This window comes from Callospermophilus lateralis, chromosome 6 (assembly GCF_048772815.1).
Source record: "Callospermophilus lateralis isolate mCalLat2 chromosome 6, mCalLat2.hap1, whole genome shotgun sequence".
NCBI lineage: Eukaryota > Metazoa > Chordata > Mammalia > Rodentia > Sciuridae > Callospermophilus > Callospermophilus lateralis.
In genome coordinates, this window is record NC_135310.1 from 435006 (window position 1) to 504680 (window position 69675).

The window sequence follows — 69675 nt, forward strand, 5'->3', positions numbered from 1 at the left end:
TCTTCCAAGCATCCAGGATTCTGCATTCTGATCTCTAATTCCTTTTTTGGTTTGCATCTCCCCTGCTCTGGAAATTCTCTCACCTACCTACCCCCTCACCCCCCAGCATAGGGAACAGCTTCTGAGCCCCAGGGAGCAGAGATCTCTGTTTCTGAGGAAACATCAACCTAGTCAAAAAGGGATGCTGACACTAGGTGGCAAGATTAAATTAGTATTCAAGCTGGCCCAGTCTTGTGATGATGTAGCAAGTCCCTACAGAGTTTGCAGAGGACAGGGACACTGGGTTTGCCTCTGTCCTGGGAATGGCAATATCTTTTGAAGCTTCCATTTGTTCTACATCACACAGTAGGAGATTCTTAGTGGGGCCCAAGCCTGCCTTTCTCACCTCAGCCTTAAATACCCTGTGCACATGGTGTTTGGTTAACTCTGGTTTTCTATGAGGCAGAGTTGGAAAGTATATAGTGAAATCTCTGTTTATCCTGAAATTTTACAGGTACTTGGGAAACAAGGTAGCCAGGACAGGCTGGGTGACTTGAAATGAATGCTTCCAGCTGCCTGACAGCCAGAGGAACAAACTGTTCAGTCCTGTTGCCAGTGGCTTTGCTGGGTTTTGGAGGACTCCCTTTCTGTATTTTTGTGATGTATATGTGGACCTGGATGACAGTGAAACTGCCAGGACAGTGCAGGTCCTCACCATGGGGCTGTAGCACCTACAACAGGGACTGCCAGGCCCACTCTGGTGGTTGCCATACAATCAGAGGGACAGTCACTCCAGCACTTCTCTAAGAAGGAGCAGTCAGGGAGAAAGAGTGGCAACGTGCCTGCCGAGCACAAAACCAGAAGAGTCTCCAAAGAAGTAGTCTATGCCTCCACTTACTCCTGCTTGGCTCCTGTAAGTAGGAGAGTAGTTTAGGTGATTCATTGTGATACGTGTGTTCTCGGCCCTCCCAATAAACTCATTTCCCTCAAAAAAAAAAAAAAAAAAGGAAAGAAAAGAAAAAGAAAACAAAAGTTCTAGTGTCTGATGGACGTGTAAAAACCTAATAAGGTGACGGTTGTGTAAAGGTTGTGGGCTGGGGGGGCGGGCTGGAGGGGCCTTTGGAACATGTGCCGGACATTGTTGCAGAGGCCGCGGCGCGCGCGGAGGGGAGCTCTTTCTCTGGTATTGTGCAGGGAGCAGGTGCTGTCTGCATTACCATACAGCTGAGCGCACAAAGAGCCACTGATTCAGCTTCGCACAATAACAGACTGCCTTAATGACAGCCACGCGAACGACACACACCAAACTCACTTTTACCAAGCGGAGGGAGGCTAAGGGGGGAATACCCAGGAAAGACGGGCCCAAGATCCAGGGAAGGTGGTGGCGCCCGAAAATCGACCGGGGGAGGATGTGTGTGCACTGGGAAGAGGGTAGTTTAAGGCTTCGGGTTCTCCGGGCTCCAGGGACGCGTGGCCGGGATAGGGACCCTCAGCCCAGTTGTAGCGGACGATGCCCGGACTCCAGGGGGCGGGGACGCCCGAGTCTCCCGGGGCGCCCCGGCCGTGCGCGCCGGATCTACGTTTCCCGAGGCGCAGTATCCATCTCCGCCGGGAGGTGTATCGGTGTCTGACCTCCCAAACTTCCCGAAACTGACGCCGCGCTCCCGCCACCCTTGGCCCCCAGCTCCGCCCGCCCCTTTCCTACAGTGCCCCCTCCCCTGCCCCCGCCCCGCCCCGCCCAGAAGACTCCTCCTGTGGAAGCGCCAGCCGCGAAGGAAGGGCGGCCGATCGAGAACGCTGGACTCCAGCCTCATTCCACGCGCCCTCGGAGCCCCCTTGGCGCAGCGGGCCGAAGAGGCCGGGCGGCGGGCGCCGCGGCGCGGAGCGTTCCTGAGGCCGTGGCCGGCGCGCTAGGAGGGCGGTTGGCGGCGGGCGGCCAGCGCGGGCCGCCCCCGAGGGCCGCCGAGGGTCTGAGCGTCTGCGGCCCGGAGGGTGCGGAGGGGGACGGGGCGGCGGCTCTAGCTCCGGGAGCAGAGGGGATTCTTGCCGCGAACATTTTGCAGGAATGTAAATGAGTGCGTTTTGTGCAGTGAGGGAGGAAGGCGGAGGGGGCGGGGGCAGGGAAGGACGGGGGGGCGGGGAGGGTGGGGGCGGGGAGGAGGGTTGCACATTTTACAGCTCACTGACCATTTGGCGATCCATTGAGAGGAGGGTTTGGAAAAGTGGCTCCTTTGTGACAGCTCTCGCCAGATTGGGGGGCCGTTCATTTGCATCTCATTAGCCATGCGGGCGGCCGGCGGAATATAAGGGCGGCAGGCGCCGGCCAGAGCCAGATCCTCGGCGCGCACCCGCGGAGAACCGGCCCAGCCGAGGGCAGGTCGCCTGGAGAGGACTGGCAGCCTCAAGGAGCCTCCCACATCCCGGGCCTTGGTTTCTGCGCGCGTTTACTTGGATGGCATTGGCTGGATTCTTCGGGAAGACGCGAGTCTTTGCGGTGGCGCAGGAGATTCAGGTCCACAGCACTACCGTAGCGACCGCCGCCGCCGAGTGACACCCGGCCGCGAACGCAGGGCGCGCGCCGCGCACCCGCCCGCCACCGCTGACCGTCTGCTCCGCGCGCCCTGCGGGGCCCCGGATTATCGCCTCGCTCGTGGGATTTCCAGACCGCCGCTTTCTAATCGGCCTCCGAAGGAAGCCTCTGTAGCTCTCTTGGGAATTAAGCTGAATATCTGGACGTTTCCCTTCTCTCTACCCTTCCTTCCCTCCCTCCCTCTCTCGCTCTTTCCATCTCTCTTCTTTCTTTCCTGCGAAGAGGATTAAGACAAAACCAGGAAGCAGGCGACCCTCAGCTACTCGTGGATTGGAAGAGAGGAGAAAAAGGAAAGTTGCGGCTCCCGTCTTGACAGGGAGCCCTTTCTCTCGCCCATCGGGGAGCTGCGGGCAGCCATCGAGGGCGGATCTACAGAAGCGCAGCCTCTGAAAGAGCAGAGAACACCGCTGAAGCCAGGCGTCTTGGTCGTCCCAACTGAAGCAAAGCGGGGCTGCTTTCCTGCCCGCGCTCCTTGGGCACAGTGGCCCTCCTGGCAATCCCCGCCCTTTGGAGAAGAGGAGAGTAGGAGGGCGACGGCGTCCAGAGGGACCATGGGCCGTCGAAGTGCGCTGGCCCTAGCTGTAGTGTCCGCCCTGCTGTGTCAGGTAGGCAGTCGGGCGGGGCTGCAGCGTGGTGGAGGGCGGGGAGTCGATGAGCGGCATCTGGCCGCTGAAAGTGAGCCCCGTGAGCGAGCGAGGCACCTCGCTGACGCTCCGTATAGGGCGCTAGGCGCGCTGGCCCCAGCGCCCAGACCGCCACCGCCGGCCGCGTCCTCAAGCCCTCCCCTTCGCAGGTCTGGAGCTCGGGCGTCTTTGAGCTGAAGCTGCAGGAGTTCGTCAACAAGAAGGGGCTGCTGGGGAATCGCAATTGCTGCCGCGGGGGCGCTGGCCCGCCTTGCGCTTGCAGGACCTTCTTCCGCGTGTGCCTCAAGCACTACCAAGCCAGCGTGTCCCCCGAGCCGCCCTGCACCTATGGCAGCGCAGTCACACCGGTGTTGGGCGTTGATTCCTTCAGCTTGCCCGACGGCGAGGACGCCGGAGCCGACGCTGCTTTCAGTAATCCCATCCGCTTCCCCTTTGGCTTCACCTGGCCGGTGAGTGCCGCACCTGCGCGCGCGGGGCTGGATGGACCGAGGGAGGAGCGGGCGGACGAAGGCTCCACAACAGGCAGGTGGCCTTGCTTGAGGCCTAGACTCCTCCCTTCAATGGCGCAGCCAAGATGAAGGGTGTCACCCTGCTGGGCCAGCAGGGGACACCGAGGACCACAACTGTTTTAAGGACCCGGACATTTTGCATGATCTCGCCAATGGAAGGAACCTCTTAACAGTGGGAAAGTTCTGGTGCCCCTGGCCCAGGCCCGCTAGTTGTCATTACCCACTCAGTGACAGCCCCCACCCTCAAGGTCCCCTCCCCGGAAGACGAATGACAGCTGCCCTCTGGCCTGGTCCACCACCCCACCCCACCTGCTCACACACTCTTTTTTTAAACATAATATCCTGTACTAACAGGCTGAAAAAATGCATCAGGAAATCACTCTTTAAAAAGTTTTCATTTCCTTAAGGAAAGTGAGAGCAGGCAGAGATGTGGAGACCCTTCCTGAGCACCCCAGACAGAACTGGGCCATCAGGCCTTTTTCCTGACCTGCTTTGTCTGGAATGACTTTGATTAGGGGGAAAAAAAATCCAGAAATCTGGTTTATTTTATATCCCTCTCCTTTTTTCCCAGGGCACCTTCTCTCTGATCATTGAAGCCCTGCACACAGACTCTCCTGATGACCTAGCAACAGGTAAGACCAAAACCCAGACCCCCAAACTACAGATGCTTCCCCTGCTTGATATGTGTTTGACATCACTTACCTCCCGCATCTGATGACTTTCCTACTGCAGGTGCCCCAGAGTGCAGGGTGGAGGGGCCTTGGTCTTCCCACTGAGCACCTCTGCCCCCTCCCCTTGGTCTCAAGCTTCTGGGTTCTTGGTCAGAACTGACAAAAACATCTCTCCCCCCACCTCCCAGAAAACCCAGAAAGGCTCATCAGCCGCCTGGCCACACAGAGGCACCTGACGGTGGGCGAGGAGTGGTCTCAGGACCTGCATAGCAGTGGCCGCACAGATCTCAAGTACTCCTACCGCTTCGTGTGCGATGAGCACTACTATGGGGAGGGCTGCTCTGTGTTTTGCCGCCCGCGGGACGATGCCTTCGGCCACTTCACCTGTGGGGAGAGAGGGGAGAAGGTGTGCAACCCCGGCTGGAAGGGCCAGTACTGCACAGAACGTGAGTCCTCCAGGAGGCCATTTCTGCTTTTAGAGACTGTCCAGGAGCCTCCAGAGTTCTGGATTTAGAGGGGACTATAGGGATATTCTGGGGGAAAACTGAGGCCCATGGGGCAGAATTGCCTTGCTAAACGATGCAACCAGGCAGGGTCAACTCAGGCAGTTTAACATTCAAGACAGTCTTAACCTCCCACAGGAAGCTGCTTTTCTTCTGAGGGAGGAGCTGGAGACAGGGCCAGGGGTCAGGAAGCAAGGCTGTGCTCCCCCAGGGTGTGTGCACTGGAGAGGGAGGGGAGGAAGGAAGGGAGGAACAGAGAGCCAGTTTGTTGGGCATGCTTTCCACCAAGCCCTCCTTGCTATGACAGTGCCTCGTTGGGAAGTGCCCTTTCCTCTCTGGAGTTGGAGTGCTTGACCTGTGTACAGAGCAAGCCATCTGCAAGGTCCCCTACAACTCGCACCATTCTTGCTATCCAGAGGGGTCTTTACTCCTGTGATCTGTGGACGGTGCAGGAGTGTGGGTTGAGGTTGACCTGCCAGGCTTCATAAGTGAGAGGTGTCTGTGCCCTGTCTTGTCTGAGTGCTGCCACCCTGTTTGCAAAGAATATGTAGGTACTGATGTCCAATGTGCCCTGGCAGGCAGGGGGCCAGGGCCACAGTGGGGGACCCCTTGGCTCTGGATCATCTGGACTTCAGTGGGCCTCTCTTCAGCTTTGAGGCCACTTCTGGGGCTCACCACCCCAGCCCATTGGCATATGAGCTGCCCAGATCCCCAACCTTTTGAACTTTCATTCTCCTGCCCTAAAGCAAGTAGACTTTGAACTCTGAGGCCCAGAACCTCTCGGGAGTGGAAGGGAGAGTGCAGTTTCTCAGCTTTGATTTGTGCCTAAAGTAGGGGGTGTTCAATGGGTGCCTAAATGTCCTTATTGCTTAGTTTCCCATCTCATGAAGTGTTCCTGAACTCCTTTAAAGCCCCGCCTTGGCCTGAGCTGAATCTGTTTTCTTAAGAACTGGCAGAGCTGCTCATTAATGAGTTTCATAACTGGGGAACCGAGCCAGCTCAAAGCCTCAGCCCACCCTGCCTCGGGTGCCTCTGGCCTTCTGGACTGCCTCCCACCCTAGCTTCCTCTCTCTTCCTCAGTGATTCTGGGGGAGTCAGAAACCTAAACTTTTTTCTTCTTATTCAAACACTGGAGTTTCCTCACCACCTCACGCGTGCCATAGATTAGATCTCCCTGGGGATAGGCAGCAGGGACTTTGCCTGCTCCCATTGGTAGAGGGGTGTCTGTGTGTGTGTGTGTATGTATGTGCACGGCACCCGTGTGCACATGCTAGGACTGTGGGGGGGGCACGGGTGGGGGGCGGCATTGTTGCACTGGGGCAGCTGCCGGGAGGGCAGAGACAATGGAGCAGCTGTTCTGCCCTGGCACCCTGCACACCAGCTGTCCACTCTTATCTGCACACACACTTTCTGGGATATTAAGAGGTGGAGCTTTGTGCATAGAATTGGGAAGTGGGGGAGGAGGAGGGGGAAGACTTCTGACCCTCTCTTAGAAGAAAAGGGGATGGGGTGGGGGTGGGGGCTTCCGAGACCCTTTTGTCCTCCAGCCACTGTGTTAAAAAGAATGCTCATCCCAGGGCTAAGTAAAGTCCAAAGCAGCCAGCCAGGATGGGCCAATGCTCCACAGCCTGGGATCCACTCAGCTGGGACCCAAAGATAGGGCCCTGGCTGTTCTGCCCCAACCTGCAGTGATGCCCTGGAGGCCTTGTTGGGGGGTTCAGCCTGTGCTTTTATCTGCCTGCAGCAATCTGCCTGCCAGGGTGTGATGAACAGCATGGATTTTGTGACAAGCCAGGGGAATGCAAGTAAGTTTGCAGAAGTTGTTTCTCACTTTTTCTTATTATGCTTTATACATGGACTATTTATAAAGCATCCTCAGGTGGTTACTTGAAGAATTGGTAAGATGAGTTGAGTGGCGGGGGGCGGGGGGAATTGGAGTTTTTATCTAATAAAGTTTTGGGAATGTTTAAGGGAAGAGGTTTGCCATTCATCTAAGTTTCTAATCATTATGACAATGCACAGGTAGCAGTTTAAAATAAGTTAGTACAAAAGACCATCCATCCTCAAACCTTGCTGCATGTTAGAATCACCTAGGGCCCTTTAAGAGGCCAGTGCAGGGTACCCTGTGCCTGTCTTCAGAATTCTGAGGCAGAACCAGTTCAGGGTGTCAAGCTGCCACAGTGACCTAGTTGAGAACCAGGGATTTGTTGGTGCCAAAAATTATTTCTAATGCATGTTGTTATGGACCCAGGAATGGCTAGTATCCCTCTGACTGTATTATGCTTCTTTTCTAAGGTGCAGAGTGGGCTGGCAGGGCCGGTACTGTGACCAGTGCATCCGATACCCAGGCTGCCTCCATGGCACCTGCCAGCAGCCCTGGCAGTGTAACTGCCAGGAAGGCTGGGGGGGCCTTTTCTGCAACCAGGGTAAGCCCCCTCTCCCAAGGCTGCCTGGTCCCCTCCAGAGCAGCCCTGGACTTGCCTGGATCTTTGGCCCCTGGAAAAATAACGTCTTCCTGCTTTTGACGCTGGGCTTCCTCTCCCTGCCTTTTCCTGTCTCTCATCTGGCAGACCTGAACTACTGCACACACCACAAGCCCTGCAAGAACGGGGCCACCTGCACCAACACAGGCCAGGGGAGTTACACGTGCTCCTGTCGACCTGGGTACATGGGTGCCACTTGTGAGCTGGAGACGGATGAGTGCGACCCCAGCCCCTGCAAGAATGGAGGGAGCTGCATGGTGAGTGGACACCGTGGTGTCCTACCTGAAGCTGGGAGCCCCAGTTTGAAACAGAGTGTGAGTTTTTTGGAGCGCCTTTGGAAAGCCCTCTTTGACTCCTTCGTGCAGGACCTCGAGAATGGCTACTCCTGCACCTGCCCTCCTGGCTTCTATGGCAGAATCTGTGAGCTGAGTGCCATGACCTGTGCAGATGGGCCCTGCTTCAACGGGGGGCGCTGCTCAGACAATCCTGAAGGGGGCTACACCTGCCGCTGTCCTGGGGGTTACTCTGGCTTCAACTGCGAGAAGAAGATGGATCACTGCAGCTCTTCACCCTGCTCTAATGGTGAGGGACTGCAGTGGCTCAGACTGTCCAATGCAGCACTTAGGGAACTCCTGTGGGCCTCATTTCAAATGGCCACACCACCTTGTGAGCTTCCTTGAGCTCCTTGAGTCTGAACTTATCCAGACACCCTCTGCAGGAGCTTGCTCTTGGGTCTATCCTCTGGGGAAAACCTGGGCTGTAAGACAGTGCTTACCCAGCATCAGCCCTGCTCAGGGGCAGGGGACTGTCCCCAGAGCAGCAGATCATGTTGCCAGGAGCACAGCAGTATTGCTTTTGGAAGGGAGCCCAGTCCCCTGGCTCAGCAGGGGCAGTGGTCTGGGGCCTTACTACGTGAGGAGGGCTGTTCTGTAGACCCCGAGCCTCTGGCTATGAGCGAGGGCAAGATACCTGAGGCAGATTCGGAGACTAAACTAGGGCCCCACAGTTGCCTCTCCCTCCACCCTTCCTTTCTGTCCTCCTCCCTTCTTTCCTCCCTCCTTCCTTCCTTCTCCCTCCCTCCATTCCTCTTCTCTCCTTTCCTCCCTTCTTCAGTCCTTCCTCTTTTCTCCCTCCTCCCCACCCCTCCCTCCTTCCTCCTTCCCTGCTTCCCTTCTTTCTCCTTCCTCCTCTTCCTCCTCCCTCTCCCCCTCCTCCTCTCTGTCCCCCCTCCCTCCCTACTTCAGTCTTGCACTAACAGTGTAGCTGTAGGCAGCCATGGTGCCCCCTTAAGCCTAGTAACCTGGCTCCAGTGTGTCCTTTGTGGGCACAGTGGCGAAGGTTAGTGTAGTAGCCAGGAACTTCTAGCATGTTGGACTTCCCCTGGATTCCTTCCCACCGGCCCTGAGCTGTCTCCGTCTCTCTGCCGTCTTTCGGTGAGCCTTGTTCTTGTGGACACAGGCTAGATGCTTCCTGTGTTCCAGGTGCCAAATGTGTGGACCTCGGGGATGCCTATCTGTGCCGCTGCCATGCAGGCTTTTCCGGGAGGCACTGTGAGGACAACGTGGACGACTGTGCCTCCTCCCCGTGTGCGCATGGGGGCACCTGCCGGGATGGGGTGAATGACTACTCCTGCACCTGTCCCCCTGGCTACACGGGCAGGAACTGCAGCGCCCCTGTGAGCAGGTGCGAGCACATGCCGTGCCACAACGGGGCCACCTGCCACGAGAGGGGCCCGCGCTACATGTGCGAGTGCGCCCAGGGCTACGGGGGTCCCAACTGCCAGTTCCTGCTCCCTGAGCCACCCGGCCCCATGGTGAAGTACGAGGGTGGGCCCTTCCCCTGGGTGGCTGTGTGTGCCGGAGTAGTCCTGGTCCTCATGCTGCTGCTGGGCTGCGCTGCTGTGGTGGTCTGTGTCCGGCTGAGGCTGCAGAAACAGCGACCGCCAGCTGACCCCTGCCGAGGGGAGACGGAAACCATGAATAACCTGGCCAGCTGCCAGCGCGAGAAGGACGTCTCGGTCAGCGTCATCGGGGCCACGCAGATTAAGAACACCAACAAGAAGGCCGACTTCCAGGGGGATGGCGCGGACAAGAACGGTTTCAAGGCCCGGTACCCTGCGGTGGACTATAACCTCGTGCAGGACCTCAAGGGCGAAGAAGCTGCAGGCAGGGATGCGCACAGCAAGCGAGATGCCAAGTGCCAGCCTCAGGGCTCCACAGGGGAGGAGAAGGGCACAGTGGCCACACTCAGGGGGTGCGTGCTGCTGCCGGTGGAGGGTGGAGCGCGGGTGGCCGGTCCTGGCCTGTCCCCTCCCATTGTCACTGCTCTGCGGTTTCCCTTTCAGGGGAGAAGCACCTGAGAGGAAAAGGCCAGAGTCCCTCCACTCCACCTCGAAGGACACCAAGTACCAGTCGGTGTACGTCATATCAGACGAGAAGGACGAGTGCGTCATAGCAACTGAGGTGAGTGTGCGCGTGCGTTCGGGGCTGGCGGGTGGGGCCTGCGCGCTCCACCTGCTGCTCATGCTCTGCCCCGCCCTAGGTGTAAGCTGGAAGATGCGGCAAGATTCCCGTTCCTCTAAAATAGACACAATTCCAAGGATATATGCCCCCACGAATGCTGCTGAAAGAGAGAGGAGCCCACGGCTGCTGCAGAGGCGAGGCCCGCGCACCGGCTCCGGCTCGGCTCTTGCACTGCCCGCTGGGACCCTTCCGTTGCACTATGGACAGTTGCTTTTAAAGAGAATATATTTAAGCTAGCGGACTCAGTCCCTGCTGAGAAGCATGCACTGCCACGTATAGGTCTGGGGTTCTTATGAGCCGGTCTGTTCCTGACTAGAAACACAAACTGCCTTTACTGTACTTTTTGATACTGAAATGTGTTTTTTCTAGATGGAAAAAATGTGTGTTATTTTTTGGATTTGTAAAAATATTTTTCACAATATCTGTAAAGCTTGAGTATTTTGTGATGTTTGTTTTTTATAATTTAAATTTTGGTAAATATGTACAGAGGCACTTCGGGTCTATGTGACTATATTTTTTGTATATAAATGTATTTATGGAATATTGTGCAAATGTTATTTGAGTTTGTTTTTTTACTGTTTTGTTAATGAAGAAATTCCTTTTTAAAATATTTTTCCAAAATAAATACTACGAATGACAATGTGCAGGTGTGGGTCCCTGCTTTTGCCTTGTCTGGGGCATCCTCCTCCCATGCTCTCTGCACAAGGCCCCAGAAGTAGACCCCTGGGTGTCTTGTAGAGTCCTTGCCTGGCTCTGGGTTCCTGGAGAGCCTGTTTTCTGCCTCTACCTGGGGCTCCTGCAGCCCTGGCCCAGGGCAGCTGCCCATGCTTCTCGATGCCATGTTTGGTCAGTACTTAGGAATTTCTGAGGGTCAGCTATTTCCTTTGAATCTTATTTTTAAAAAGATGAATAAGACCTTGTTTAAGGTCTGGCAGCCATGAAGCACTTTTATATTACATGACAGGGTTTTTTGCCTTAGAATAATAGTCATGTGTGACTTTAGTTGCCTCCAAAAGGTGGTTGCTTTCTATGGAAATGCTGTCAGAGTGCGATAGATAATAGCAATAAACCCACTCTTACTGAGTAGCTCCTGTGTACAGGTCCCTATCAACCCAGTGATTGGTCTTGCCTGCAGTGTCACGGGACTAGGTCACAGGTGGGGTGTTCAAGCTGAGGAGAGTTCCTGGCTGGGTTCCTGGCAGAGTAGGCAGTCTAGCCAGACCCGCACCGAACCATCATTTGTCAGCAACTCAGCTTCTTCTTCCAACAAGTTCCTGAAGACCTCACAGATGTCAGATCTGGTGTGACTTTGAGTCTGAGAGTGTGGTATGGATTGTGACTCACACAACCAGTCCACACTGGGAAAGTGGCTTATTTCTGGTGCCCTAAGGATGCAGGCATCAGGATGGCACCTTCCCAACCTTATCAGTGGAATGGAAGAGGCAAGCCAGCCCATGTCTCCTCCTCTGTATGAAACAACCCTATCAGGGCCCAGGAGAGTTGATGCCAACAAAACATCAGAGAGGGACCAAGCCCAGCACAAAGCCCAAAGTGCCCATGCTGCTTCTGTTTCCAAGATGGACCCCAGCACTGTCCTGACCCTGTGACCAGCTCAGCTGCTGTTTAGGAGGGATGCTCAGTGATGAGGACCTCTGATGATTGACTTTGCCCTCCCAAGAAGTAGGGGCAGGACCTAGGACCCCACTTTGGCTCTCTCCCCTTGCTCACTTCTGGGGAGGGCAGGGTGACCTCTGTGTTGCTGTGCCCAGGAAAGTTTGCACTCACTACCCCAGAGTCACTGACAGTCCCACTCTCCCCTTGGGAAGTAGTCAGACTGGGGCATGAGTCTAATGCTCACCTGTGAGGAGTACCCACCGTGCTGTGTCTCCTAAAGCTCACTCTGTGAAGGTCACTCTCACTTTCCTCTTCCTGGGCTTGTCCTGCCATCAGGGAAAGGCTTATCTTTCATCCGGGAAGCAGGACAGAGCACCTTCTCTTTTCCTCAGTGTTTCACTCAGAGCTCAGTGGGGAACACATGGTCCCCTGGTAGAAACAGCCACGAGGAAACACGGACCTGTGTGGGCCCGTGGTACTCGCTGGGCCGGCGACACCCAGCCGTGGCTTGCCTCTGGCCACCTCTTTAAGGCAGGCATCTCCCCAGGCATGCAGTAGGAATGAGGAAGGAGGAGCCACAGGCACACCTAGGTGGTGAGGTGGCAGGAGGTGAAAAGAACAGGTCTCGATGGGGGTGAGCTTCAGCCCAAACTAAGACAGGTGGCATCCAACCCACTCCCACCAGTGAGCTGAGACAGGTGGGCATCCGACCCCACTCCCACCAGTGAGCTGAGACAGGTGGGCATCCGACCCCACTCCCACCAGTGAGCTGAGACAGGTGGGCATCCGACCCCACTCCCACCAGTGAGCTGAGACAGGTGGGCATCCGATCCACTCCCACCAGTGAGCTGAGACAGGTGGGCATCCGACCCCACTCCCACCAGTGAGCTGAGACAGGTGGGCATCCGACCCCACTCCCACCAGTGAGCTGAGACAGGTGGGCATCCGACCCCACTCCCACCAGTGAGCTGAGACAGGTGGGCATCCGACCCCACTCCCACCAGTGAGCTGAGACAGGTGGGCATCCGACCCCACTCCCACCAGTGAGCTGAGACAGGTGGGCATCCGACCCCACTCCCACCAGTGAGCTGAGACAGGTGGGCATCCGACCCCACTCCCACCAGTGAGCTGAGACAGGTGGGCATCCGACCCCACTCCCACCAGTGAGCTGAGACAGGTGGGCATCCGACCCCACTCCCACCAGTGAGCTGAGACAGGTGGGCATCCGACCCCACTCCCACCAGTGAGCTGAGACAGGTGGGCATCCGACCCCACTCCCACCAGTGAGCTGAGACAGGTGGGCATCCGACCCCACTCCCACCAGTGAGCTGAGACAGGTGGGCATCCGACCCCACTCCCACCAGTGAGCTGAGACAGGTGGGCATCCGACCCCACTCCCACCAGTGAGCTGAGACAGGTGGGCATCCGACCCCACTCCCACCAGTGAGCTGAGACAGGTGGGCATCCGACCCCACTCCCACCAGTGAGCTGAGACAGGTGGGCATCCGACCCCACTCCCACCAGTGAGCTGAGACAGGTGGGCATCCGACCCCACTCCCACCAGTGAGCTGAGACAGGTGGGCATCCGACCCCACTCCCACCAGTGAGCTGAGACAGGTGGGCATCCAACCCACTCCCACCAGTGAGCTGAGACAGGTGGGCATCCGACCCACTCTCACCAGTGAGACGAAGGCTGAGGAGGCAGGAACAGCTGGCCTCCGAGTTCTTTCCCTTTGGCTTTTCATTTGCGCATGACTTTGTACTTTCAGAGGTTGGAAGAATGGTACAAAGAACCTCGTTATCAGAACAGGTCTGTGTGGTTTCCTGGTCCCTGAAGCCCTCGACACTGTTCCTTGGCTTTCCATGGTGAGGATAAGCACCCGATTTTGCTTCCCCTTCATACAGAGTGGGCTCTCGGGCAACCCGGAGGTGGCCAGTGACCACCACCATCTGTGGCTCAGGCATCAGATAGGGTGGTGAGTCCTGACAGCTGGCCTCTCTGGAGTTGGCCACTTACACTCCTGGCCCTTGCTACCATCTGACTTGCAGGCTCTTCGTGTTTGCCCTTTTCTCAAGTTGGGTTTCTTTTGGTGGAGAACAGCAGAAAGGCATTTTTCCCCCTTTGGTATTGGGAATTGAACCCAAGGGCACTTTACCACTGAGCTGCATTCCCAGCCCTTTGTATTTTTTATTTTTAGACAGGATCTTGCTGAATTGCTCAGGCTGTTCTCCAACTTGTCATCCTCCTGCCTCAGCTCCCAAATCTTTGAGTTTACAGGTGTGTGGCCATGACCAGCTCAGCAACTGCAGTTTCAATGTTGTAAACTTGTGAGGCTGGAAGCAGAGACAGCCATCCAGGGACAAGTGGGGCAGGCCTTGAGAAGCCCACTCACCTGCTGCCTGGACAGCTTGGTCCCCCACACTGTGTGCTGAGTCAGCATTGGAGTCAGGCAGCATCAGAGGGGAGGTGTCCCCACCTTCAAATGGACCCTGCACACAGTCACTGCTCTTCCTCTCATCACCAGTCATAGGACGGGAGAGTCCCGGGAGCCTGCAGGTCAGATAACCTGCCAGGACAACAGGAAAGAGATGGAAGGGACCGATGGATGGGTCAAGTCTAACATGTCAGCCTACATGGTGCCTGGACTGGTTCCTACTTCAAGCAGTTCAAAACTTTATGAACCAACTGGAGAAATCTGAACTCTGACTAGCTCTTCATGGTTTTGCAGTGTATGTGCTGGGTCAGTGTTTTAGATGTGGTGTGTGCCTACTACTGAATTAGATAGGCAAATGAGTCCTTATCTTCTAGAGAAAACTCTGGACTGATTATGGAAGAAACAACAGGAGGTATGGGGTTTACTTCAAGCCCTCCAAGATGTGAGTCCTGGAAAGTGAGTGGTGGACAAAGCAGGGCAGTAGGTACATGGGGGCTATGATCACTGTTCTCTTGTGTGTTAGGAACTCTGTGGAAGTAGAAGCACTGAGACAAACTGCAGTGAACATACACAGGTGTGCAGTAACCTGCAGGTGGTCCACAATGCTGTCTGTCACGTGGCAGGCATGATGAATGGCAGGAGGTTTTCTGCCTTGTCTACACACATTTCAGATGAGAAGACTTCTGAGATGCAAACAAAGTAAATTAAGTTGGGTACAGATGAGCAATTTGGCCCAGAAATTTTTTACTAGAACCTTGTCCAAACCCAACATCTGCTTCATGTTGGCTCTGCACTTGGAGGGGCCACTGCTGAGCCTGGGGCAGGATGATGGCACCATGGCCACTGTGTCTGTTGTGCTGTTTGAGGTTGTCTTCCAAAGCACAGATCTGAGCGAACGCTCTGCTCACCCAATCTTGGCTTCCCGCTGCCTTCAGCCAGTTCAGGGTCCTTGAGCTGGCTCCCGGCTGTCTCTGCATCCTCCTGGCACATTCTCCTCCTCTTGACCCTTTCGCTCTTGGCCCCAGCCACACTGATTGTGGGCAGCATGGCCTTCTGCACATGGCCCTCCACCCTCACGGAATGCTGTGTTCTGCTGTCACTCTGGTCTACCCCTCCAAGAAGATGTCCTGTTGCCCAGAAGCTGCTCTTTTTATTTTGATCCTGGAAAATTGAGCCCAGGGTTGCTCTCCCACTGAGCCACACCCCCAGTGCCTTCTATGTTTCACTTTGAGATCGAGCTCACTAAATAGCCCAGGCTGGCTTCAAACTTGAGATCTCCCTGCCTCAGTCTCCTGAGATCATCTGAGCAGATGATCACAGCATGTTGCTTTTATTCTAGTAACAGGTCACCTACACAAAGCTTTGGTGAGAGTGACTTCCCTTGGTGACCTGTGAACAGAGCCTTTGTGTGTGTGTGTGTGTGTGTGTGTGTGTGTGTAGGAGGCACCACATTACTTTATTTATTTGGCTTTCCAACTTCACTGTTTGACAATGCACATTCAGCCTCCTGCCTGCCTGACCAATGCACATTCAGCCTCCTGCCTGCCTGACCATCTTGCTGACCCTCACTGGAGATGGAGCTCCGGCCCTGAGAGAAGGATCAGTAGAAAGGAAGCAGCCCAACAGCCAGCCAGTGTGGCAGATAGACCAGGCCTGCCTCCCATCCCTCCCCTCAGTCCTGCGTGAGCCAGGCTGTACCTCAGTGGCCTTAGGTGCCTTAGGAGTCCCTCAACTCTGACCCTTGCAAAAGGGTCAGGGAAGATCAATGCTGGAGTGTGCACATGGGGCTGAATGCCAGAGGCTCATGCATAGGTGCACAGCATGTGACACCACAAGTGTGACACCCCAAAATGCTTTGGAATTTCAGTATTTGTCATTTGGAAGCAAGGCAGGCATGTTTTTTTCAAGAGGACACGTGTCAGAGCAAAATGCTAGCATTTCTTTACAGAAGAGCTTTGATATGAAGGGAGTACGAATGGTTTTAGAGAGACTGAAGGACCTCCCCAGTCACTTGTCCCTGGGGAGGTGTGGGTTCTTTAAGAATTAGAATAATTTTTTGATGTTGTGCATTTCAGCCTTTCCTCAGAAGACTAGAAACATATTTGGTATGAAAGGCCAAGTTACAGGTAGCATTGAGAGGGTGTGTTGTGGGGCAGGCTCTGGGATTCATGCTCTGGTTGTGACATGCACAGCATGAGACCCTTTTTGTCCTCAGGCTGCACACTGCGCCTAGGAAGGTGGAGAGAGGGAGACCCTCTTGTGGCAGCACACAAGGAAGAAGGGCATCCTTAGACATGTGTTGCAGTGAAGGATAGGCTCAGGAACATGCGGGGACCCACTGAGGCTGGTGACAGGTCTGTGGAAGGTGGGTCTGATGCAGAACCCGGGGGAGGTAGAGCTGGCATCCAGCTGCTGCCCTGGCCTTGGCGCTCAGGTTGCTTTCCACCCTGCACAGTGTATGCGCGCCCCACACTTTGCCCTGTAGGAAGCTCTATAGGAGCCACAGTGTCCTCTGGCCTCCATGGAGGCCAATGGAGGCTGCACTTGTTAGCACAGCAGCTCTGCCCCAGAGGACAAACTCAGTTCAACAAACTGACCAGGACAGAACTGGGAAGTCAATGAGCTGCAAACCTCTTCCCTCCTGCCTCATGGTTTTCTCCCAAGGGAAAGCATGTCTTCTGCAAGCTCCAGCTTTGGAATCTGTGCCTGTACCCTCGGCACCCCGGGATGCACTTGTGAGGGCGACCACTCTGCACAATGAAAAGGTGCTGGGAGCTACTGGTCCTCAACTCTGTGCTTGCTCTCTCCTGGGGTTCCCAGGAGAGAGCATCAGCAGAGGGCTCCAGGGGAAGGTCCTGATGGAATGCTTGGCCAGAGCTTGGTTTCTGGACCTGGCCACATAGAGCAGCCTGGGTGAGTTACACTCTCACTGTGCAGGGGAAGCATGTGTCCCTGCTTGGCTTCTCTCATTTCTGAGGTCGTGGTTGATGGCCTCATGGTGGACTGGTAATGCCTTCAGGCATGTATTATGTGTATGTGTGTGCATACATGCATATGTGGTGTCCTTTTATGTGTGGTGAGTGCATGTGTGAATGCACACATGTGTATGCAGCATGTGGCATATATACACACGAACATGTCATGTGCACATGTGTATGCATTTGAATAGGCATGTGGTGAGCATGTATGTATGTGATGAGTGCCTGTGTGTGCATGTACTCGTGTATGTGGTGTGGGTGCCTGTGCACATGTGCACATATGTATGAGCACACATGCATTTGAGCAAGTTGTGTGCATGCATGTGTAATATGTGTGTCTGCATTGCAGCATGTGTCTTTCTGCACATATGCATGTAGAGATGTGTCTGTGCCTGTGTTTGAGCCTACAGGCATGCGATAATTGTGTGGAGAGTGCATGGGTGCTCCTGCACACCCATCTGATATGTGTGCTGGTGGATTTGGAAGAAGAATCTGCACTGCTTCTCCTGGTCATCTTTCTCCCTTCCCTTCTTGAAGAATGGGTGACAAACGCCTCTCAGTGACTGGTTACTCTGATCTGAGTGGAGTGAGATGGATGTAGGAGCCAAGGCCTGAGCTGCCTGCCTCTACAAGTCTGTCCTTGTGCTGTGTGTTTTCTGGAAAATCTGTGTTGCTTTTAAGTGCAGCTCATTCATCCCTGTGCACACTCTCTGAGCACTTCCCTGTGGCCATGCTGGTCTGCATTATGGGGAGGGGTTAAGAGGGACCAAATGAATGGGGAAGAGAGTGCATGTGATGTTCACCTGGTTCAGCTCTTCCTCCTTGGGAGCACAGAGACCTGAAGCTCCCCAGTTGTGGAGTTGTGTGTGACCATGTGACTGCTGGGGCCTAGGACCTGGGAGGGGGTGAGAGAAAGGTGCTTTTGGCTGCAGCAGCACATACAAGGCCAGATCTCTGGGCTCTCTTTGCCTCCCAAAAGCTGTAGCATCTCTTGAGATCTTTTGTGTGGGGACTGCACCAAGTCCTACAAAAAGAACTTGACTTCAAAATTTGATGTTTGAATTAACCAACCAATAAACAGAAGGACTCAGTATTCAAGATGTGGCTGGCAAACCCTAGTTGGAAGAAGACAGAGATTTACTTTTCTCTAACTGTATCCTAGCACATTTTAATCCTTTTCTTATTAAGATGTTCAGTTTATTTCCAAATTTTGGCCTCCTAATAATATTTCATTGAACTTACATGTGCTTCAGTCATGGATGGTCTTTGTTTTTCATTATGATAATTTTCTAGAAATGAAATTATTCCAAGACCAGCCGGGCCCAAGGGGATAGCTCCTTCTGAAAGGACTGTTGGTTTGCTGGGACTCCCCCTCCACAGACCCCTTGAATCATTCAGAGAATACCTGTGTGTTTGGGGCTTTTTAATTTTGTGGTTGTAGTTTTGTCTTTGTTTTTAAAATCAACATTACTCAAGCCGTGACTCACATGCAGTAAGACACAACCACATTAAGCATAGAGGGGAATGGGTTTAAGACCAGAAATCTGCCAGAGAGCTGTGGGCAGCACCGTGCTGTCCACTGCCCCGAGTCACCAGCTGTGGAGGTTCATCTAGGAGGGCTCTCGATGTTTTGGAGCTGTAGCTGTGCTGCTGCAGTGTCGGGATGGGCGGGGGCGCTGAAGGGGCCGCTCCCTGCATGCCAGTGGGCGGGTCAGGCTGTGGGCAGCCCTCCTGTTCCCTCTGCCCATGTGGAAAGCGTGGGCCTGGCTCCTGCGGGTCCTGCAAACAGCTGCAGTTTCTGCTGAGGTCATGAATGCCCTCCAGGGCTGATGGCCTTGGTCTCTGTCCTCCCTTCTTGAGCCCAGCCTCCTGGGACTTCTTCAAGGCAGCCACCGTAGAAGGTCCCAGGCGGCCTGCTCACAGTGGGCTCCTCTAGGAGGTCCAGAGGCCAGGTTTGGCCTGGCAAGGAGTTGCTGCCCAAACAGCAGGGCATGAGGTGTGGTCAGGGGCCCTGTGTGTGAGACCACTGTCAGGCAGACCGTGCAGGCTGCCTCACCTGCTCTCACTTCACCCACCCTCCTGATTGCTGTCTTAGAAATACAGATTCTGGGTGAAAATGTGATTATTTACTTCAGCACAAAGAGCAGCAGTTCTAGGCACAGCTTCTAGCACATTCCTCCTCCCCTGCCGCCCCTCCCTTCCTGGTCCGCTCCTTTATCTCTGCACATGCCCATCCTTTATCCTAAGCGCACCTGTGCACAAAGACCATCTGGCTCAAGAAACAGGAGTTAGGCCCTGATTCACTTTCACACTGACCAAGTCGGCAGGCAAGCTCAGTCTTCCTCTGCAGCTCTGTCATGGCTGGGGACGTTCCAAGCACCTCACTGTGGAAGCCAGAGTAAACAGGAGCCAGGAGGTGGCTCTGCGTGCTGCTCAGAGTCCCTGTGCCCCACTCCGCAGCATCCACTGGGCAGTGAGATCAAGCTGATGGAGGCACCACCTCCTCCTGTGATCTTGATGTGGGCCCCGAGGCTAAGGTGCCAGTGGAGCCTGGCCACGGGGTCTCACTGAGAGGAGCCTTTGCCGTTTCCTGCACTTCTCAGCAGCAGTCCAGCCAGGCTTTGTCTTCTTTGGCCTGAAGTCAAGGGACACATGGGAGAGCCTCATGAACTCAGCCTCAGGTGAGTTTAGGGACATTTGTTGAAGAAGAGACACGGGTGAATGGAGTCTCCCCAGCAAGGGACAGTGTCCTTGCCAGATGAAGGCAGGAAACATGGAAAAATTGGGGGTCAGACCTGCCTCCAGTAGGGCCAGAACAGAGCTTGTCCAATGCTATGGAACATACTCAGCTGTCCTCACGAGAGCCATGACCCTATCTTGGTCAGCACTGGGGAGGTGAGACCCCTCCAGGAAGAGGCTGACCTCCTCTGGGCTCAGGAGGAGCTCCAGGGCACAGGGTGGGGGACTTGACATACTTGGCACAGGCCAGCAGCATGGGCAGCCAGTGTGTCCAGCCAGAGCCTGAGTGACCTAGCCATTCCCACAAACCTAATCTGAATCCTGGTCCCAAGTCCTTTCCCTCCACCTAAGTGAGAAAGGGTCTGGCACTTATCTGATTAAACTGGAAGTGTTTTAAATGATTCAGAACCCGAATTCAGTACCATGTTCAAAGGACTGGGCCACCACAGGGTTCGCTTATGTGTCATTACACCAAACACCTTCTGAGGCCATGCTGCAGGAGCATGGACACTATCGTACCCAAGAGGAGAGATTCTGAAAGCATGAATGGAAGTGTTCAAGTGCACAGGCATCTTGGCCAAAGGGAAGGAGTTTCAGAAACTTTGGGGAACCAAGAGGACCTGAGGCTATGAGCCCTCCTGCAAGGAGCTCAGGTGGTCAGGAGCAGGCCTCGAAGCCTCTCCAGACTGCCTTCATACCAGCCTCCTCAGAGGACCCTGCTCGGGTGGCCCAGCCAGGCCCAGTGAGAAGTGGGCTGAACTCCTTTCCGTGGACCAAACTCACCTCTGTGCCTGCACTCAGGGAGTCCCTGCTCGGCTCCTGCTTAAGCCACGCTACTCTGACCTCATCCTCAACTGGGTCGGGGGATGTGGTCAGCAGAGTGAGGGAAGGGACCACTTGCTGGCCACTCCTTCCATCTGGTGAGGGGTGAGTGGACAGACGACTGAAGCTGGAGAGCACTGTGAGTTCCTGTCCAACAATGGTGCAGTGGACCAGGCCCAGTCACTTAGCTCCTAGCCCTGGACCTGCAAACCCATCACCTTGTATGGCAACAGGACCTGGCTGTGTGATCGATTAAGCCAAGAGCCTTGAGATGGGGGGTCTCCTGGACTACCTGTGGCCCCTTGTGTCTCCCAAGGGAAAGCAGGAGGCACCATAGCCAGAGAGGAGGAGGAGGTCAGAGGACAGAAGCAGGCCAAGTCAGAGGGAGGAGGATGGTCTGGCTCTGAGGGGAGCAGGGGCCAGAAGACTTGCACAGGCCTCCAGAAGCAGGAGGTGGGTCCTCCCGGAGCCTTGGAGAGGGACCAGCCCCGTCAACACCTGCGCTTCTACAGTGCAGCTGTGTAGACCTGCAGAAGCCTAAGGAGACAGTGTGTGTTGTCAAGGAGACGGTGTGTGTTGTCACGGAGATGTGTGTGTGGTGAAGGAGATAGTGCAGGTGTTGTCCAAGCCACTGTTGTGATGCTGTCATGGCAATGAGGGGCCCGTGTGAACCACAGCCCCTTAGGAGAGCTGCAAGTAGGCAGGGAGAGGTCGGGGGCTGGTCTGTGCCCAGCATTTCCTAGCAGCCTGCTGCTAGCATCAGAGGTCCCATGATTAGAGCTCTTTTCTGTTCCATGAGGATTCTTACTCCAGCGGTCCTACACAGGTGGAATTCTATGGAGACCCCTCACCTCCTCTACGACCCCTGTCCCAGCAGAGATGTGCACAGGGCAGGCAGGAGGAGGGAGGTGCAGGACCTGTTCTGTTGTGGATGCACCTCCCAGACCCTTTTGTCTTAGGCGACTGTGTGCCCAGAACCAGGGTACTTCTCCAGGAAAATGCTCAGTTCTTTCCCAGATGCCATGAGGATGTCAGCAGTGGGAGTGCATAACAGGTGCCCGGAGCAGCTGCTGCTGACTCATGCCCTCTTCTTTCAAGCCTACTTTCTGTGGGGGAGCCAAGGTCTTCAGCAGCATCTGCTCTGAAGGCTCAGGGGTGGTTTCTCGCCTTTTCTTGTTGGAGAAACACTGTGTTTGTAAGCTGAGTCCAGAGGCAAGGGAGCTGGGAAGTGGCAGGCCAGGGGAAGAATCTCAGTCACTAACCCTGCAGTTGGCTCAAAATAGTGCTCGATCTTCCACCGGCATCATTTTGAGATGGAATCGCTGGCTCCTTTGCAAACCCAGGCTGTGATAGGCTCTCAGAGTGTAGATCCTACTGGTGTCACATGGGCACTGGTGGCATTGAGAACCACACTGGGTGATGGGCAACCTGGCCATCTGACCTACTGCCGTTCAGTGCTCTGCCATGCAGAGTCCCCACATGACTTGTCCTGTGGATAAGGCTGGACACACTGAAGCCAATGGACGCTCACACCACACACTCCACAAATGTTTACTGAGCTTCTCTGTGCCAGGCCTGTGCTGCTCACAGTAGGGAGTTTATGGCCATGAGACACATGTGCAGGGAATCAATTCCTGCACAGGAAGTGAAGTGAGACCCAGGCTTGTACACGGGCTGTCTACCATCAGCAGTGCTCTGTGGTCTCCATGATTCAGACCTGGAGCTGCCAGACACCAAGAGTGTCCACTCTGGACTTCCAGTCACGCTCTGAGCTGCTGTCTTAAGCCACAGTGGAGCTGTTTTCTTTGGTTTGGTGATTGCAGATTCTCCTGCTTGCCACACGTAGTGATGCTCACATGCTGCTGGTCCAGCTGGGGCAGAGAGATCTGCTTAGGGCTCTGAGGCTCAACGCAGCAACAGGTGTTTCAGAATTCAGGGAAGGATGTTACCTTCAAGAAGCAAGAGCTCACTCGCCCGGGTGTCATTTGGGCCCATCCATGGTGCCAGCGGGTTTGGGCGAGATATCTCTCCCTGGGACACGGTCTGCATGTTTCTCCAGACGCACAGGGTTCCATCTGAGCACCAGGAGTAGCCCCAGCTGGACTCTGGACAGGATCTCCTCATTCTCAGGACAGTGGGAAGGTGTGATCTTCGCCTTTTCCTACAGTCCACTGACCCACAGTAAAGTGGGAGTATCCAGTCAATCTGAGTAGCAAGCCCAGATTTGGAGCTTAGGTTTTCTGTCTTGTGGATGCATCCTGGTCTCTGCCTCTGCCTCCTGTGGCCTTCCTGTGTCCCCTGCATGACTCTCCTCTCCTTAGGGGGACACCAGCCTCTACTAATGTGACCTCTCCTTAACTGCAGCAAAGATCCTGTTCCAGTACAGGGCATGTGAGGAGGCACTGCGTGGATGTAAGGCTTGGGGTGCAGAGATGCTTTCTTTACCAAGAATCAAAGGTGCTGGTCAAACACATCTGTTGTCAGATTCTCTTCAGCACTTTCTGGTCCCCATTTGTTCAAAGCATCCAGGAAGGAGAAAGAAGGTGAGAATGGTGTGTTCCTGCAACTGGAGACACCTACAGGATCCCTGGACCTGCAGGTGTCCCAGGAAGGCCCATGTGGGTATACACAAAAGAATGTTCTAGACCAGACTGCACATGGTGGCAGTGTGCAGGAGCCATGGGCTCCTGAGTCATGCGGGGTTGGGATGTACCAATAGGATGCCCCTAGAGGCACTGTCCTGTGTCACTGGAGGAGAAGGAAGATGAAGGAGGAGGAGGAAGATGGAGGAGGAGGAGGAGAAAGATGAATGAGAAGAAGGAGGAAGATGAAAGAGAAGGAGGAGGAGGAGAAGGAATAGGAGGAGGAGCGGCAGTGGTATTGGATTTGGTGACGGGAGCAGTTTTTCTGAGTGTTTCAAGAGACACATCCTCACCATATCCTGTCAGCCCAACCTTCAATCTTTTGAAAAAAAAAGCAGAAACTTAGCAATGTGTCCACAGCACCTGGATCCTGCATTGTGGCTGCTCAGGCCACAGGGCCTGCAGCTCTGCTGCCCCAGGCTTGCAAGCAGGAGCCAGGGAGCCCACCAATCTCAAACCCCGTGCCTGGCAGTTCTTCCTCTCCCGACCACTGCACTTTGGTTTGGTTCTAGTTTTTTAAATAATGGCAGGTGGACATGCTCAGCAGCACTGTGCATGAAAGGCCCCTGACATACCTGCTCCTCACTCTCTGACTGTCCCAAGATGCTCCCTTTCTACTGGGATCCCCTGCTGGGGGTTGGGGGGCTGGGGGGTTCAGACTCTCCTGCCCCTCTGGCCTTTCACTGGGCACCAGTGCTGGTGCTCTGGTTCAGGGCCCAGAGCTCTGCAGATGCACACAGACGCTGGTGGTGTCTTGTCAGTCTGCTCCAGGAAGATCAGTGCCCACCCTGGGCACCTGTGTTCAGAGAACAGCACTCCCTAAAACCCCAGGAGAGAGGGACCCTGGGCTGGGCCTTGCGGGAGGCAAAACAGGCCATGACCATGTTACCAGGTCCCCTGACTTCAGTGGCACCCTGGTCACCCAGGTTGATGGCCTTGCTTCTATCTCCAGAGCCTGCTGGAGGAGGCCTTTGTGGACTCACTGCAGCCCTGGGCTGCCTGGCACCAAGTGCAGGAGTGCGTCCTGTCCAAAGGGAGTTTCTTCCACCTCCTCCAGGTCAGGTCTTTCCACGGAAGCCACAGCACAGTGAAGTCCCAGAATGGAAACACGGGAAACAGTCCTTCCCTGGGGTCAGTGCAAGACAGGAAAAGAGTCGGCAGTTACTTTAATAAACAGAGCACAGAAGACGCGAATCTCAGCACAAACCAGCTTGAAGTTCTGACCTTAAGGGAGAGAATCATAGAAGACACAGACGGCCCACCCCTCAGCAGCCATCTTACCTGTGGAGGCTGGGCTCAGCTCCAGGGCATCTTGCTGTGGGTCTGTCGGCCATCTGGGAGCAGGTGTTTTGTGAAAGCTATTTTGTGGGTGTGTGAATGAGTGTATGGTGGGTGTGTGGGCGGTTTGTTGAGGGTGTGTGAGAGTATTGTGGGGTGTGTGTGTATGTATTGTGTGTGGGGGGCTGCGGTGGGTTGCGTGTGGGTATATGCATGGGTGTTGCGGGTGTGTGGTATGGGCAAGTGTGTGGGTGGGACTGAGGGGGTGTGGGCAGGCACATGGGTGTGTGCTCAGGTGTTGTGGGTGCGTGGGCTGGGGTGAGTGTGTGGGGATGTGGGCAGGTGCTGTGGGTGTATGTGGGTGTTGTGGGGTTCCCAGCAGGCACATGGGTGTTTGTGTGGGTATTTTGGCGGGTACATGGGTGCATGGGTGTTGAGTCATTTGACACCCCGAGAAAATCCCAATTCCTCCTCACCACAGCGCATCATGATGGCAAGGACATGGCAGTGGCTGAGTCCCAGAGATGCCGAGGGTGACGTGTGGGCCCACACTCAGGTACCCACCTGGTCCTCTGAATGTGTGGCCTTGGGATGACAAAGATTAACGAATGGTAGCTGCACGTACTAAGGTGGGATGAAGACAGGCTTGCGCCAAGACCAGGCTCTGCCCCACACTGTGTGGGAGTGTGTGTCCCTGCTGGCGCTGAGAGCCTGCCATGCAGTGCTCACAAGTCCACAGGCCTTGTTGCAATCTACACTGCAGTTTGGAAGTCCACACTGTGGACTGGGAGCAACTGTGAAGACATGCTGTTCTGTGGGGGCACCCTGAGCTGGGGGCACACTCAGGGTGCCTGGGGCCAGGCTGAGGCTGGGAGGAGTGTCTTCTCTTTAGGAAGGGCAGCGGGGACCTCGCACCCCTGGAGATAGGCTGTGTGTGCAGAAGGCTCTGGATTCTGCCCATGTTCTCCTTGGGTGCCTGGTGACTCTGGTGATGCTACAAGGAGACCAGGCCCATGGTGCACCCTGGACCATGGAACCCAGCTCTCCCTTCTGCAGCACTGCCGTTCCCTGGGCTGGAGAGGGGCACGCACAGTGACCGCCTTGTCTCCATGCTGGTCTCCCCAGGGTTGTGCTGCCGCAGGGAACCACAGCCTTGGAGTGCTGGGCTGCCGTCCTGACCAAGCCTGAACCTGACGGACTCCTGAGGCATGTCCACATTGTCCTCCCTCACCTTGCATCTCCCAGGGCCTGCTCAGAGCCTGCCTCCTCCTCCTGGGCATCCTGTCTCCTTCTCCATTCCTTGCCACCTTGAAGGACACTGACGGGCCGTGTGCCCCGTGCTGCTTCTACCATCCAGGCCCAAGACACCAATGTGGTTCTGCTTCTCCACACAGGGGCCATATCTCCCTGAATATGGCACCAACGGCAGCACCGCCCACGTGTAAGGGTCCCTGTTTCACCAGCTTCTTCATGAACATTTCTGTGATGTAGAAAGAGGAATCATTTGATTACACTGTTGGGCCAAAAGCAGTCTCTTTTGCAGATGAATGATTTTTCTTTCACCTTTATGTAATAGAATATTCACAGTTTTCCTAACGGTTTGTTTGATCTTTTGTTTTGTTTTTTTTTTCAATGTTCAGTTTCCTTTAATGACCCCCATCTCCCTGAAGGGCAGGTGCAGGCAGCTAGGTGATGGCAAGAGAAGTTCACTTGAAGATCTTGCCCTGATTGAAGGCTTTGCCCACATGCTGGAAGGCCGCTTCCCAGGAAAAGTACTCTCGAACCAGGGTCTGGGTCTCCTCGCTGCCAGGATCTAGTTTCCGCCATGTGTATGACTCGTAGTCCACCTGCCAATCTGGACTCAGCGGAAAGGCAAGCTCCTGGCCTCGGAAGACCCAGACTCCAGAAATGGAGCTGCTATTGTTGGTTCCAAAGAGGATGACACTGGCAAAGGCGTTCTTCCTCAGCTTGTCCAATCGCTGAAACATTCCAGTGATGAGGTTGCAACTCATGAAGGTCTGGGTGAGCTCTTCAGGAAAACGGTACTCAGCGTACCACAAGGACCAACCATCCTTATCAAAGTGCTCCCCAAAATATGGCAGGGCCACAGAGAGTGTGTCCTCATTGGAGTATTTGCGTTTAAATTCATCCAACACAAAGGTTCTCTTAGGCAGGTGAGCAAAGGGGTCCTTGGCTTGGGCTCAGCAGCCAGTGCCTGCTCACATTCATCCATCTCCTCCTCTGGAGCTGAGGCAGCTGCCTTTTTCTCTTCTTTCCGCTCTGCCTGGGGCTTCTGCTTCTCTTCCCTGGAACCCTTTTCTTTCCGTGGGGTGTCCTTTTTAGGCTGGCTCTCTGCAAACTTCTTAGCATCAAACTGAGCCATCTTCTCACACAGTTTCACCTCACCCAAGATAGCCCGGAACTGGGGCTGGTTAACACAGGTAAGGAACCAGCGATCGGTATTGGGAAAGGCCTGGCGAAAAGAAGGTTCCAAGACCTGTTTATAGAGCCACAACAGGGTGCAGACGACTGTGATGTCAGCCAGGGTCACTCGTTGGCCCACAAGAAAAGTCCTCGTCTTCAAGTGAGCATCCAGCAGCCCCAGAATTCGCCTCACCTCCTCCTTTGCGTTCTCAGTGACCTGTTTGTTGTGGTGCATGATGCCCAAGGTAGGGAACACCCAGGTACTGGCTGGGGGCACTATGTCACTGTCAGCAAAGCTCACCCACTGCACCACCTGGGCTGCTGCCTCTGGAGTACTTCCCCGCAGCTCCTCATTGCTCACATAGTAGGCGATGGCATTGCTCTCAAACACACAGAATCCATCATCACCCTCAAATGCTGGAACCTTGCCAGCAGGAAATTTGCGGAGAAATTCGGGGGTACGGTTGGTTTGGCCAAAATGGAAATGGGGTGGTGCGGAGAGCACATGGACCTGAGCCCCACTGTACTGAGCAGCGATGAGGGCCTTGAAGGCCCTCCAGTTTTCAGGGTATGTGTACAGGGTGCCAGCCGCCATGGTGATTCCGCAGAGAAAGCTGTTTGATCTTCTTTCATAATAAATCATTCCTTTCCAGTGTTGCTGTAACTTCTTTCAAATTCTCTAGGGTTATCAGAATACATCAGGAACATCCAGGGCCCTTTTCATTATTTTCCTCATAAAAAGTTTGGTTTTACTTTAATATGTATTACTGTTTGTGGATCAAGAACAAATTTATCTGCCAAAGAGGGCAGCTGCTGGGGTTTGCCGCCAGCACACCGGCTAGACCTGAGACGTCCCCAGTCAGACTGAGAGGCCCTGGCCTGCTCACCTGCAGCGTGGAGCTGGCAGCAGCGGGGATCCCCACAGCTCATGCTGGGATGAGTGGCCTGGCATCCTGCATGTCAGGCTGGCCTCCTCCTCTTGGTTTTTTGGCTCCATTTCCTGGGAAGTTGAGTGCAGCCAGGGGGAGTTCTGCTGTCCTTCAACCTGTTGGCAGTGAAGCAGGAGGCGCATCAGGGGCCAGGTCACATCTGCACTCTGAACCCAGGAATCCGCGGAAATTCCCAAACCAACTTTCTGTCTCCAAAGCACAGAGCTGGGCCAGGGAGATCCAGGCATGTGTGGTGGCCACCTGGTGCCTGCACACATGGTCTATGTCTCCCGCTGTGACTCTGAAGGCTGGTGCCCTTTGCGGCTGGCTGCAGGACCCCAGGCTTCACAAAGGTGAGAGAGCTTCCTGGGGCCTGGCCCTGTCCAGCCTCTCACTGGAACTGGCCAGACAGAAGAGCTCTGGGCCCCATTTCCACTCATTTAGCCCCAAGAATTTTGTTGAAGTTGATGGTTGGTCCAACTCTGGGCCACACTTGGACTCCATGTGCTTCAGAGAACTTGTCTACAGATCCATTTTCTTTTCTTTTCTTTTCTTCCCTCCTCCTCCTCCTCCCCTCCTCTCCCCCTCCCCCTCCCCCTTCTCCTCCTCCTCCTCCTCCTCCTCCTTCTTCTTCTTCTTTTTTAGCACCAATCATGTATCAGAAGAACCCCAGGAACGTGTTAGCAGGTGACTTGCTTCTCAAAGCAATGGTGGCCACAGGGATCAGGCAGAAGGACCCTGGGGTGCCAGCTCTCAGGAGCAGGGCAAGGTGCTGGGGAGTATGAGGTCTTTTTGGTTTTGTGATATCCACAAAGGCCTGGCCTACAGCAGTTAAAAGGTTTCCTTTCTCTCATTTCTTGGATTCACCCAGATTCTTTTTTTTTTTTTTAATAAAGAGAGAGTGAGAGAGTGAGAGAATTTTTCAATATTTATTTTTTTTCAGTTTTCGGCAGACACAACATCTCTGTATGTATGTGGTGCTGAGAATCGAACCCGGACCCCACGCATGCCAGGCGAGCGCACTACCGCTTGAGCCACAACCCCAGCCCCGTCACCCAGATTCTTGACTGCAATAGCAGAGGGTTAGATTGCCTTTGGGGACCAGGAGTCTGGGGCCCGGCAACCAGCACTCTCTTGGGGCCTCTTTATCAGCTCCTTGCTTAGGTAACTCAAATCCTCTGGACCTGTTTCCTGAACCTGAAAAATGGGGGCAGGATCCTTCTCAGTACTGCCATGAGGGTTCAGTGGAGTTTGTGAAAGTGCTTAGTGGAGCTGGACTCAGCACTGGTTACCTAATTACACTCCCTGCGCCCAGAGGAAACTGCCATGTGCTGAGCCAAACGTACTTCACACGCCTCAGGCCACAGCAAGTTTATAAGGAAGCTTATGATGCTGAGGAAGAACCCACTTCTCTCTGACTGCGAACTTTTTGAGGGTCATGCTTGGTTCCTATCAGCCGGCAAGTGTCTGGGCCACCTGTATTGTAGTCCATGCCACCCAGTTGGCCAGCTCTTCCAGGGCAGGAGCCATGTGCTGGATGCCCAGGGAGTCCACAGCGTCTTGAAAAGGGCTGGTGAGACAGCTACCCGTGGCAGCAATAGCCCAGTGGCAAAGTACTGCCTCCCACCAGAGGGTCGGCTGACCTCCAGTTTTGTAGGGCCAGACGAGGGTGGGATCAAGTGTTCCACACACCTCAGCCAACTCCCAAGATAGGTCTTTGTGTGACAGCGATGAACCAAAAAAAGAAGTTCTATTTTGATTTGGCCATTTATTGGCAGGAAGCTTTATTTTTGCCCCATGTTGGTGATGCAGACATGCTGGTTTGTGCCGATCACAGCTGTGGGAGGCCCTGTGGTGCCGTGTGCTCTGGACCAAGTGTAGCAGCTGGCTGTGCAAGGCCAGGCCTCGGTCTGCAGGGAGAAGTCAGGCAGAAAGCCACTGCAGCCACCATCTGTGGTCAGCGCCATTGCCTTCTGCAGGTGACTGTGAAGAAAAGGCTTGGAGCACCCGGCCGGAGACGTGGCCTCAGCCCACACTGCTTTACATGGAGACCCCGAGGGTGAGGAATGAGGAGCTCCCCCCACCCCTGCCTCCTTGTCCCCTGTCTTCATGTTGGCATCCGTGAGGGGCAGCTCTCAAGCAGGGTGGACTTGGTTATGGCTCCCGGCATAGAGACAGGGCAGCTTCTACAGAGGTCTCCATACCACCGGTGTCCTCGAGAGGCCTGAGTGTTGGGAGTCCCTGGCTGCCTTTGGGCAGTGTCCTTGGTGGTGGGACGCTCGAGGTCACATTGTCTGTGCACTCCAGGAGGCTCTGGGACACTCAGGTTAGAAGTGCCTGGGCTAGAGAGGCTTCGCTCCACATCCCAGGCCAAGCCCGAGCAGGCCTGATGGGGACTTCCCAGACCAGCTTGGTGTCCTGGGCCCAGGAACATTGAGGATGTGGATGTGGAAGCTCAGCACAGGAGAATGTGCATGCCCTTGGACCACAGTGTCACCTCCTCCTGACCAACATCACTCCCAGCCCCAGTGAGACAATAGGTCCCCCAGCAAAACACATGCCTTCAGACAATAACCTCACAAGGACAAGCACACAAAGCCAACAGGCAGAGGGCACAGGGGGAATTTAACTGAATGACACTGCAGGGCCGATGGAGAACCACGGAGGGCAAAGGGCCTTGGGATTGATGGGTGGGCTGGCAGGAAATGAGGGCCAGAGCTGTCTGCATGGCCTCGTCCCCTGACTTTCCAGAGAGCCATCCTGTGGTGGCATCCTCTCGAGCCCCCAGCATGGTGACCTGAGAAAGATCAGTGATGATGACCACGGTCCCAAGACTGTAATCCCCAACAAAACTCTTTCTTGTGCATATTGGTGACAGCGGGAAACCCGTGTTTTGCTTACTTTTCTTTTAGGCAAATGTGGAGAGCTCATGGGCCCTGGTTTCTCGGGAAGCAACTCATTTTCCAACTGCGACAGCTACCCCACAGGATGTGGTGGATATGGTGTGGGGAAGAACCCTGCCCACGGAGTCTGCACATCGCCAGTGTCTCTTAGCAAGAGCTCCGTCCTGCACCTGCAGACACGGGGTGCCAGTGCTGTCTTGGCTACAAGGTTCTTGTCCATGTTGCTGCACAAAGCACTGCCCACCTCATCTGACCTGGCGTGGATGAGCTTTCCCCACTTCTCATGGGCGAGACCGTCCAAGGAGACTTCATCCTCCACAGAGAGGTGGCTCTTCATGGTGACACTGCCCCCAGACAGGCCAGTGACTCTGAAGCCTGGGGACAGCGAAAGGAGAGAGAGACAGAGACAGATGAGAGAGACAGAGAGACAGAGAGAGAGAGAGGTAGAGACAGGCAGGGAGAGACATAGGCAGACAGACAGACAGGGAGAGAGCCCGAGACAGACATCGAGACAGAAGAGGAGGGGAGCAGTAGGTGAAAAACAGAGACAGACCCTGCATGGCCCACTGGAAGGGGCCCTGCCCTGCCCTGGGCCCGCCCCCGGCTGCTAGAACCCTCTGGCTGTGGCCCGCTGCCTCAGCTCTGGCCTCCTGGGGTGGCAAAGGGCTTTCCGGGGCAGGTGGCAGCCTTCCCCTCTGCCTTGATGGGCTTCTGCTCTGGGTCTGGGGGCCTGATGGGCCTGTCTCATTCAGAGTCTGGGCCCCAGCCAGCTCTGTGCCTCTCCACCTGCTGCATCCCTAGTGCCCCGGAGCTCTCTCTTTGGGCCTGCTAGAGACGGCTCCTGTCCTCAGTGTTTTCAAGGCAGGAGCTCTGGGAGAAACACAGGGAAATACCTTGGCAGGGCTCACAAGTCCCACACGGCCTGGTTCAGAAGCCCGCAGGGGACTGCCGCCTGGGCTGGCCTCCGAGGCCTGGGGGCTAGTCCAGGAGGAAGGGCAGTAGCATGCTGTGTGCTTGGCCACTCTGACTGCCTCCCTCTCAGGGGTCCCTCTGGGGGACTGGGCTTTCTTCATTGTATATTTCACATCTCATTCTCCACTGTGGGGTATAGGCTGGTATGTAGTGAGTGCTTGTTAGTGCGGACGGACCAGTGGCTTTCTGGAAGGGTGCTCAGGTAGCCCCTCCTCTGCCCGGTCCATGACTCTCGCCTTGATGGGTTGGTGGAGCTTCTCGCTGGCCCCCGGAGGCTCCTCTTCCAAAGCCATGCAGTTCTCTACTCAGCACGATGGCTGTCATCTGCCTGGCGCGGTGCTCCTTGCACCCAGGGCCGTGGGACTGGCACTGGTTAGGCGGAAAAGGTATTTGGCAAAACAGCAAAAAGCTAAAAAAGGACAAAATATTCATTTCCAAGGAAGAGGATCCAAGTGCTCTCCACCTGGCTGGAGACTGGCTGGGCCCGAGGAGCACAGCTGATGGAGGTAAGAACCAAAGAACCACAGGGAAGATCAAGAGGGTCCACGTGGTTTCCAAAGTCTGCTCTAGCAAGCAGCCGTGGCTACGGGCAGGGTGGGGGATGTGCATCCTGTAGGTCCCTCCCACCCTGCTTTCTCCCAGGAGAAGCCCTGCTCTGCCCGGTGCCAGCACCTCCATCTCCTGCGGCCTCTGCAGATTCTGCCACTGCAGTGCTCTTTCCACCCTGTTCTTGTCCTCAGCACCAGCTCATCCCAGCACAGCACGGTGGGGGCCCACACAGTGTCCCCGCCTCTCTTTCCTTTGAGTGTAGCACAGCCGTGGCACACACTTGGCCCCTGTTGGATGCGTGGTCAACTGATTTAAAAGACAGAAGCACTGAATTGGCATGTGTGTCTCATTTTTCTGTATCAGATTCCTAAGATCCCTGGCCTCCATCATGTGCAAACGCAGCTGAGCTTCCCCTCACCCCAGGCTAGGCGGGGGTGGGGAGGGACTCGCTTCCTGTGAGTTTTGTCTGGCTGCTCAGCTAGATGGTGGGTCCACCTGGCAGTATCTCAGCAGTATCTGTCCTGATGCAGGAGAGCAAGTGGCTGGCTCCGGGACTTTTCAAGGGTAATGGTGTGCTGTCTGCTTGCCAGGCATGGCGGGGTGCTCATGGCCAGCATGCTCATAACTGGAGACCAGGTGGGCCTGAGGAGCCAGCTGATACGTGGCATCTCTGTTCTGTGGTTCCTTACATAATATTTAGGATACTGGGGACAGGTAGATGACATTGTACTGTGGTTCTCTTGGAAACTTCAGCTAAGAACCTGGAATCTGTTGTATGGGGCATCCTGGGTCAAGGACTGGAAACCTTGCTTTGGGTGGCCTGGAAGGCAGAACTGGTTCTGGCTGTGCTTGTAGGGTGCCACGGATGTGGCCGGCCACCTCAGTGAGCACTGTGTGTGGAGTGTGGGGAGGGCCTCTGGATGGCTCTGCCTCCTGCCGGGAGCAGTGTTCACACCCTGGCACATTCTCTGTCTTACCAGGGTGTCCGTCTGTCAGGGCTGATCGTAGGTGGCCTCTGGGGGAGGTGCCATCACCGTGGTGTTTCCTGGTCAGGACTGCTCTGTGCAGGTGGGTGAGGTCAGGTGGAGAACATCTGCATCTGCAGCCTGGCTGGAGAGGACAGCAGCACTCCGGAGAGCAGAGGTTCGGCAAGACGTCACATGCTGGGTTCTGGACAAGCTGGGCATCTCTGGCAGTCTGCAGTGTTCCAGCAAGTCTGTTTCTAGACTTGCACCAAGCCTTCCACCCTGACTTAGGGCTCAGTACCGAGTACAAAAGCACCAAACATCCTGGTGGTCACGGAACCACAGGGAGACAAGGGTAGGCAGGGAGACGCCTGCCTGGCAGCCCCAGCTGCTGGGAGAGCTGTCTGGCCCTGGGCGTTTGACCTGCTCTGGACCCTCCCTGCAGAGAGCTAGGGAAGGGTGCTCTAGACTTGCCGAGAGTCCCTCCCCGATGTGACCACAGACAGGACGACCAGACCTCACTCCTGCCCTCAGTGTCAAGCTTCATTTGCTGCCACTTGAGCTTGTTGCTGGTGGCACAGGTGGACATCGGCTGCAGACCCAGGTCTAGATGAGTCAGTGTAGGTCATGCAGGCGTTTTAGTGAAAATTTGGTGCACACTCTTGACCTGGTTGGTGTGGTATTAAGTTGAGATGCTGAAGTGGCCACGGATGGGACAAAGGTGGAGAAAGGCCATCTTGAAGTGTGTGTGTCTGATCCATTGAGGGTCAGCCAGGCACAGTGACACATGCCTGTAATCCCAGCGTCTTGGGAGGCTAAGGCAGGAGGATCGTGAGTTCACAGCCAGCCTCAGCAACTCAGTGAGATCCTGTAAAATACAAAATAGGGTTGGGGATGTGGCTCAGTGGTTCAGTGTCCCTGAGTTCAATCCCTGGTACTAAAGGAAAACAACAACAACAACAACAACCCATTGAGGGTCCTGCTGGGCTGGAACTCAGCCCTGGGCAGGTGGCTGTGGTGGAGAGGGCTAAGCTCTGTCTACTCTTTGTGGCTGTGTGGACTTAGCTGTACTGCCCCTCTCTGAGTGGGACTTGGACTCCTCCCTGGCTTGTCATGAGAGTCTTGAAGGCCATGTGTCCACAGTGAGGTAGTGGCATAGCCTGGGCGCCGTGGGCTGAGGGAGATCCTGCGGAGAGCACTTGGACCTTGTGTGCCTGGCTCCTTCCGTTCTATTGGACACGGAACGGCCACTGTTGCTAGTTAGCTCCACTCATGTCTGACCTGCTAGACCCCCACTTATAGGCTGAACAGGGCAGGGCAGCTGTCTGCTTCCCACCTGAGGCGTACAGTCATTGGGGACTCTCTTTCAGGTTCAAGATGGATGTCTGCTCTTTGAGCGTCACAGGTGGGAGCCGCAAGCTGGTCAGTGAGAATCCAGCCTCTTTCCCTTTCTGCCTTGGACTTTTCAGACCATTGAACCAACCGACCAACCGACGGAAGGTGATAGCCCTTGCTGGGAAGACTTGTCCCCTCTCCTGACGGAAGCTGAGGCAGAGGCAGCCTCAGGCAGAGGAGCTGTGGGTCCCAGTTAGAAACAGCAAGGGCTCAGTTACGTGGCTCTCCACCGGCTCCTCAGAAAGCCTCTCCTAGGCTTCGGTCTCTCTGTTTGAACAGAGGTTGTAGAAGCCCATTTCCTCTCCCATCCAACCCAGGAGGTAGTGAGGACCAACCAGGCCATTTCTGTAACCAGCACAGAGTACACAGAGAAGGTGGGCCGCCGTGTGGTGCTATACCTTGCCTCCACAGCTGGTATTGGGTGCCTGGCCACCTGGCCTCTGCAGTCCACCACACAGGCCTGCTGAACCCTGTGGCCAATTGCAGAGCCTCAGACTGACCAGCCCCCAGCCAGTCTTCCAAGAAGAAAAGTGCACCTAGAGGAACCTTAAACAAGTTACATAAATAAAGTCTATTTTCAAAGACATATTCTAACAACCCTTAAGAAAAGACAGACTCTGTGCCAGTGCTGCCCTTCAGGGCCATCAGGGCAGTGATGGCTGCTCCTTGGAAGCTGGCCCCCCGCCTGTCTTCTTGGAGCTGCAGGGACTGCTGCTCCCACCTGACCTACTGAGGCCTCCACATGAAGTTCAGGCTTCTGCGGCCTGGGCCAGGCCTGCTGTCCAGGTCTCGCTGCATTCAGGCTTCTGCGGCCTGGGCCAGGCCTGCTGGCCAGGTCTCGCTGCATTCAGGCTTCTGCGGCCTGGGCCAGGCCTGCTGGCCAGGTCTCGCTGCATTCAGGCTTCTGCGGCCTGGGCCAGGCCTGCTGGCCAGGTCTCGCTGCATTCAGGCTTCTGCGGCCTGGGCCAGGCCTGCTGGCCAGGTCTCGCTGCATTCAGGCTTCTGCGGCCTGGGCCAGGCCTGCTGGCCAGGTCTCGCTGCATTCAGGCTTCTGCGGCCTGGGCCAGGCCTGCTGGCCAGGTCTCGCTGCCGCAGGAGAAGCCCTGGGAAGAGCAGAGTGACAGGGACACCCACAGGAGGGCCCACAGATGACCCCACAGGAAGGAGGAGAGGAAGCAGAGGATGGAGGGGGTGCTGCAGTGCCGCTATGGGCAGGCGCTAGGGGCAGCAGGAGTGGAGAGATGTCCACATTCAGCCAGGCCTGTGGCCTCACTTGTGAATGAGGCTGCCCTGGTGGTGCCTCCTTGGGCCTCAACTGGGACTCACAGCTCCTCTGCCTGAGGCTGGCCTCTGCTACAGCTTCCATAACCAGAAGCCTCTTCCAACAGCAGAGGAGTCCCTGCCACTCCCAGTGCTAAATCACTCCACCGCAGGCTCTGAGGCTCCCCACACACCTGGCCATTTGCTGGAGACCATATGCTCCTGGGAGGTGTGAGGTGCCATTCCCAGGGCGTCCCATGGGGAGGCTGCCCCTCCCCTCCCTTCCCCCACTGCTCCTCCCCCTGGGGCCCGGCATGCATCCCCCGAAGACCAGCTCAGGAGGAGGACAGACACTGCCACAAGCAGGTCAGATGGTGAGTTTGAGATCCTGTGGTCACCAGCAGCTGGATGGCACCCTGTGAGCAGAAGGTATTCACAGTAGACATGAAGAATGGCATCCATACACACACCTTCTTACAGAGCACAGCAGCCAGGTCAAGAACCTGGAGAAAACAGTGCGTTTTAGGTAAAAGTGCACTTTAAGCTGAAGTAGAAAGAGAGCCAGGGCAGGGGGTGTGGCGCTGCTCGGCTCTTGGCAGTGCTTGCTGGGAGCAGGCCCCTCCCACCACACCAACCTCGCAGGCTGAATGTCCTGGTGTGCAGGGCGAGGGCTGATGGCACAACTCAGCCACAGTAACCTGGATCACAGACAGCAGTCAGCAGCAGGCAACGGCTGCAGCGTGGGAACAGGCGGGTGGATCACGTCAGGGCTGGCAGTGGGCAGAGAGGGCCACAGTAGGCTGGGGAAAGTGAGAAATAGGAGCAGATGCCGGACCAGCAGCAGATGCCTTCTGGCCAGCAGGCCAGCCAACCAGAGCACAGGCCTGAGCTGGGAGCGCTTCCTCCGCCCCGCCTTTGTGGGAGGGAGCCGCGGATACTGGCAGATACAGACTCTGCAGAGGAATTAGGAGAGCAGATGGCAGCAGCAGGGTCTGGCGAGGTCAAAGCTAGGTGTGGCAAACACTTGGCGCTTCCATCTTGCCGCCCTGTCCGTCAGGCGTCAGGCGTCCAGGCCTCTGGCGGTGTTCCACTGGCCACCTCTACCCCTTCTGCAGGCCCTCCTGGGAGCTGCTGCCCGCCACTGTGCTCCCTTTCAGCCCCTGACCCACAGATCAGCTTTTGGAACTTTCTGTCTAGGTAGCAGGTTTAAAGACAACACACGCTGAGTATTTTAATTCAATTTGTGCCTCAACACTCCATGCTGACCAGCACCAAGTGTGGCGTTCCAAGAGCCCCAGTGCTTGCTTTGACCTTGTCAGTCACCTGCCTACCCTGTGGGGTGCCTTGTTCTCTTGAGCTGACCTCACTCCTCTTGGTATGAGGCCCAATTCCCCCTTTATCTTCTGGTCTTTGCAAAGGGCATCAGCCAGGAGAGCCCCATTGATGTCCAGAAGGAAATTCTTGTAAACTTCCGGTCCCTAGGGGAAGGCAGTTGACAGAGGAGAGCCCTCATTCTTTACAACCTCAGGGAATGGAAACTCCACCCTGCACGCTCTTGGGTGGACCTTCTTACTTCATTAAAAGGGCAGTGTCACTGGGTGGGCCCGGTGGCACACTCCTGTAATTCCAGCGGCTTGGGAGGCTGAGGCAGGAGGATCACAGTTCAAAGCCAGCCTCAGCAATGGTGAGGCACTAAGCAACTCAGTGAGACCCTGTCTCTAAATAAAATACTAAATAGGGCTGGGGACGGGGCTCAGGGGTCGGGTGCCCCTGGGTTTACGCCCAGTACCAAAACAAACAAACAAAAATGGTAGTGTCTCTGGAGAGGACCGTGGAGTGGAGGAGACTATTCCTGTAGACACGTGTCTGGGTGTGCTGGTGTGTTGACTGGTGGTGTGTGTGGGTGTGTCTGGACGTGTTTGTATGTCTGGGTGTATTAGTGTGTGTGTAGCATGTCTGGCTATGTTCATATGTTGGTGGGCATTCGCTGTGTCTGGGTATGTTGATGTGGGTGTGTTGGTGTGTCAGGATGTGTTAGTGTGTATCTAGATGTGGGTATATTGGTGTGTCTGGGTGTCTCTCTGGGTGTGTAGATATGTTAGTATGTGTTGGTGTGTCTGGGTGTGATGGTATGATTTGTATCTGTGTTTGGATGTATTGGTATATTGGTGTGTACTGGTGCGTGTGTATGTCCAGGTGTCTCTGTGTCTGGGTGTCTGGGTGTGTCTGGGTGTCTCTGTGTCTGGGTATGTTGTTATGTTGGTCTGTGGCTGGGTGTGTTGGTTTGTTGGTGTGTGTGTATGTGTGTGTGTGTGTGTGTGTGTGTGTGTGTGTGTGTGTCTGGGTATATTGGTATGTTGGTGTGTCTGCGTTTGTCTGTGTGTTAGTATGTGACTGGGTGTGTTGGTATGTGGGTGTGAATGGGTGTGTCTGCCTGTCTGGGGATGTGGATGTCCAGGTGTCTCTGTATCTGGATGTGTGGGTGTGACTGGGTGTGTTGGTGTGTGCATGGATGTGTCTATGTGTGTCTGTGTGGGTGTGTCTACCTGTCTGGGTGTGTGGATGCCCAGGTGTCTCTGTGTCGAGGTGTGTGGGTGTGTCTGGATGTCTCTGTATCTGGGCATGTGGGTGTATCTGGGTGTGTGAGTGTGTGTTGATGTGTGTCTGTGTGGGTGTGTCTGCATGCCTGGGGATGTGACTGTCCAAATGACTCTGTGTCTGGGTATGTTGGTGTGTTGATGTATGCTTGTGTGTCTGTATGGATGGTGTGTCTACCTGTCGGGGGTGTGGGTGTCCTGGTATCTCTGTGTCTGGGTGTGTGGGTGTGTGTTGATGTGTGTCTGTGTGGGTGTGTCTGCCTGTCTGGGTGTGTGGGTGTCCAGGTATCTCTGTTTCTGGGTGTGTGGGTGTGTCTGGATATCTCTGTATCTGCGCATGTGGGTGTGTCTGGGTGTGTTGGTGTGTGTCTGTGTGGGTTTGTCTGCCTGTCTGGGTGTGTGGGTGTCCAGGTGTCTTTGTGTTTGGGTGTGTGGATATGTCTGGGTGTCTCTGTCTCCAGGGTATGTTGGTTTGTTGGTGTGGGTGTGGGGGTGTCTGTTGGGGGTGTGGTGTGCCTGTATAGCATCTGGTGTGTGTGTGTCTTCACACACACGTGCACTGACAAGGTGTCTCTCTGTATGAGTGGGGTCATGTGAGCAGGTGTGGGTTCCCTCAAATGAGCCTCCTGGGACGTGCCGTGTTCAAAAACTTTATGCACAACTTGCGAGACCTTTTGGGTGGCCCTAGTGGCAGGCTTCCCTGCTACAATTGCACTCATGCTGGGGGACCTGTCTCCTCCAGGCTGTGTCCAAGCTGATGACCCCCAGTCAGTCTGGGGCCAGCAGGGAGGGGGCTGAGACAGCCCCAGGGGCAGGCAGCAAACGTCAGGGTGAAAACCATTGACCTCAGAAGACCTCTCCCTGGAGGGAAGGGAAACCTCACCCTGATTTCTACACTTAGAAATGAAATTTATTGTTTGTTTTAGTTCAAAAGCAACAGCAGCTACCCCTGGGAAATCGAGGCAGAGACAAGTGGGAAATGCAGTCTTCCCAGAACCCTGAAGCTCAGCTCTGCCAAATCTGGGTGCTCCAGGGGTGCCTGCTAAGCTGTGAACTGTGGCACATGTCAGGCGCAGAGCAGTCTGTTTCTGCTGTGAGTATGTGTCCCCAGGCCCAGCACCATTCCTCCTAGGTCACATCAGGAATGTCCCCATCTCCCTCCACCTCCTCCTAGGTCACATCAGGAACGTCCCCATCTCCCTCCACCTCCTCCTAGGTCACATCAGGAATGTCTCCATCTCCCTCCAACTCCTCCTAGGTCACATCAGGAATGTCCCCATCTCCCTCCACCTCCTCCTAGGTCACATCAGGAACGTCACCATCTCCCTCCACCTCCTCCTAGGTTACATCAGGAATGTCCCCATCTCCCTCCAACTCATCCTAGGTCACATCAGGAACGTCTCCGTCTCCCTCCACCTCCTCCTAGGTCACATCAGGAATGTCCCCATCTCCCTCCACCTCCTCCTAGGTCACATCAGGAATGTCTCCATCTCCCTCCACCTTCTCTTAGGTCACATCAGGAATGTCCCCATCTCCCTCCACCTCCTCCTAGGTCACATCAGGAACGTCCCCATCTCCCTCCACCTCCTCCTAGGTCACATCAGGAACGTCCCCATCTCCCTCCACCTCCTCCTAGGTCACATCAGGAATGTTCCCATCTCCCTCCACCTCCTCCTAGGTCACATCAGGAATGTCCCCATCTCCCTCCACCTCCTCCTAGGTCACATCAGGAATGTCCCCATCTCCCTCCACCTCCTCCTAGGTCACATCAGGAATGTCCCCATCTCCCTCCACCTCCTCCTAGGTCAGCATCAGGAATGTCCCCATCTCCCTCCACCTCCTCCTAGGTCACATCAGGAATGTCCCCATCTCCCTCCACCTCCTCCTAGGTCACATCAGGAATGTCCCCATCTCCCTCCACCTCCTCCTAGGTCACATCAGGAATGTCCCCATCTCCCTCCACCTCCTCCTAGGTCACATCAGGAATGTCCCCATCTCCCTCCACCTCCTCCTAGGTCACATCAGGAATGTCCCCATCTCCCTCCACCTCGTCCTAGGTCACATCAGGAATGTACCCATCTCCCTCCACCTCCTCCTAGGTCACATCAGGAAAGTACCCATCTCCCTCCACCTCCTCCTACGTCACATCAGGAACGTCCCTATCTCCCTCCACCTCCTCTTAGGTCACATCAGGAACGTCCCTATCTCCCTCCACCTCCTCCTAGGTCAGCATCAGGAAGGTCTCCATCTCCCTCCACCTCCTCCTAGGTCAGCATCAGGAACATCCCCATCTCCCTCCACCTCCTCCTAGGTCACATCAGGAACGTCCCCATCTCCCTCCACCTCCTCCTAGGTCACATCAGGAATGTCCCCATCTCCCTCCACCTCCTCCTAGGTCACATCAGGAACATCCCCATCTCCCTCCACCTCCTCTTAGGTCAGCATCAGGAACGTCCCCATCTCCCTCCACCTCCTCCTACGTCACATCAGGAATGTCCCCATCTCCCTCCACCTCCTCCTAGGTCACATCAGGAACATCCCCATCTCCCTCCACCTCCTCTTAGGTCAGCATCAGGAACGTCCCCATCTCCCTCCTCCTCCTCCTCCTAGGTCACATCAGGAATGTCTCCATCTCCCTCCTCCTCCTCCTAGGTCACATCAGGAATGTCTCCATCTCCCTCCTCCTCCTCCTCCTAGGTCACATCAGGAATGTCTCCATCTCCCTCCTCCTCCTCCTAGGTCACATCAGGAATGTCTCCATCTCCCTCCACCTCCTCCTAGGTCAGCATCAGGAACATCCCCATCTCCCTCCACCTCCTCCTAGGTCACATCAGGAATGTCTCCATCTCCCTCCACCTTCTCTTAGGTCACATCAGGAATGTCCCCATCTCCCTCCACCTCCTCCTAGGTCACATCAGGAACGTCCCCATCTCCCTCCACCTCCTCCTAGGTCACATCAGGAATGTCCCCATCTCCCTCCACCTCCTCCTAGGTCACATCAGGAACATCCCCATCTCCCTCCACCTCCTCTTAGGTCAGCATCAGGAACGTCCCCATCTCCCTCCACCTCCTCCTACGTCACATCAGGAATGTCCCCATCTCCCTCCACCTCCTCCTAGGTCACATCAGGAACATCCCCATCTCCCTCCACCTCCTCTTAGGTCAGCATCAGGAACGTGTCCCCATCTCCCTCCTCCTCCTCCTCCTAGGTCACATCAGGAATGTCTCCATCTCCCTCCTCCTCCTCCTAGGTCACATCAGGAATGTCCCCATCTCCCTCCTCCTCCTCCTAGGTCACATCAGGAACATCCCCATCTCCCTCCACCTCCTCTTAGGTCAGCATCAGGAACGTCCCCATCTCCCTCCTCCTCCTCCTCCTAGGTCACATCAGGAATGTCTCCATCTCCCTCCTCCTCCTCCTAGGTCACATCAGGAATGTCTCCATCTCCCTCCTCCTCCTCCTAGGTCACATCAGGAATGTCTCCATCTCCCTCCACCTCCTCCTAGGTCACATCAAGAATGTCCCCATCTCCCTCCACCTCCTCCTACGTCACATCAGGAATGTCCCCATCTCCCTCCACCTCCTCCTAGGTCACATCAGGAACATCCCCATCTCCCTCCACCTCCTCTTAGGTCAGCATCAGGAATGTCCCCATCTCCCTCCACCTCCTCCTAGGTCACATCAGGAATGTCTCCATCTCCCTCCACCTCCTCCTAGGTCACATCAGGAATGTCTCCATCTCCCTCCACCTCCTCCTAGGTCACATCAGGAATGTCCCCATCTCCCTCCACCTCCTCCTAGGTCACATCAGGAACGTCCCCATCTCCCTCCTCCTCCTCCTCCTAGGTCAGCATCAGGAATGTCTCCATCTCCCTCCACCTCCTCCTAGGTCACATCAGGAATGTCTCCATCTCCCTCCACCTCCTCCTAGGTCACATCAGGAATGTCTCCATCTCCCTCCACCTCCTCCTAGGTCACATCAGGAATGTCCCCATCTCCCTCCACCTCCTCCTAGGTCACATCAGGAATGTCTCCATCTCCCTCCACCTCCTCCTAGGTCACATCAGGAATGTCTCCATCTCCCTCCACCTCCTCCTAGGTCACATCAGGAATGTCCCCATCTCCCTCCACCTCCTCCTAGGTCACATCAGGAATGTCTCCATCTCCCTCCACCTCCTCCTAGGTCACATCAGGAATGTCTCCATCTCCCTCCACCTCCTCCTAGGTCACATCAGGAACGTCCCCATCTCCCTCCACCTCCTCCTAGGTCACATCAGGAATGTCTCCATCTCCCTCCACCTCCTCCTAGGTCAGCATCAGGAATGTCTCCCTCTCCCTCCACCTCCTCCTAGGTCAGCATCAGGAATGTCTTCATCTCCCTCCACCTCCTCCTAGGTCACATCAGGAATGTCCCCATCTCCCTCCACCTCCTCCTAGGTTACATCAGGAATGTCCCCATCTCCCTCCACCTCCTCCTAGGTCACATCAGGAATGTCCCCATCTCCCTCCACCTCCTCCTAGGTCACATCAGGAATGTCTCCATCTCCCTCCACCTCCTCCTAGGTCACATCAGGAATGTCTCCATCTCCCTCCACCTCCTCCTAGGTCACATCAGGAATGTCTCCATCTCCCTCCACCTCCTCCTTGGTCAGCATCAGGAACGTCCCCATCTCCCTCCACCTCCTCCTAGGTCACATCAGGAATGTCCCCATCTCCCTCCACCTCCTCCTAGGTCACATCAGGAACATCCCCATCTCCCTCCACCTCCTCCTAGGTCACATCAGGAATGTCCCCATCTCCCTCCACCTCCTCCTAGGTCACATCAGGAATGTCTCCATCTCCCTCCACCTCCTCCTAGGTCACATCAGGAATGTCTCCATCTCCCTCCACCTCCTCCTAGGTCACATCAGGAATGTCTCCATCTCCCTCCACCTCCTCCTAGGTCACATCAGGAATGTCTCCATCTCCCTCCACCTCCTCCTAGGTCAGCATCAGGAACGTCCCCATCTCCCTCCACCTCCTCCTAGGTCAGCATCAGGAATGTCTCCCTCTCCCTCCACCTCCTCCTAGGTCAGCATCAGGAATGTCTTCATCTCCCTCCACCTCCTCCTAGGTCACATCAGGAATGTCCCCATCTCCCTCCACCTCCTCCTAGGTCACATCAGGAATGTCTCCATCTCCCTCCACCTCCTCCTAGGTCAGCATCAGGAATGTCTCCCTCTCCCTCCACCTCCTCCTAGGTCAGCATCAGGAATGTCTTCATCTCCCTCCACCTCCTCCTAGGTCACATCAGGAATGTCCCCATCTCCCTCCACCTCCTCCTAGGTCACATCAGGAATGTCTCCATCTCCCTCCACCTCCTCCTAGGTCAGCATCAGGAATGTCTCCATCTCCCTCCACCTCCTCCTAGGTCACATCAGGAATGTCTCCATCTCCCTCCACCTCCTCCTAGGTCACATCAGGAATGTCTCCATCTCCCTCCACCTCCTCCTAGGTCACATCAGGAACGTCCCCATCTCCCTCCACCTCCTCCTAGGTCACATCAGGAATGTCTCCATCTCCCTCCACCTCCTCCTAGGTCAGCATCAGGAATGTCTCCCTCTCCCTCCACCTCCTCCTAGGTCAGCATCAGGAATGTCTTCATCTCCCTCCACCTCCTCCTTGGTCAGCATCAGGAACGTCCTCAACATTCTCCACGTCTTCCTAGGTCAGCATCAGGCACATCCATGGCTCTCCACTCCCTCCTGAATCAGCAGTATGTACATCCCGCTCACAATTGGTGTCCCTGATTTTCATTCCAGGGTTTTATAAATTGGGTGAATACTTACCAACGCCCATTGCTGCCTGGCTCCAAGTGCAGGTCAGGGTCTTTCCACCTCGCATAGATGTGGGTTCACCATTCCTGGACTTGCTTTGTTGTGAGCATCTCCCTGTTACCAAACATCCCTCAGGATGCAATTTAGAATGTCTTCAAGGCATTCATGTACATATTCTATAGCTATCCTTCATAGGTTACCAATGTGACACTTGTTTATTATTAGTATTATTGAGTAAAACTTTGATGAATGTCCTCATATAAAATGTGTTCTGTGAACTTAGAGTTCATTTATTTCCCCCTCAGTAGAGGGATTGAACCCAAGGATTCTTTATCACTGAGCCACATCCCCAGCCATTTTTATTTTGAGACAGATTCTTGGCCCCCACACCCATCCTAGAGAGCTAACTCTGTACGACAAACCTGGGAATCAGATTCACTGGTGAAATGGCAGAAAACCCTCAATTTCCTAGGCTTTTTTTAAAATATATTTTTTAGTTGTCAGTGAACTTTCATTTTTATTTATTTATATGTGGTGCTGAGGATTGAACCCAGTACCCACACATGCTAGGCAAGTGCCCTCCCACTGAGCTACAGCACCAGCCCTCCCAGGCTCTTTTTAAATGTTCTTTTATTTTTTATTTCCTCAGTGCTGGGGACACACCCGGGCCTCATACATGCTAGTCAAGTGCTCCTCCACCAAGCTCTGCCCAGAGCCCTCAAGGTTCCTGAGTCCGTGCTGCATCGCACTCCAGAATTGCAGCAGTGAGCTCCCTGCAGCGTGTACGATGGGGCATATTTCCTTTATCTCTGCCAGCACTAAGTTTGGATACTTCAAATTTTTTATTTTTTATTTTTGCAAACTTGAAATGACCTATTTACATTTTGGTCTACTTATGAACTTGGGCTTCCTCTTGGTGAACTCCAAAGCCCACTTAGGGTCTTGCTGCCTGAAGATCTGCTTTTCCCCAGTGTATGCCTGTGGAGACCCTGGGAAACAGGCTTGAGGACAGTGTCTCAGTCTTGGCCCACCATCTCCTGGGCCTGGTATTGGGATGTGCTCCTTCCTAAGAGGAGGCTGAGGGACATTTGCTCTTGTGCTGCAGGAATGAGAATCCAACGGGCACTTCTCGGGAGCGCCCGCCCCCGGCAGACTCCCTGACCCTCTCTGATTTTCCTGGGGTCTGAGGATCACACAGGCGGCAGTCCAGCATTCTGATCCAGGGTCCTGGGAGAGCTGGGCTCTGGGTTTTGGGGGCTTCACTTTAGTTGAAGTTGGTGATGTGGGAACAAGGCTGGGTCCATTGCTGATGAGTGCTGCCGGCAGACTCTGTGGCCTCACATGCAGGGGCTTTCACTTCGCTGCAGGGCTGAACTACGGATGCAGATGGCACCACACGTGGGCCACCTGGACTGGCGCTTTTCACCTTGGGTCTTGTGATCTTATGACACTCTTAAAACTGCCCAGGATGTTGGGTAGTTGTGAGTCGTAGTGCTTAGTATCTTTTGCTATCTTGTCAAAGTGTCTGGGTCTCTCAAATGACCAAGTTATTCTCATACAGGGGAAGAGAGAAGTTAGACATCTGAGATGAAGGCCAGTGAGCTGCCAATCATACAAATCCACAGAGGCATTGGGGCTCCAGCGAATGTCTCAGGCCTGCATGATATGCTGATCTCCTTGCTAAGCCCCAGAGGGCCTGCGTGCTGGTGAGAGACTTTTGAGAGGCTCCTGGTGTCTGGAGGTGGCTCAGCCGGGCCTGCGTGGTGTGCATCCTGCAAGGTAACATGCTTGCTCATGGGCTTTCTCCCCCTTCTGCTGCTGCTCAGCACACATCTGCTAACATGCATGCTCATGGGCTTTCTCCCCCTTCTGCTGCCCAGCACACACCTGCTAACACGCATGCTCATGGGCTTCCTCCCCCTTCTGCTGCTCAGCACACACCTCCTAACACGCATGCTCATGGGCTTTCTCCCCCTTCTGCTGCCCAGCACACACATGCTAACACGCAAGCTCATGGGCTTCCTCCCCCTTCTGCTGCTCAGTACACACCTGCTAACACGCATGCTCATGGGCTTCCTCCCCCTTCTGCTGCTCAGCACACACCTTCTAACACGCATGCTCATGGGCTTCCTCCCCCGTCTGCTGCTCAGCACACACCTGCTAACACGCATGCTCATGGGCTTCCTCCCCCTTCTGCTGCTCAGCACACACCTGCTAACACGCATGCTCATGGGCTTCCTCCCCCTTCTGCTGCTCAGCACACACCTGCTAACATGCATGCTCATGGGCTTTCTCCTCCGCTTCTGCTGCTGAGCACACACCTGCTAACACGCATGCTCATGGGCTTTCTCTCCCTTCTGTTGCTCAGCACACACCTGCTAACACGCATGCTCATGGGCTTTCTCCCCCTTCTGTTGCTCAGCACACACCTGGTAACACGCATGTCATGGGCTTTCTCCCCCTTCTGCTGCCCAGCACACACCTGCTAACACGCATGCTCATGGGCTTTCTCCTCCCCTTCTGCTGCTGAGCACACACCTGCTAACACGCATGCTCATGGGCTTTCTCCCCCTTCTGTTGCTCAGAACACACCTGCTAACACGCATGCTCATGGGCTTTCTCCTCCCATTCTGCTGCTGAGCACACACCTGCTAACACGCATGCTCATGGGCTTTCTCCCCCTTCTGCTGCTCAGCACACACCTGCTAACACGCATGTCATGGGCTTTCTCCCCCTTCTGCTGCCCAGCACACACCTGCTAACACGCATGCTCATGGGCTTTCTCCCCCTTCTGTTGCTCAGCACACACCTGGTAACACGCATGTCATGGGCTTTCTCCCCCTTCTGCTGCTTAGCACACACCTGCTAACACGCATGCTCATGGGCTTTCTCCTCCCATTCTGCTGCTGAGCACACACCTGCTAACACGCATGCTCATGGGCTTTCTCCCCCTTCTGCTGCTCAGCACACACCTGGTAACACGCATGTCATGGGCTTTCTCCCCCTTCTGCTGCCCAGCACACACCTGCTAACACGCATGCTCATGAGCTTTCTCCCCCTTCTGCTGCTCAGCACACACCTGGTAACACGCATGTCATGGGCTTTCTCCCCCTTCTGCTGCCCAGCACACACCTGCTAACACGCATGCTCATGGGCTTCCTCCCCCTTCTGCTGCTCAGCACACACCTGCTAACATGCATGCTCATGGGCTTTCTCCTCCGCTTCTGCTGCTGAGCACACACCTGCTAACACGCATGCTCATGGGCTTTCTCTCCCTTCTGTTGCTCAGCACACACCTGCTAACACGCATGCTCATGGGCTTTCTCCCCCTTCTGTTGCTCAGCACACACCTGGTAACACGCATGTCATGGGCTTTCTCCCCCTTCTGCTGCTGAGCACACACCTGCTAACACGCATGCTCATGGGCTTTCTCCCCCTTCTGTTGCTCAGCACACACCTGGTAACACGCATGCTCATGGGCTTTCTCCCCCTTCTGCTGCCCAGCACACACCTGCTAACACGCATGCTCATGGGCTTTCTCCTCCCCTTCTGCTGCTGAGCACACACCTGCTAACACGCATGCTCATGGGCTTTCTCCCCCTTCTGTTGCTCAGAACACACCTGCTAACACGCATGCTCATGGGCTTTCTCCTCCCATTCTGCTGCTGAGCACACACCTGCTAACACGCATGCTCATGGGCTTTCTCCCCCTTCTGCTGCTCAGCACACACCTGGTAACACGCATGTCATGGGCTTTCTCCCCCTTCTGCTGCCCAGCACACACCTGCTAACACGCATGCTCATGGGCTTTCTCCCCCTTCTGTTGCTCAGCACACACCTGGTAACACGCATGTCATGGGCTTTCTCCCCCTTCTGCTGCTTAGCACACACCTGCTAACACGCATGCTCATGGGCTTTCTCCTCCCATTCTGCTGCTGAGCACACACCTGCTAACACGCATGCTCATGGGCTTTCTCCCCCTTCTGCTGCTCAGCACACACCTGGTAACACGCATGTCATGGGCTTTCTCCCCCTTCTGCTGCCCAGCACACACCTGCTAACACGCATGCTCATGGGCTTTCTCCTCCCATTCTGCTGCTGAGCACACACCTGCTAACACGCATGCTCATGGGCTTTCTCCCCCTTTTGCTGCTCAGCACACACCTGGTAACACGCATGTCATGGGCTTTCTCCCCCTTCTGCTGCCCAGCACACACCTGCTAACACGCATGCTCATGGGCTTTCTCCCCCTTCTGCTGCTCAGCACACACCTGGTAACACGCATGTCATGGGCTTTCTCCCCCTTCTGCTGCCCAGCACACACCTGCTAACACGCATGCTCATGGGCTTTCTCCCCCTTCTGTTGCTCAGCACACACCTGGTAACACGCATGTCATGGGCTTTCTCCCCCTTCTGCTGCTTAGCACACACCTGCTAACACGCATGCTCATGGGCTTTCTCCTCCCATTCTGCTGCTGAGCACACACCTGCTAACACGCATGCTCATGGGCTTTCTCCCCCTTCTGCTGCTCAGCACACACCTGGTAACACGCATGTCATGGGCTTTCTCCCCCTTCTGCTGCCCAGCACACACCTGCTAACACGCATGCTCATGGGCTTTCTCCCCCTTCTGTTGCTCAGCACACACCTGGTAACACGCATGTCATGGGCTTTCTCCCCCTTCGGTTGCTCAGCACACACCTGGTAACACGCATGCTCATGGGCTTTCTCCCCCTTCTGCTTCTCAGCACACACCTGCTAACATGCATGCTCATGGGCTTTCTCCCCCTTCTGCTGCTCAGCACACACCTGCTAACACGCATGCTCATGGGCTTTCTCCTCCCATTCTGCTGCTGAGCACACACCTGCTAACACGCATGCTCGTGGGCTTTCTCTGCCTTCTGTTGCTCAGCACACACCTGCTAACACGCATGCTCATGGGCTTTCTCCCCCTTCTGCTCAGCACACACCCGCTAACACGCATGCTCATGAGCTTTCTCCCCCTTCTGCTGCCCAGCACACACCTGCTAACACGCATGCTCATGGGCTTTCTCCCCCTTCTGCTCAGCACACACCCGCTAACACGCATGCTCATGGGCTTTCTCCCCCTTCTGCTGCCCAGCACACACCTGCTAACACGCATGCTCATGGGCTTTCTCCTCCCCTTCTGCTGCTGAGCACACACCTGCTAACATGCATGCTCATGGGCTTTCTCCCCCTCCTGCTGCCCAGCACACACCTGCTAACATGCATGCTCATGGGCTTTCTCCCCCTTCTGCTGCCCAGCACACACCTGCTAACATGCATGCTCATGGGCTTTCACCCCCTTCTGCTGCTCAGCACACACCTGCTAACACGCATGCTCATGGTTTTTCTCCCCCTTCTGCTGCCCAGCACACACCTGCTTACACGCATGCTCATGGGCTTTCTCCCCCTTCTGCTGCCCAGCACACACCTGCTAACATGCATGCTCATGGGCTTTCTCCCCCTTCTGCTGCCCAGCACACACCTGCTAACATGCATGCTCATGGGCTTTCTCCCCCTTCTGCCGCTCAGCACACACCTGCTAACACGCATGCTCATGGCTTTCTCTCCTCTTTCTGCTGCTCAGCACACACCTGCTGTGGAGCCTGTGCACGTCTCCAGTTCACCTCCTGCATCGCAGGGTCTGGGAGGCTCTGGGCCTGGACACTGAGGAACCACATCCTCTTGTGCTCCCAGAAGTCCCCTTCCAGACCCTATGCTGCTCACAGGAAGCTCAGAAGATGACTGAGGATGAGCTGATCCTTCTGCAGGGTCTGTCCCCTGCGGTGAGGTTCTTGGATCTCATCAAGAACTCTGGTCTCACTTGGTGGTTTGATGTTGGCGATCAGGGCTGGGCGATTCCTGAGAGTGGGGTGAACACTCTCCTCCACCTTCCCTGGGGCCTCTGGAGCCCCCCGTGTTCCCTCCAGCCTGCTTCCAGTGCATTCTTGTGTGACCCAGAACTGCACCCCAACCCCCTGACCTGGGCTTCTGCTCTCTGTCATGAGCTGGCGCGAGGTGTTCCTGCGAACCTGGACCTGTTGGTCTGGGGGATGTGGAGGCCAGGTGGTCTTGCCCCTGAAGCAATGGGAGACGTGCATGTCTCCCACTCAGGACTGGGGTCTTCTGAATTCTATGAGAGGCCACACGTAGTAAACCTGGCCTGTGAGCCCAGAGTGTCCCACCCTCTACATGCTCTGCCACAACCCAGCACAGATCTCTGCCCTGAGTGGGCACCAGAGCTGAGACCTGGAGAGTCAGTGGGAGCTGTGCAGGCCAGGTAGGGGTGTGCTTCTAGGAGAGTGACTGTGGGGATGGGGTTCTGTGGGAGTTCTTGTGGGCGGGGACTACCCCAGATGACCTCTCTGCAACAGAGACCTTTGCCCTCCACAGCCTCTCTCAGGGCATGACCCTGACTCCTGGCCTTGTCAGGAAATACCTGAACGGTCTGCAAGGCGGGGCAGCTGCATCCCTCTGAGCCATACTTGGACTCTTTGTGGATGCCTCTGTCAGGCCCTCCCACCTGAATCCACACTGGTATGTTTTGGGGAACAATGACAAGTTGTCACAGAGACCTGCGATCCTACTCCAAGGTCAAGTCCCCTTTGAGCTGGATGCAGCCTGCACCATGTCCACCTGCCCCAAGCTCTGGCCCTGACCACATGCTTCCATCACAGTGGACACCAGGAGGACAGAGTGTCTCACCTTCTACATGTGCCACCACAAGCTGCACTGCCATGTCCTCTTGGACCAGGGCTCCTTGGTCAGATCAGGAAGCAGCTGTGTGCCCCTGACCACACCTGGAAGTGGCTGGAGGTTGCTGGAGGTTGGGTGGCGAGAACAGAAAGCATATTGGTTAGTGGTGAGAGCCCCAGTTTTCAGTTACAACCGAAAGGTGTACTTCACTTACGGGGAAGGTGTCAGGTCAAGGCAGTGCTTGCCTTTGGTTCTGGGAATCTGCAGCAGTATTCAGGTGCTACCTGCTGAGCTCTGAACTGATGGGAATCCAGGGCTCTCCTCTAACCTTCAGTCTTTCACACCCAGTTTCCAGGCACAGGGCCGCGCGTGGGGAAGGAGCAGGTACAGGGGTTTGGGGCAAGGCTCCGTGTGCATTGCTGTGGATGCTCCTGGGCAGAGAGATGTACAACCACAAGCTGGTGCCTCTCAGGTCTCCACACCCTTTGACTGCCCACTGCTGTGCTGATCCCGCACACCCCTGGATAGTGGCTTGCCCTGACCTTTCTTGGGTAGTTTTTGCCTGAGGCCAAAGGAGCTGTTCTGGCCACTGGGTCCTGTACTCCCACTGCCAATGGTGGAAGCAGTAAGCAGGTGGAGAGAGGGAAAGAGGGAGCGGCATCCTACCAAACCCCCAGTGTCCCACACAGGGGAGAGGGGGCTGCAGGGGCCAGGACCCGTGGGGGTCCTTGATCCACAGCGTGAGTGTCTGTGGGGAGATGGGACTGAAGAGCCAGGACCTGTGGACATCCTTGAGCCAGAGCATGGCGGGAAGAGGGGTCGCAGGGACCAGGACCCTTGGGGGTCCTGGAGCCAGAGCACAGAGGAGGAGGGGGCCACAGGCGTCAGGACCCATGGGCGTCCTTGAGCCAGAGTGTGGGTGTATGTGGGGGAGAGGGGGCTGCAGGGGACAGGACCCTTGGGGGTCCTGGAGTCAGGGCACAGGTGAGGAGGGGGTCGCCGAGGCCAGGACCCATCCAGCCCTTCCTCCTTCCAGGTGCTCCCAGCTGCTGGCCTTGGCCTGAGTGGTCACTCGCTGGCTTTATCTTAACGCGAGGCTGATTGTATGCCAAGAGTGCGTCACATGGGGCTGAGCAACGCCTCCCACGTGGCTTTAAGCGCTGTGGGAAGCAGATTGATGGGAAAACAATGGTCTTTCTAAGGTCAGCAACTGACAGAGCAGAAACCCGTGCACTTATTCCCGTGAAGACCACCCAGCACTGCTTTTCTGCCCCTGCGGGGAGGCGCCTGTCCTACCCTCCCCTTCAGCAGCCAGGCGACCATCCTCCCCGTGTGCCAGGGTCCAGATGTTCAGGTTCCCACCAGCCCTGCCCATCCAGAGGGCGACGGACAGTGGGCAGGGAGCAGCAACGCAGGCTGGGGTGGCCTCCTCCCAGCCTGGGGGGACTTCACCTGCACCTCCCTCAGGCCCCAGGGCTGCCTGGTTTAAGAAATTTTCAGTTCATGCTTCTCTCCCTCAAGAGAGACCAGGGCCCTGGCTTCTACACAAAGGCTGCCTTCACTTCTCTACAGCAGATGTGCTCAGCTCCGTCCCTCCAGGCTGAGGCCTATGACTTGGCAGTGATGATCCAGTCAAGCCCTCCCCTCAGAAGCCAGCGGTGAAGTCTCTGCCTCCAGTCCACTGGTCTCGGCTGAGATGGTCTCCCCTGGACAGGAACAGGCCTGGGTTGCTCTCTAAGTCTGTCTGATGGGCAGCGTAAACCAACAGTAGGAAAGACACATAAGGGGGCCACAGACCAGGGGCCATTCTGATGGTGGGCTTCTGCCTTTCCCAGCATCTGCATGTGCTCTCCAGCCTGCATCCTCACGGCCACCCGCTTCTCGTGAATGTTGATTGACTGGTTGCTTGGTTAATGGAGTTCACTCACGCAAAATTCCACCATATCAAATCTTTCACAGATCTTAACATCTCCTGCCAGACGTTGTCAAACTTTCTAGTAAAGGTTTGAAAGAAACAGTGTCTGCCCTACAAGTAACATTTGGTGGAGAATCCAGCTGATTTTGCTGAAAAATCTGTCGACTCAGGATCAGAGTTTCTGCTCCTGTGCAGGGTGGAGGGCACTTGCTCAAGCCATGGCATGTCTGGAACCACAGAGGCAACGGGACAGGGAGGGGACAGTGAGGGACAGTGAAGGGACACCGCAGGCAGGAAGCGAGCCTGCCAAGGCATCGAGGAGCCCACTGAGCTGGCTGGGCAGCCGCCACAGCAGCATGGCACCCGGGCAGACAGCCCAGCGGAGCGGCAGGCGCAGGGAGTGCCGCCAGCGCCAGACAGCAGCTGTGCCCTGAGCAGAGCAGAGCAGAGGACAGGCTGCCAGCCGAGCTCCCTGCGCGAGCCAAGCCTGACACTGAGATAGAGGCACTTCTTCATGTTCTGGCTTTGGGACTAAAAAATACCTGTGATCCTCACTGGGCTATGACAATCTACCACACTAGGGAGCTAGCTTGGTGACGCCTGGTGGCCTTGATGTCCACCCCTCCTGCATGTGCTCTGAGTGTGTTGCACTCTTATTCCTGGAGAGGCACTTGTGTCAGGGGACCTGGGTATCCACTTCTGAAGTCAGCCAGTCTGCAGATCCGCAGCCCCCTTCTGCAGTGGACGGCAACACAAAGGTGTGTGGTACAGCTGCCACTTCATCACGGCATGGGAACAGGGAGGACACAGGGCTCCCGGGACCAGAGAAAAGCCACAGAGAGTGCACAGTTGTCAGTGAATGGAAGCTTTGTGCTGGCCCTGCCCAGTGCTGGGGAGGGCTCCTGGCCGCCCCTTCTCTGATCCCAGGCGCAGGCCACTGCTGGCGCTTTGCATCTGCAGGCCTCACACTGGAGGGCCATGGCTCAGTCTTCCTTCTGCTGTGGGGGGCCTGCCTGCTGCAGGCCCCTTGGACACGCAGAGGAGTGAGGCCCTGAGAGGGCACAGGCCAGGTCCCAGGCCCCCTGGGCAGGGCCTCCCCATCTTCTCTTCAGCACAAGTGGCTCTGTGGCCATTGTCACGGCCTGCTCCTCTCCCTGTTGCTCTCCAGGCCCCAAGTCCCCTGGCATAAAGTGATGTTACTGGATTGGGAAATGACACTGAGACCACAGGTAGAGCTCGAATAGGAAGCAGGGGCATTGGTGAGACTCTGGGTTCCCGCTTGTCTGGACCATGCACCAGTCAGGTCTGTCCCACCCACAAGGCAGGGGTGCAGGATTCCATCGGTGCAGGGTTGCTCTCTCTGGACTGAGGAGACTCCAGGGGATGGCAGCACACAGGAGCTGTGTCACAAGGTCTCACAAAGTGTGTGAACCTGGTCAGAACCTAAGGAAGTCTCGGAGCCCGCAGCTGGGATGACACCTAGGAGCTGTCTCATGAGGGGGCATGTCAGTGTGAACCTGGTCAGAACACAAGGAGGAGATGGAGTCCACTGGTGTGGCGATGTGGTGGTCCTGTAGGTAGACGCTGCGGCGGGGCTTTGGTGAATCAGCAAAATCTCACAGACACCCCAGCACAGGTGTCCGGCTCCGTCCCTGCCCTGGCCTGGCTCCAGGTGGAGCCTCCGGGGACCTGGAGTGGAGTCCTGCTGGGGCACTTGTTTCTGACTTCCTCTCTGGCCGTGGCTGCTGCATGAGGGAGAACTCCGGCACTCACTGCTGACGCATCTCCCCGGTTTTCTCTGGCAGACTGGCGCATCACTGGTAAAAAACCTGGCTCATGGCGGTGAGTGTGCAGAGGGCTGTGGGGTGGCTGTCCTCTGCTGGCTTGGCCCTGTTCAGGGGTCTCAGGCCGCTGTGACACCGGGCAGGTAATTCTGCATCAGCAGCCACCTGGAAGCTGCTCGGCTAAGTCTCCCGGGGGCAGGACTCGGCCCTCAGCCAAGGTTAGGAGGCACCTGGCTCAGCCTTCACATTTGCACCTTGAGGGTGAGTTCAGGTGCCATCCTCTAGCCAGAGCGGAAGCTGCCTCCAGAGCAAGGACTCACAGAAGAGTCTGTGGGCTGTCCTTGTCCTCCATTTTTCAGGTGTGTGGAAGAGTCTCCCACCGGTCGGCAACTTATGGGTCACACTTGGCTCTGGGGGCTGTGGGGAGCAGGGAGCTCTGCTCCTTCTGACCCAGGTCCACGGTGGAAGGCAACTGGGACGCTGGCGTCCCATAACCTGTTTCGAGGAATTTCCTGCCAATAGAAACTGTCTCCTTTCTCAGTCTGTCTCTAGCCTCCTGGAGACATTTCAGTCGGATCCTGCAAGGTGCCATTAGGCCGCTCCCTCTGGCTCAATTGGTGGCGTCCCTGGTGCCACAGTGGGTGGGGGCTGGGAGTTCAGGCAGAGCACAAGTGGTCACCGGAAGATGGCAGGCCCCCTCCCTGTGTCAAGTCTAGGGTGGTGGGAGGACTGTGGTGCTGGTGAAGACCACAGGCGCTCAACATCGCCCTGCACCCCACGCAGGCCTTTGCTGTGGTCCAGGTCGGCAAACGCTCTGAGATCCCAGGCTCAGCTCTCTCCCAGGCCAGGCCAGGCCCTTGGTCCGGCAGGAGAGAGAGGTCCGCAGGCATGGCGCACACAGGCCTTGGTCCGGCAGGAGAGAGAGGTCCGCAGGCGCACACAGAGGAGGACGTGCTCCAGACTCACTGCCCTTCCTGCTGGGGCAGCCTGCTCCCCCAGGGGTTTGCTAAGGGACTGGACCCTCCTTGGACTCTCCCGGCCTCACACGCTCTGAGGAAACCAGACCAGGGAGTTGCCTTCCCGCCTACATCACCTGTGTGCAGAGCCGTGGCCAGGTCCTGTGGCCTCCCGCCACGCTGCACGGCAGGTGCAGGGCTCGGCTGGAGTTGAGATGCGGATTTGGCACAGAGCGGCGTGCTGTGAGGGTCAGGCTGCAGCACACACACCCCTCAGCCTGCACAGAGTGGGAGCCAGCGCAGCCCAGGCCATTGTTTCTGCAGCTGTGTGACTACCAGCTGCAGAGCTCAGGTTTCGGCCTCTCCCACCTGTGATGGAGACCTCCTTTGGATGTCTCTGCCTGTGTTCTCAACAAGACCACTCAGGCACACTGTCCCTGGTGGTGGGCAGCTTCCCTGGGCAGCGCCTGTGAGGCCCTGCTGCTGTACCACCTGGCCCTGGGACCGTTTGGGGCATCTTACTTTTTACCAGGACAGTTTGCTGATCACTGCCATGATCTCCATGAATAGGGCTATGGCCCTCAGTTCCAGAAGGTTCTAGAATAAGCAGGTGGAAGGAGCTGGGCCCCACAGGAAGGTCTCAATATGATGTGGTATTTGACTCCTGAACAGAATTCTCTGGAAAACACCTTGCTAAACTAAAACCCTGTCCTTCCCCTCACACTGACATGGGTCACCCAGAAGTGAGCGCATCAGGTGGAGTGAGGCTCATGGCAGGTGCCCCCCGGAACCATGTGCCTGAGTGGCAGGCGGCTAGGGCCTGAGGCTGTCAGGACTCTGTGGGATCCAGCCTCCTCCCCATCCATGGTAAACTCCCACATCTGAGAGGACTTCTGGGACTCTTGGCAGCCTGCAGGGCCGGGCCTGGCTCCTGGTCACTGGTCCAGACTTCTCTGGAATCCAGCATGTCAGGAGGAGGCCACGGATGAAGGCCAGCCAAGAGCCTGGTTCCTAGGAGGTCCACGTGAGGGCAACACACAGGTGGAGCTTCCCAAAGCGGCTCAGCTCACCACGGTCCAAAGCCCCGAACTCAACCAGGTCTCAGGGTGGTTGCTAGACCCTCCTGCCCCGCCCTTCAGTCCTGGGATTGAACACAGAGGTGTTTTACACTTGAGCTACATCCCAGGCTCTTATTTATTTAAAATAAGATAATAAATTTATTTAGCTATACATGATAGCAGAGTGCATTTTGACATATCGTACGTACGCGGAGTATGATGTATTCTAACTAGGGCCCCATTCTTGTGGTTGGGCATGCCGTGGGGTTTCACTGGTCGTGTATCAGACATGAACAGAGGAGAGTGATGTCCATCCATTCTACTGTCCTTCCCATTCCTATCCTCCCCGCTTCCCTCACTCCCTTTTGTCTAATCCAATCAACTTCTATTCTCCCCCCATTGTTTGTTCGCATCCACATATCAGAGAGAACATTGGGCCTTTGACTTTTTAATTTAATTTTAATTTTATTTTATTGAACTAAAAGTTTCTGAGGCTGACCTTGAAATGCTGATCCTCCTCCCTCTACCTCCCAGTAGCTGGGATCATGGGGAACACCACCACATCTGTCTGAATGCCCAGCATCTTGTGAGGAACAGGCATGTGTGTCTGGGGTGCTGTGGTCTGGTGATCCCAAAGGCCCAGGTATGGCAGGGCTGCCACCAGCCTGTGGTGCTACTGAAGGCGGTGCGACCTTGAGGTCATAGGCCTAGCGGGAGGGAGTTCAGTCACTGGGGCCTGCCCTAGAAGGGGACATTGGGACCCAGACTTCTCTCTTTGCATCCTCCATGAGGTGAGCAGCTTTCCTCCAAAACATGGACCCTGGGCTGATGTTCTGCCTCCACACAGGCTCAGAGGCATGGAGCCAGCAGCCCACAGGTGACACGTCGGAGCCTCGGCTCAGAGCAAGCTCCCCTCCCTGAGTCCAGTGTCCAGGTACTGTGTGGAAGCTCTGCAGAGCTGACATCCAGGTGTGTGAGGGCAGCAGCTGAAGGACACAGTGTCACCATCTGCAAGGTCAACAGGATTTCCTGCTACTTGGGGAATGGTCATAGGTCCTCACATTTCTGAGGGCAGAGATGACACCCAGGGGAGGCCCACAGGTTAGGACTTAGTGACTCACTGCAGGGAGAAGAGATGGACACCCAGGGGAGGCCCACAGCTCAGAGGTTTCTGTCCCACTGCAGGTGAACACACAGGGGAGGCCCACAGCTCAGAGGTTGCTGTCCCACTGCAGGTGAACACACAGGGGAGACCCACGGCTCAGGGGTTGGTGTCCCACTGCAGGTGGACACCCAGGGGAGGCCCACAGCTCAGGGGTTGGTGTCCCACTGCAGGTGAACACACAGGGGAGACCCACGGCTCCAGGGTTGGTGTCCCACTGCAGGTGAACACACAGGGGAGACCCACAGCTCAGAGGTTGGTGTCCCACTGCAGGTGGACACCCAGGGGAGGCCCACAGCTCAGGGGTTGGTGTCCCACTGCAGGTGAACACACAGGGGAGACCCACGGCTCCAGGGTTGGTGTCCCACTGCAGGTGAACACACAGGGGAGGCCCACAGCTCAGAGGTTGCTGTCCCACTGCAGGTGAACACACAGGGGAGACCCACGGCTCAGGGGTTGGTGTCCCACTGCAGGTGAACACACAGGGGAGGCCCACAGCTCAGAGGTTGCTGTCCCACTGCAGGTGAACACACAGGGGAGACCCACAGCTCAGAGGTTGCTGTCCCACTGCAGGTGAACACACAGGGGAGACCCACGGCTCCAGGGTTGGTGTCCCACTGCAGGTGAACACACAGGGGAGGCCCACAGCTCAGAGGTTGCTGTCCCACTGCAGGTGAACACACAGGGGAGGCCCACGGCTCCAGGGTTGGTGTCCCACTGCAGGTGGACACCCAGGGGAGGCCCATAGCTCCAGGGTTGGTGTCCCACTGCAGGTGGACACACAGGGGAGACCCACGGCTCCAGGGTTGGTGTCCCACTGCAGGTGAACACACAGGGGAGGCCCATAGCTCCAGGGTTGGTGTCCCACTGCAGGTGGACACACAGGGGAGACCCACGGCTCCAGGGTTGGTGTCCCACTGCAGGTGGACATCCAGGGGAGGCCCACAGCTCCAGGGTTGGTGTCCCACTGCAGGTGAACACACAGGGGAGACCCACAGCTCAGAGGTTGCTGTCCCACTGCAGGTGAACACACAGGGGAGACCCACGGCTCCAGGGTTGGTGTCCCACTGCAGGTGAACACACAGGGGAGGCCCACAGCTCAGAGGTTGCTGTCCCACTGCAGGTGAACACACAGGGGAGACCCACAGCTCAGAGGTTGCTGTCCCACTGCAGGTGGACACCCAGGGGAGACCCACAGCTCAGGGGTTGTTGTCCCACTGCAGGTGGACACCCAGGGGAGGCCCACAGCTCAGGGGTTGGTGTCCCACTGCAGGTGAACACACAGGGGAGACCCACGGCTCCAGGGTTGGTGTCCCACTGCAGGTGAACACACAGGGGAGGCCCACAGCTCAGAGGTGGCTGTCCCACTGCAGGTGAACACACAGGGGAGACCCACAGCTCAGGGGTTGGTGTCCCACTGCAGGTGGACACCCAGGGGAGGCCCACAGCTCAGGGGTTGGTGTCCCACTGCAGGTGAACACACAGGGGAGACCCACAGCTCAGGGGTTGGTGTCCCACTGCAGGTGGACACCCAGGGGAGGCCCACAGCTCAGGGGTTGGTGTCCCACTGCAGGTGAACACACAGGGGAGACCCACGGCTCCAGGGTTGGTGTCCCACTGCAGGTGGACACACAGGGGAGGCCCACAGCTCAGAGGTTGCTGTCCCACTGCAGGTGGACACACAGGGGAGACCCACGGCTCCAGGGTTGGTGTCCCACTGCAGGTGGACATCCAGGGGAGGCCCACAGCTCCAGGGTTGGTGTCCCACTGCAGGTGGACACCCAGGGGAGGCCCACAGCTCCAGGGTTGGTGTCCCACTGCAGGTGAACACACAGGGGAGGCCCACAGCTCCAGGGTTGGTGTCCCACTGCAGGTGGACATCCAGGGGAGGTCCATAGCTCCAGGGTTGGTGTCCCACTGCAGGTGGACACACAGGGGAGACCCACAGCTCAGGGGTTGGTGTCCCACTGCAGGTGAACACACAGGGGAGGCCCACAGCTCAGGGGTTGGTGTCCCACTGCAGGTGAACACACAGGGGAGACCCACAGCTCCAGGGTTGGTGTCCCACTGCAGGTGAACACACAGGGGAGACCCACAGCTCAGGGGTTGGTGTCCCACTGCAGGTGGACACCCAGGGGAGGCCCACAGCTCAGGGGTTGGTGTCCCACTGCAGGTGGACACACAGGGGAGGCCCACAGCTCAGAGGTTGCTGTCCCACTGCAGGTGGACACACAGGGGAGACCCACGGCTCCAGGGTTGGTGTCCCACTGCAGGTGAACACAGGGGAGGCCCACAGCTCAGAGGTTGCTGTCCCACTGCAGGTGAACACACAGGGGAGACCCACGGCTCCAGGGTTGGTGTCCCACTGCAGGTGGACATCCAGGGGAGACCCACGGCTCCAGGGTTGGTGTCCCACTGCAGGTGGACACACAGGGGAGACCTACGGCTCCAGGGTTGGTGTCCCACTGCAGGTGAACACACAGGGGAGGCCCACAGCTCAGAGGTTGCTGTCCCACTGCAGGTGAACACACAGGGGAGACCCACGGCTCCAGGGTTGGTGTCCCACTGCAGGTGGACATCCAGGGGAGACCCACGGCTCCAGGGTTGGTGTCCCACTGCAGGTGGACACACAGGGGAGACCCACGGCTCCAGGGTTGGTGTCCCACTGCAGGTGGACACACAGGGGAGGCCCACAGCTCAGAGGTTGCTGTCCCACTGCAGGTGGACACACAGGGGAGACCCACAGCTCCAGGGTTGGTGTCCCACTGCAGGTGAACACACAGGGGAGGCCCACAGCTCAGAGGTTGCTGTCCCACTGCAGGTGAACACACAGGGGAGACCCACGGCTCCAGGGTTGGTGTCCCACTGCAGGTGGACATCCAGGGGAGACCCACGGCTCCAGGGTTGGTGTCCCACTGCAGGTGGACACACAGGGGAGACCCACGGCTCCAGGGTTGGTGTCCCACTGCAGGTGGACACACAGGGGAGGCCCACAGCTCAGGGGTTGGTGTCCCACTGCAGGTGAACACACAGGGGAGACCCACGGCTCCAGGGTTGGTGTCCCACTGCAGGTGAACACCCAGGGGAGGCCCACAGCTCTGGGGTTGGTGTCCCACTGCAGGTGGACACACAGGGGAGGTCCATAGCTCCAGGTTTGGTGTCCCACTGCAGGTGGACACACAGGGGAGACCCACAGCTCAGGGGTTGGTGTCCCACTGCAGGTGAACACACAGGGGAGACCCATGGCTCCAGGGTTGGTGTCCCTCTGCAGGTGAACACCCAGGGGAGACCCACGGCTCCAGGGTTGGTGTCCCACTGCAGGTGGACACACAGGGGAGGCCCACAGCTCAGGGGTTGGTGTCCCACTGCAGGTGGACACACAGGGGAGGCCCACAGGTTAGGACTTAGTGACTCACTGCAGGGAGAAGAGATGGACACCCAGGGGAGGCCCACAGCTCAGGGGTTGGTGTCCCACTGCAGGTGGACACACAGGGGAGGCCCACAGGTTAGGACTTAGTGACTCACTGCAGGGAGAAGAGATGGACACCCAGGGGAGGCCCACAGCTCAGGGGTTGGTGTCCCACTGCAGGTGAACACACAGGGGAGGCCCACAGCTCCAGGGTTGGTGTCCCACTGCAGGTGGACACACAGGGGAGGCCCACAGCTCCAGGGTTGGTGTCCCACTGCAGGTGAACACCCAGGGGAGGCCCACAGCTCAGGGGTTGGTGTCCCACTGCAGGTGGACACACAGGGGAGACCCACAGCTCAGGGGTTGGTGTCCCACTGCAGGTGGACACACAGGGGAGACCCACGGCTCCAGGGTTGGTGTCCCACTGCAGGTGGACACACAGGGGAGACCCACAGCTCAGGGGTTGGTGTCCCACTGCAGGTGAACACACAGGGGAGACCCACGGCTCCAGGGTTGGTGTCCCACTGCAGGTGGACACACAGGGGAGACCCACGGCTCCAGGGTTGGTGTCCCACTGCAGGTGGACACACAGGGGAGGCCCACAGCTCTGGGGTTGGTGTCCCACTGCAGGTGGACACACAGGGGAGGTCCATAGCTCCAGGGTTGGTGTCCCACTGCAGGTGGACACACAGGGGAGACCCACGGCTCCAGGGTTGGTGTCCCACTGCAGGTGGACACACAGGGGAGGCCCACAGCTCAGGGGTTGGTGTCCCACTGCAGGTGAACACCCAGGGGAGGCCCACAGCTCAGGGGTTGGTGTCCCACTGCAGGTGAACACACAGGGGAGGCCCATAGCTCCAGGGTTGGTGTCCCACTGCAGGTGGACACACAGGGGAGACCCACGGCTCCAGGGTTGGTGTCCCACTGCAGGTGGACACACAGGGGAGGCCCACAGCTCAGGGGTTGGTGTCCCACTGCAGGTGGACACACAGGGGAGACCCACAGCTCAGGGGTTGGTGTCCCACTGCAGGTGAACACCCAGGGGAGGCCCACAGCTCAGGGGTTGGTGTCCCACTGCAGGTGGACACCCAGGGGAGGCCCATAGCTCTGGGTTGGTGTCTGACTGCAGGGAGAAGACCCAGTATTAGGGAGCTTCCGTTATTTCTGACTTGGAACCTCATCATCATGAGCAAGGTGTGTTAGTGATTCTCATCCCTCCCTGGAGTGTGTGGTAGTGAATGTCTTCATGAGTGGTTTTCTCTTTTAGGTAGTTGGAATTGATTCATTCCATGTTTTCTCTACATGTTTGCGAGCTATCTTTGAAGTGTGGTGGCAGATGGCATAAACTCTGGTCTGTGGTTGTGGACTCAGGGTGCATGGACAGGCAGGTTACCCCAGGGCTCCTCTGTCAGGGATTCCCAAGACCATGAGACATCCGATGTGTAGGGCACGATGACTTCTGAGTCACGGTGTCCTCCTGGGCAGGTGGTGAGCAGACGTCTTCATCCTGGAGTGTCTGTTTCTCGGGGAATCCAGTGTTCCCTCAGCTTGCTCCTTCCCAGCTCCTAGACAGGTGCTGCCTTCCACCAAGACCATGGGCTCCTGGAAACAAGAACATCTGCCAGGAAGAGTCGGTGTGAGCAGGGCCAAAGATGTCCGGTGCCCCCACCATCCAGTGCCTCCCGCAGGCGTGGAAACAAGCTCCGGAAATGTCCTGTGGAGCTCTGGGGAAAGGGGGACTTGAAGAAACACGACTTGTGTTCCAGCGGCGGGGAGCCCACTTCTCTCTGCTTTTATCCAGGAACTCCTCTTCTTTCTCGAATCTTCCACCTCAGGACAGACTGTCTGGCCCTCCTCCCTCTTCTGTGATTTATTCGTCCCGTTGTCCTGCAGGCACTTGAGTTCTGCTTTCCACTCTTCTCTGCCTTGGACACTTAGCCCCTACCTTGCGCACCTTGCGTACACGTGCTCCTGCGCACCGACGCGCACGTGCGTACGTTCCCGCAGTTTTCTGGATCCAAGATCAGTAGCGTCGCTCCCCGGGATCCCCGCTGCAGGCGTCAGAGCTCTTGAGTGAGATGGAGAGTCGTGCCTGGTGCTGGCAGCCACTCGCCCCTGATGACCAGAGGGCCAAACCCCGTGCTCCCTATGAGGAAGTGCCAGGCATTACTGCGTTCTGTCCTGGAGACTGCTGAGCTGGCATCTCCTCGCCCCTCTGAAAGCACCCTGCAGGGAGTTGAGCAGCCCTGAACACAGATATTGGCTCACATCTGTGTGCCCGGGGCCGAGTAGGCACTGCCACCGCAGGCTGACCCTGTGCAACTGGGTTTCCACCTGAGGTTTAGTCCAGGCCCAGTGAGTGCCCGGTGCAGGCAGCGGGCAGGTTTTCAGGCTTGCAGGGCTTCCCTGTTTACCCAGTGCTGAGGCTTTGCTCCAGGATTCAAGGCTTTCAGAGGTGAGCAGAGGGACATCCGGGCATCAGGATGCTGGCCAGCCAAGATCAGAATCAGGCATGGGCAGGAAGTCGGGAGTGGGGTGCTCCATGGAATCAGGGTCATTGACATCAGCCCCTCCATGCAGGCTGTGGAGAAAGTACTCCTTATAAAGTTGAAAGAAAATGAAGCCCCTTTGGTTTTTTTCTTGAAAGAAACAATACTGTACACTGGAAAGCCAGTGGACGTGGAGCCCTTGAGAGTGGGCACAGTGGGCAGGAGGCGAAGAGAGCTGTGTCTGAGCCTTTCCTGCCTTTGGCGAATGTGGCTTGGGTCTGCTTCTGTTTTCGTCTGTGCTGACCATGACCTGTAGGTGCCATTGGGGAAGGAGCTTTTCCTCCAAATCCTTTGCTCAGCTTGTCGACAGAGAACATGAGGTTGCCCCGCATCTGCAAACACTAAGCTCTTGCCAGGTCATGATGATATTGCAAAAGTTGTGTAGGTGCCAGGAACAGAGATGGCATGGCAGGAAGATTCCACCCAGCAAGTACAAGCTTGTTGGGAATTTAGAAAGAAGGGTTCTGAAGTATACGAAGTTTACATTTTTGAGGTTGCCCCCAGAACTGGGCATTTGCTGATGAGGGCCCCTCACCTGCATCCCTCAGTGGCAATAGCACCATGATGGGGCAATTAGCAGCTGGAAGAGTGGCAGAGTATCTAGGTAATCCACCAGGCTGGTGCAGAGAGGGACCAAGCCACAGAGACTCAGCCTTCAGGCACACAGCACTCTGAATAGGCGTGTCCAGCCCTGAGGCCTTGTTCCTAGGGAAGGCTTGACAACAGGAGAACACTGGTGCTGAACCCATGCTACAGCTTCAGGAGGGTGATGAGGCCTTCAGTTTCTGATAAAAAGTGGCTGGTTGGGAGAAATGTGATCTAGATTCTTCCGTTTGTAAACATGTAACAAAAGCCTAAATTTTTTAAAAATAAAATAAAACATGTACAAAATCCACATGTCCAAGGATCCCAAAGCAGCATGTGGATGTTGGTGAAGTCCTCAATGGGAGGTGGAGGCAGAGGAGAGCCTGCTAGGCTGCAGGTTAGCTGTGGGGTGGGCACCAGGCAGCACCTGCTTATCTGCAGGGAGGCCAGCCAGGATCCTGTCTTCATCAGCCTCCACTGGAGGCAGGAAGCGGGGGCTGGCAGGGAGGCTCAGTAAGACCCATGAAGTGCCAGCCAGACCTGCTGCATATCAGGCCAACATGGTGCAAGCCTAGAGGGTGGACCTGTGCCTTCAGGAATGTGCAAGGTCATGTCCCTGTCTTTAGCTGTGGTGGCCTCTGAACGGGTTGATTTTGGGGGTTGCCCTTTTGCTCAGCTAGATGGTTCCTGTAATCTTGAGCCCTTCCCAGCAGATGACATTCCTGTGGGGTGACGCGTTCCTCAAGTCCTGTTGGCAGCTGCAGAGCCACTTGGGGTGCATGCACCTGGAGAAGAGGGTTCGTAGGGAGACCAATCAACCAACCAACTGCCTCCTGTCCAGCACCTGCGCGGGTGTCTTCTGGAGCCTGGTATGCTGTGGTGAGTCAGTTTCCCTCACTCCATGTTTGGAATGGTGTCCCCAGGCCACCTGGCTTTGGAAATCACTGGTCTATAGCCGTGGGACTTCCCTCCCTGAGTCACTGCCTGCTGCGTCTGCCTGGTGAGTAGACAGGACTTGCGCTGCCCTCAGGGCCATGGGCTCGGGCCACGACAGGCAGGTGAGAAAGTGAATTCCTGAGCCCTGTGCATCCTGCCTCCAGCACTGAAGGAATCTGGGGCTGCAGGCCAGGACGACGGGTGTAGAGCTGAGGGAAACCAGGCGAGCGGGAGGGAAGCAGGTGTGGGCTCGTGTCAGCCCTGTCCCCAGGGCCCGGCCCAGGGCTGTCAGTGAAGGCCGCTGGTGGCTGAAGCAACAGGCAGCAGCCTGCCTGCCGCATACTGGCCCAGCTCACTGTGGTCCTTGGGCACATCCTCCAGAGCTTAGGACTGAGTCCTGCTAGGAATCACGGCAAGGCCAGAGGACCTTTCAGGAGAAGGACCGCTCGGAGTGGGGCTTAGAAGGGGTGGAGGCTGACACAGGAAAAGTCGTCTTCCCATGGCTAGAAGCCAGTCACCATGAGGCCACCTAGTGCAGAGGCCACCAGCTCAAGAGAGGCTCCTGGAACTACTACGCAGCTACCTGGAGCAGCTGTGCCAGGCAGCCCAGGCATCCCAGGGACAGCAGCTGCTCAGTCCTCACCAAGCATCCTCGTGTGGTGCATGACAATTACAAGTGGCACAAGATGACTCCCATGGCAGAGTGGACACAACAAGGTTTCCTCCATGGCAGTTCTTTTTAATTTTCTTTTTAAATTTTAAAAGAAATTGAAACCTTTCCAATGTCTGAAAATGCCACTAAATCCTGGCTCTGTCTCAGATGCAGGTGGAGGACAGCTCCTCTGGGAACACAGGACGGGGAGGGGTGCTGGCCGGCACCTGCTCTGGGGAGAGCCTCAGTTTCCTTCTAAAAGATGGGGTCTCAACTCTCTGCTTCCCCTGCCCAGTAGCTGTGGTGTGCAGCAGCAGGGGCAACACGCCAGATCCGGGGGTATGGGCCTGGGACTGCTCTGGGAGAGGTCCTTAGAGCGGAGGTGAAGAGAGCTAGGGCTGTGGTCACCTATGGTCTAAGAGGATAGAGCGCCACTGAGGCCAAGGGAGAAGAGCGGTTCCCTCCAGACAGCCATAGGAGGACTCCAACCCTGATGACTCCATCCTGACCTGTATCATCCCTTCCCTTAGGGTCTTATTCCTCCCTCCTCCTCCAGCTCTGTAGTCTCCATCCTGTTCTGTGTCCTCCCTTTCCCTTAGATCCTTCCTCCTCCGTCCTCCTCCTGCTCTGTGGTCTCCTTCCTGTTCTGTGTCCTCCCTTCCTTTAGTTCCTTCTCCTCCATCCTCCTCCTGCTCTGTGGTCTCCTTCCTGTCCTGTGTACTCCCTTCCTTTAGTTCCTTCCTCCTCCCTCCTCCTCCTGCTCTGCTGTCTCCTTCCTGTTCTGTGTCCTCCCTTTCCCTTAGGTCCTTCCTTCTCCCTCCTCCTCCTGCTCTGCTGTCTCCTTCCTGTTCTGTGTCCTCCCTTCCTTTAGTTCCTTCTCCTCCATCCTCCTCCTGCTCTGTGGTCTCCTTCCTGTCCTGTGTACTCCCTTCCTTTAGTTCCTTCCTCCTCCCTCCTCCTCCTGCTCTGCTGTCTCCTTCCTGTTCTGTGTCCTCCCTTTCCCTTAGGTCCTTCCTTCTCCCTCCTCCTCCTGCTCTGCTGTCTCCTTCCTGTTCTGTGTCCTCCCTTTCCCTTAGGTCCTTCCTTCTCCCTCCTCCTCCAGCTCTGTGGTCTCCTTCCTGTTCTGTGTCCTCCCTTCCTTTAGTTCCTTCCTCCTCCCTCCTCCTCCTGCTCTGTGGTCTCCTTCCTGTCCTGTGTACTCCCTTCCTTTAGTTCCTTCCTCCTCCCTCCTCCTCCTGCTCTGCTGTCTCTTTCCTGTGCTGTGTACTCCCTTCCTTTAGTTCCTTCTCCTCCATCCTCCTCCTGCTCTGTGGTCTCCTTCCTGTTCTGTGTCCTCCCTTCCTTTAGTTCCTTCCTCCTCCGTCCTCCTCCTGCTCTGTGGTCTCCTTCCTGTCCTGTGTACTTCCTTCCTTTAGTTCCTTCCTCCTCCATCCTCCTCCTGCTCTGCTGTCTCCTTCCTGTCCTGTGTACTCCCTTCCTTTAGTTCCTTCCTCCTCCATCCTCCTCCTGCTCTGCTGTCTCCTTCCTGTCCTGTGTACTCCCTTCCTTTAGTTCCTTCTCCTCCCTCCTCCTCCTGCTCTGCTGTCTCCTTCCTGTCCTGTGTACTCCCTTCCTTTAGTTCCTTCCTCCTTCCTCCACATCCTGCTCTGCTGTCTCCTTCCTGTCCTGTGTACTCCCTTCCTTTAGTTCCTTCCTCCTCCATCCTCCTACTGCTCTGTGGTCTCCTTCCTGTCCTGTGTACTCCCTTCCTTTAGTTCCTTCTCCTCCCTCCTCCTCCTGCTCTGCTGTCTCCTTCCTGTCCTGTGTACTCCCTTCCTTTAGTTCCTTCCTCCTCCCTCCTCCTCCTGCTCTGCTGTCTCCTTCCTGTCCTGTGTACTCCCTTCCTTTAGTTCCTTCCTCCTCCCTCCTCCTCCTGCTCTGCTGTCTCCTTCCTGTCCTGTATACTCCCTTCCTTTAGTTCCTTCTCCTCCATCCTCCTCCTGCTCTGTGGTCTCCTTCCTGTTCTGTGTCCTCCCTTCCTTTAGTTCCTTCTCCTCCATCCTCCTCCTGCTCTGTGGTCTCCTTCCTGTCCTGTGTACTCCCTTCCTTTAGTTCCTTCTCCTCCATCCTCCTCCTGCTCTGTGGTCTCCTTCCTGTTCTGTGTCCTCCCTTCCTTTAGTTCCTTCTCCTCCATCCTCCTCCTGCTCTGTGGTCTCCTTCCTGTCCTGTGTACTCCCTTCCTTTAGTTCCTTCCTCCTCCTTCCTCCTCCTGCTCTGCTGTCTCCTTCCTGTCCTGTGTACTCCCTTCCTTTAGTTCCTTCCTCCTCCCTCCTCCTCCTGCTCTGTGGTCTCCTTCCTGTTCTGTGTCCTCCCTTCCTTTAGTTCCTTCTACTCCATCTTCCTCCTGCTCTGTGGTCTCCTTCCTGTCCTGTGTACTCCCTTCCTTTAGTTCCTTCCTCCTCCGTCCTCCTCCTGCTCTGCTGTCTCCTTCCTGTTCTGTGTCCTCCCTTTCCCTTAGGTCCTTCCTTCTCCCTCCTCCTCCTGCTCTGCTGTCTCCTTCCTGTTCTGTGTCCTCCCTTACTTTAGTTCCTTCTCCTCCATCCTCCTCCTGCTGTGTGGTCTCCTTCCCTGTTCTGTGTCCTCCCTTCCTTTAGTTCCTTCCTCCTCCGTCCTCCTCCTGCTCTGCGGTCTCCTTCCTGTCCTGTGTACTCCCTTCCTTTAGTTCCTTCCTCCTCCCTCCTCCTCCTGCTCTGCTGTCTCCTTCCTGTCCTGTGTACTCCCTTCCTTTAGTTCCTTCCTCCTCCATCCTCCTCCTGCTCTGTGGTCTCCTTCCTGTCCTGTGTACTCCCTTCCTTTAGTTCCTTCTCCTCCCTCCTCCTCCTGCTCTGCTGTCTCCTTCCTGTCCTGTGTCCTCCCTTCCTTTAGTTCCTTCCTCCTCCCTCCTCCTCCTGCTCTGCTGTCTCCTTCCTGTCCTGTGTACTCCCTTCCTTTAGTTCCTTCCTCCTCCCTCCTCCTCCTGCTCTGCTGTCTCCTTCCTGTCCTGTGTACTCCCTTCCTTTAGTTCCTTCCTCCTCTGTCCTCCTCCTGCTCTGCTGTCTCCTTCCTGTCCTGTGTACTCCCTTCCTTTAGTTCCTTCCTCCTCCCTCCTCCTCCTGCTCTGCTGTCTCCTTCCTGTCCTGTGTACTCCCTTCCTTTAGTTCCTTCTCCTCCCTCCTCCTCCTGCTCTGCTGTCTCCTTCCTGTTCTGTGTCCTCCCTTCCTTTAGTTCCTTCCTCCTCCCTCCTCTTCCTGCTCTGTGGTCTCCTTCCTGTTCTGTGTCCTCCCTTCCTTTAGTTCCTTCTCCTCCCTCCTCCTCCTGCTCTGCTGTCTCCTTCCTGTCCTGTGTACTCCCTTCCTTTAGTTCCTTCCTCCTCCCTCCTCCTCCTGCTCTGCTGTCTCCTTCCTGTCCTGTGTACTCCCTTCCTTTAGTTCCTTCTCCTCCCTCCTCCTCCTGCTCTGCTGTCTCCTTCCTGTCCTGTGTACGCCCTTCCTTTAGTTCCTTCTCCTCCATCCTCCTCCTGCTCTGTGGTCTCCTTCCTGTTCTGTGTCCTCCCTTTCTTTAGTTCCTTCCTCCTCCGTCCTCCTCCTGCTCTGTGGTCTCCTTCCTGTCCTGTGTACTCCCTTCCTTTAGTTCCTTCCTCCTCCCTCCTCCTCCTGCTCTGCTGTCTCCTTCCTGTCCTGTGTCCTCCCTTCCTTTAGTTCCTTCCTCCTC

General features: G+C 56.1%; 1 protein-coding gene and 1 pseudogene across 1 annotated transcript; one reads left to right on the forward strand and one right to left on the reverse strand.

The window, feature by feature from the left end:
* The first annotated feature begins 2145 nt into the window (after positions 1-2145).
* Positions 2146-10437, forward strand: Dll1 (delta like canonical Notch ligand 1). The gene is made up of 11 exons (XM_076859366.1): positions 2146-3174; positions 3363-3662; positions 4294-4354; positions 4582-4839; positions 6641-6701; positions 7192-7322; positions 7467-7636; positions 7745-7961; positions 8861-9632; positions 9724-9841; positions 9921-10437. The coding sequence occupies exons 1-11, from the start codon at positions 3121-3123 to the stop codon at positions 9924-9926; spliced, it is 2148 nt and encodes a 715-aa protein (XP_076715481.1). The 5' UTR covers positions 2146-3120; the 3' UTR covers positions 9927-10437.
* Positions 10438-26034: 15597 nt separating this feature from the next.
* LOC143401746 (elongation factor 1-gamma pseudogene) lies at positions 26035-27438 on the reverse strand (annotated as a pseudogene).
* Positions 27439-69675: the final 42237 nt, after the last annotated feature.

Excerpts from the sequence above, each read along its gene's own strand:
- Dll1 (XM_076859366.1), top strand. The coding sequence starts at position 3,121 with ATGGGCCGTCGAAGTGCGCTGGCCCTAGCTGTAGTGTCCGCCCTGCTG. Across the intron at positions 6,702-7,191 it reads GACAAGCCAGGGGAATGCAA|GTGCAGAGTGGGCTGGCAGG; the intron begins GTAAGTTTGCAG and ends TTCTTTTCTAAG. Across the intron at positions 9,633-9,723 it reads ACAGTGGCCACACTCAGGGG|GGGAGAAGCACCTGAGAGGA; the intron begins GTGCGTGCTGCT and ends TTTCCCTTTCAG.